At 41.4% G+C, this 56937-nt stretch overlaps 2 protein-coding genes and 2 non-coding genes across 4 annotated transcripts; 2 read left to right on the top strand and 2 right to left on the bottom strand.

Moving 5' to 3' along the window:
* The first annotated feature begins 5387 nt into the window (after nt 1–5387).
* On the top strand, nt 5388–8242 carry LRRN2 (leucine rich repeat neuronal 2). The gene has a single exon (XM_053454354.1). It carries the CDS (start codon nt 5433–5435, stop codon nt 7506–7508), a length of 2076 nt encoding a protein of 691 aa, XP_053310329.1. The 5' UTR covers nt 5388–5432; the 3' UTR covers nt 7509–8242.
* Nucleotides 8243–18748: 10506 nt separating this feature from the next.
* Nucleotides 18749–41993, bottom strand: MDM4 (MDM4 regulator of p53). Its single transcript, XM_053454360.1, has 11 exons — nt 41856–41993; nt 39566–39678; nt 37701–37775; nt 31152–31285; nt 30823–30872; nt 29372–29433; nt 28708–28807; nt 25727–25878; nt 25194–25346; nt 24477–24557; nt 18749–19722 (listed from the first exon to the last, which is right to left on the bottom strand). Exons 2-11 carry the CDS (start codon nt 39644–39646, stop codon nt 19186–19188), a joined length of 1425 nt encoding a protein of 474 aa, XP_053310335.1. The 5' UTR covers nt 39647–39678; nt 41856–41993; the 3' UTR covers nt 18749–19185.
* A 631-nt stretch (nt 41994–42624) lies between these two features.
* On the top strand, nt 42625–42697 carry TRNAK-UUU (transfer RNA lysine (anticodon UUU)). Its single transcript has one exon. It is a non-coding gene; the product is annotated as a tRNA-Lys (tRNA).
* A 315-nt stretch (nt 42698–43012) lies between these two features.
* On the bottom strand, nt 43013–43085 carry TRNAK-UUU (transfer RNA lysine (anticodon UUU)). The gene has a single exon. It is a non-coding gene; the product is annotated as a tRNA-Lys (tRNA).
* Nucleotides 43086–56937: the final 13852 nt, after the last annotated feature.

The raw sequence follows: 56937 nt of genomic DNA on the forward strand, positions 1-56937 counted from the left end.
TTCATTCATTCTCTAAACTCATTCAATACTCAATGACTTTCCAATCTATGTTTTATCATACGTACTGTTTGGTGTTTTATTACATCCCAGACTTCCCATCCCTGCTCTGCTTCAGCTGTACATATATTTTGGCTGCGAGGCTCGCAATCCTTCATAGTTAATGTTGCTGCTAGGGGTTATAAATTACCACTGCCTTTTAGTTTAGGAAGGAGATGGGTTTTTTTATGCAGATTCCTCTCTAATTTTTTGTCCCACAAAATGTTTATCCTGGGTAAAAGCACCAATCACAAAGTTCACAGTGGACAAAGGTGTAACTGTTACAGCTTTCTTTCTTATGAAGAGCTCATTCGGCAGGAAGACCTTGACAGCCTCTGTATAATGCATAGTTAAATCAAGGAACCTTCCTAGGGTTGCCTGCCCAGAGCTCCCCATTTTCTGGGCTTGTGGTTGTGATATGAGGGGGACACAAGGTAACTGTGAACAGGGGGTATGGCTAGTCCCAGTTGGATTTGAGTGAACAGAAGTGGTGCTTGTCTTAGAGACTCCTGGTGACGCTTAGTGAGTTCCCAGGTACGGCTGTGGGATATATACATAATAGGATAGTACACAACCTAAAAAGAATAAAAGGCATACACCAGGGGCGTCCAACATGCGGGCCAAGGGCGGGCCGCGGAACCTCGAGGTGCGGCCCGCGTGAGATCGGCAGCCAGGATCACAAGAGCCCTGCGGCTTACTTGTGAGAGGGTCTATTCTCTGCTCCAGTCCTGCTTCCTCTGTGGGGAGAACGAGGGAGGCCGCGCCCCCTGCTGAAGTCTGTGAGCGGCATCGAGAGCTGTAGAGCAGGTAAGGGGGTGGGGAAGGTTGTGTGAATGAGTATGTCTGATTGAGGAAATTAATCTGTGAATGAATGAATTTGTGTGTGTGTGTGATAGCATGGATGTGTAAGTGCTGGAACCTAGGCATGATGGGACTGTGATTGCTGTTAGCAATCACACTCCTATCATGCCAAGTCAGCCAGTACATGCTGAAACCTGGCTAGCTGCCCTCCTTGTGTATTGATGTGCCCGCAGTATCAGGTCTGCACTTACAGCCACCCTGTACCAGCATGTATTGGCTGACTTGGGATGATAGGAGTGTGATTGCTAACAGCTAACAGCAATCTGCTAACAGCAATCACAGTCCCATCATGCCTAGGTTCCAGCATTCACTGGTTGCCTGGGTATAAAAAGAGTGTGTTTGCTGTTAGCAATCAGCTGTCATGCCAATTCATATTGTTGATTTTTTTTGTCCAATTGTGGTGTTACTTTTAATAAAAGTGTGGTGACACACTAAAATTGGACAAAAAATACAATGCCCAGCCAACCAGTACATGCTGGAATCTGGGTATGCCTGAGATTGCTGTTAACAATCATAATATATAATTTTTTTGTACAATTTTGGTGTGTAACTTACTTTTATTAAAAGTGTTTGTGGGGGGGGTCACTTTCAGTTCAAGTGAACCCTGAATTTTCAGTTTTGGTCCAGAATTTTCATTTTAGTGCATCCCTAAAATAAATAGAACTATTTTTTTTTACTTATCCAGAATCCTGAATTTGTAGGCCCAGAAATCAGTGAGAGGAAAAGTAAAGGTTTTGTGTCATTTACTTTATTTTAATCTGCATATTTTATTAAAGGCCATATTTTCTCTCAGTGAAAAATGAGTGCGGCCCGCGCACGTATACAATTCTGATGAAGTGGCCCACTGCAGAAAAAACTTGGACACCCCTGGCATACACATTCAGATTGCCGCTAGAATAATAATGACCAATAAGTACACAAAACAAAGCAAGAAAGTTGCTTACCAAGGAGCTGAATCAGTGGGACTTTTCAACCCGAAATAAACTCTCTAGCAATTTAAAGCCTTCATGGCTATAAGGTATGCCAGTAAGTAAACATATATATACTTATAATAGTGTATACTTGAAGAGGACCTTGTCATCGTACCTGGAAACTCTGGAGCCATCCCCTTGGCGGATGTGGGTGGGCAGTCCCACTGACGTCAGTTGGTTAGAAATAACTATTTTATATTCTTGGAAATTGCACTTCAGGTTAACATTCTTAAAATGTGGTCAAATTGGAATACCGACAGCTGGCCTAACATATAGGCCACCTAGGCTACTACCATGGCACTAAGCAGGTAAGCTGTGCTTTCATTAGGTTCTTACCTTTGTTACCAAGTGAGTGAATGCAGGACAGGCTAGTTAGAACTCTGGTCTAACTGGCAGGAGATGTGTTCCGCTGAACACATCCCACCACACATCAAATAGGTGGAGGTTGGGCAAAGGGACAAATACATGTGGGGGGATTCTGCAGAATCCTTCAATGCATTTTCCTGACACAGCGAGTGACTCCATATTAGTGAGACAAGGTTTAGGCTAACGCCAACAAACTTGCCACTAGCGGATCACCCTAGGAACATAAGCTGCTCATAGAATACTTCTGAAAACTAGATAAACAGGAATTTGACCTCACACAAATCATCTTATCTTTTAACCACATTTTTAAAAACAATAACAAGTTTCCATTCATTTATAAGTTATACATGTACCTCTGACAAAGCCGTCAGACGAAACAGATTAGGTTATCTGCAATCACTATGTACAAACCTGAACTGATGTTCAGTAATAAATAGTAAGTTTGAACTTATACATTGTATAGAAGTCCTAACTGTTTTTGGCACTACCATCTACTATAAATTTAATTGCATTCTTCTGTTATGGAGTATTTGTGAACTGCTCCAATGAGGGGCTTTAGCAGCTTAAATAGACAAATCTCAGTTTTTTTTGGGGGGGGGTCTCATCTTTCAATGCTTTATACTTATTTCTGGTCTACGCAAATTTCTATTAAACTGAATCTAAATTGCGCATGTCAAGCTCCAGTCTTATTGGTCATGATAATTACTTTAGACATGCCTTTGTATTTCTGTAGACTCAAGAAACTACTGCAAAAAGCACATTCATAGCATATTCATGGTTCATATTGTAATTAGTATACAAATGCAGTGCCAAGAAATTGCTTTTTATGACTCAAGCAAAATAATGTTCTGTCATAGAACATAATCTAGAACTCTTTTTATATCTCACAAAGGTCCAATCACTCAACACTTATCTTTCTGGGAAACTAAAACAATATCTCTAGGCAAACTCAACATGTCTTACTTACTGGTCTGTATCCATGGTAACAGCCAGCAAAGAGCTCTTTTGGAAAGAAATAGCCATGGAAGAAAACACTATCTGTGGACAGAAAATATAAGAAAAGGCTGTGAAAATGAAGTATGGAGGCAGAGCAGGAAAAACAAAGCAACACTAGTATGGAGGAAGCAAGAGTGAGGCAAAAATGTGATGTCATCAAAAATTTGCCTATGTAATGTGTTGTTATTTTCTATGTATTAAGCCTATTTACTCTATTTGATGTACATATTGTTGTGGAAATGAAACGTTGTAATCACCACCAGACTTCTTTGAATGTATAAAAGTTTATTCCGGATACAAGCAGCTGCAGGGAGACCTGCAGAAAGGCAGGCAGGTCTGACAGCTTTACAATTTCACACAATATATATACATTGATCACAAAAGAAAATTGGTACACTCCTACTAAAGGTTGGCACAATTAGAATAACTCTGCTTTTTACTACTGTACAAAAGGCAAAAGGCTTATCCTACATAACATTAATATGTATGACATGGGTTGGTTTTCAGTAATATTAAGCAGACATCCTTTGCCCTGAAGTTGACACCGAGTCTACACTTATGGTCCAGTTTCTCACCAACTAATTCAGCTGTATAATTTGACCTATACCCTCTACCATATATATATAAAATGATCTTCTACAGAAGAATACTACCTCCCAGAGCAGAGTTGCCAACGAATTTCATTATCGATTAGTTGAATCAATATTTATAGATTATAAAATAAGGGGTTTTATATTCCGTTTCATTCAGTGTGACTCATACCAGTTACTACCTCCCAGTCCCTCCCTGCAGTCACACTGATGATTGGCCCCGCCCATTTCCTTATAGTATCCATACTGCTCAGCAACTCATCTGAGTATAAAATTAATATTTGGGCTTCTGAAAGTTAGGGAAGGTGGGGGTTAATTTAGGGGCCCTTATGGTTAATGGTGTATTTAGGGTTAATTTAGGGGCAGTTATGGTTAATGGGGACTTTAGGGTTAATTTAATGCTGAGGACTGAGGGTTAGTTTACTTAGTTTAATAAGATTAACTTAAGGTGCAGTTAGAGGTAAAGGGGGGCAAACTAAGGGGAATCTAAATCCTGGGGGCAGTGAAGATCAACCCAGTACTTATTTATAACAGTATGGTGTCATTGTGCTGTGAACAAGTCTTGGAATCTATGAGTGCACTATGGGGGGTACAAGGCATTTAGGGTATGTAAGGCATATCTGGGGAGGACGGCCTGACATCTGTGGGTATAAGGCATATCAGGGGGTATAAGGCATATAGGGTATATAAGGTATATCTGGAGGTATGTGGCATATCTTGGGGTATGTAGTTTATCTGGGGAGGGGGTGGAGTGGCAAGTCTGGGCTCAAATGTGCATAACTGGGGGGCAGGTTGGGAAATAAAAACAAGAAATGCATTTTTATCAAAGTTTTTTTTATTCTGCCATTTGTTTTTAACATCCTGTTTGTTTATTAAATTATTTTAAATAAATGAAAAATGTAAATTTATTTGTTTTCCGATTAATCGAAAAAATAATCGGCCAACTAATCGATTATTAAAAAAATTGTTAGTTGCAGCCCTATTTCTAACAGTATACAGTGGTACTGGTCTTTTGAGGCTGCCAGTGCTCTAAACTGCTGAAACACCCTAAACTAATTTTTGAAATTTAACTCTTTAATCTGTATTAGCAAGCCAAGCATGTTTGGTACTCACAGTCATCCTTAAAGTACAAGAATGTCATTATGTTATTGTTATTGCATTTTAGACGTTTGTATACTTATGAGTTTCTAGATTGTAAGCTCGTTTGAGCAAGGCCCTCCTCATCTGTTGTCTCTGTAAATCAAACTGTTATGTTACATACTACTTGTTATGTCCTGTCCATCCATTGTACAGTGCTACGGAATTTGATGGCGCTATATAAACAATAAATAATAATAAATGTGGTATAGTTACACAGATAACCTGTATTCTAACTACAACCATTTTATATTCACAGAAGCCATCAACACATTGGATGGTGAATGATGTCATCACTTTCAAAGAGAGGAAAAGCCCTTTGGCTTAAAGTTCATTATGACAGAAGAGATGTGCTAACTCAAACAGCCGCTGACTGAGTCTACAGGATATACATCAACCTGCCCTTTTTGCTGTATCATCTTTGCACATCCACCCATATTAAGGGGGTAGCATAGACTCATTTTGTAGCTCCATAATGGGACTTCTTGGTTTGGAGTTAGTCCTTCTATGGCATCTTTTTGCATCCTCAGCTCTAGCAGGCATCCCAGCTGTTCCCTGGAGGGTGGCATGCCCATCACAGTGTGTGTGTCAGATCCGCCCCTGGTACACCCCAAGATCAGCTTATAGAGAAGCTAACACTGTGGACTGCAATGACTTGTTTGTTTCAAAAGTTCCCAGAGGGCTTCCAGCAGGAACTCACACCCTTCTTCTACAAAGCAACAATATTGCATACCTGGAACAGCAAGATCTGAGTTACCTAGAAAACCTGACAGAACTTGACCTGTCTCAAAACAGTTTTTGCAGTGTCCATGACTTCAATGCTAGATACCTTCCCAGTCTTGTCAGTCTACATCTAGAGGAGAACCAGTTGACCCAGTTACCCGACCATAGCTTTTCTGGGCTGGAAAGTCTAGAAGAATTGTATCTTAACCACAACCAACTTTCTATTATATCCCCCAAAGCCTTTTATGGCCTACAACGTTTGCTTCGCTTGCACCTCAACTCTAACTTACTGAGAAGCCTGGATAATCGCTGGTTTAGGGAGTTGCCAGCATTAGAAGTATTAATGGTTGGTGGCAACAAAGTGAGCTCCATTCCAGATATGAATTTTCAGCCACTCTCAAACCTCAGGAGTCTTGTTTTGGCTGGTATGGGACTGAAGGAAATATCTGACTATTCTCTGGAGGGCCTGGTGAACCTAGAAAGTCTCTCTTTTTATGATAACAAACTTGTCAAAGTGCCCAAGAGAGCCCTGCAGAGAGTACCTGGACTAAAGTTCTTGGACCTTAACAAGAACCCTTTAAGTAGAATTCAACAAAAGGATTTTGCTGACATGGCTCAGCTAAAGGAGCTTGGGTTAAACAGCATGGAAGAGTTGGTATCTATAGACGAGCTAGCACTTATCAACTTGCCAGAGCTTACCAAGTTAGAAGTCACAAATAACCCTAAACTTTCTTTCATCCATCCAAGAGCTTTTCAAAGGTTGCCTCGAATGGAAACACTGATGCTCAACAATAATGCTCTAAGCTCTCTGCACAGGGAGACCGTGGAATCATTACCTAATTTGCAAGAAATTGCCATGCATGGCAACCCACTGAGATGTGATTGTGTTATCCGTTGGGTCAATACGACTGCTCCTCATGTACGCTTTATGGAACCTCAATCTACACTGTGTGTGGAACCTCCTGAATTAAGGCGCACACAGCTAAGACTGGTCCCTTTCCGGGAGATGAGCGATCACTGCTTGCCACTTATTCCTGTATCAACCTTTGCACCTAGAATACGGGCAACTAGTGGACAGAGTATAACATTACACTGTCGAGCACTTGCAGAACCAGAGCCCCAAATTTTCTGGGTCACACCTTCAGGGGAGCGCCTTGGAGTGTCAGCAGAGTGTGGTGGCTACAGGGTGCAACAGGAAGGGACACTGGAAATCCAAGGGGTATCATCAGCTCATGCTGGACTTTATACTTGTGTAGCACAGAATCTTGTGGGAGCTGATTACAAGAGTGTCCACTTGATGGTTAACCAACTATACCCTGCCAGAGATGGTCCTGTCCAGCTTCGAGTTGGTGAAATAGGAGAGCGTCACCTATTGCTTTCTTGGAATCCACCTCTTAACACATTAGGATGCAGCTTAAGATGGAGCTGCTTGACACCTGGTGCCAGTGTGGAACGTGCAAGGCTGCCTGTGGGACTGCACTCATACAATGTTACAAGACTCCTACCAGGGGAAGAATGCAGAGTATGTCTGCGGGTATCAGTTCTGGGAGGCCAAGTAAGAACGGCTTGTGCCAGTGCCAGGACTAGAGAGACTGCAACAAGCTTCAGACACAGAGGACAAAAAGCACTGACAGCGCTGGTGTTCTGCTTTCTTCTTACTATGATTGGGTTACTTGCACGCTATCGCCCTGGAGGCAGATCTACCTCCCTGTCCCCATGGCCACTTTCTGGAAGGGTTATTTACCCACCAGTTATACATCAGTGGGACCAGAACAAAAAGGAAGAATGTCTGTTAAGCATTAATGCCCCAGCCACCAGCCTGTGCTAATAAACTCTCAACTGTGTTCCCCTAAGGACTCTCTTCTAAATAAAAGGAGAGAACAAGAGGTTAAGTTGGGGCAAGTAGTGCCTTTGCAGGGAATAATGGCAGAAAGCCTTAAAATTCACATGCAGAGGCAAAGGAGCTATGTGGGCACAAAGACTTGTACTGATGCCAGGAGACCCATAAATACAGGATAACTTACATAACGGAAAACCTGCATAACTACATGTATGCACACACGCACACAGCTACTTTGTTGAAGATTTGTTTTGCAGGTTTGTTTTTGCAACCAAAACATTACACAAACCTGTATAAAGGCTTTGTTCACACACAATCATATACAAATGTGTACACAAAGACACCATGCATTAGATGGTGATCCATGATATTTAACATGATGACACACAGCGCTACAGGTGTACTGTGATGTATGCGTTACACAAATACTGTGATGTTTTGATGTAGGATTAAACTTCACTACCCACTTTTCCAGGATTTGACTACTCTGCATACCAGATATGAAAATTGTGTCTCATGCAGGACCTTCTGTTCTAAAAAGACAAACAGGGAAAAGCGAACTACTACCAAGTGGAATCCATCCTTAAATGACCAACTTTGCAGGAAGGAGGCAAAGTGAATCCACCTTTTCAGCCAATAAATATGAAATAAGACTTAATAGATCTCTGCCTTCCCAAACAACATGTAAAATTGTGATTGTTAAAATAAAGCTCTGAGCAGCATTCTTGGGGACTGGTTTTGTAGACAACATGGCTTTTTTTGTTTTGTTTTTACATTTTTTTTGGTTTGTTTGTGTATTCACCACAAGCTATCAGAGTGGAGAAAGGGTAAACAGCTATACATGTTGGCATAATCCCCACCTCATGATACAACAGAAATTGATACATTAAGATACAGGAGTGAAGGCACTGCACACATTTGAACACATAGAAAAACACAAGGTGTTCTCTTTTTGGTACCTCACTTGCTGACATCTTTCCCTCACGTTTTTCTCCTTTCCCCTTTTCTTTTATCTAGTTTGCCTTTTACAATTTTCATCCTCTTTGTAACTTCTATTCTACTACCCCCAAACATACATATGTACACACAGACACACACACAGTATATATACCGCATTTTCGATTATAAGATTAGGTTTTTTTCAGAGCAAATGCTCAAATAGAGGTCTGACTACAAGACTAAGATCCAGATTCCCTGCAACGCTGCAGGAGACCTCTGCAGGAAATGTCTGTGGGATGCGCAAAGACAACCTTTGCTGCTGCCTGCACCTCTGGGGCTTCAATGACAGAGCACCAGCCGGAAGGTCATGTCACACTCGTGCTCAGTCATAGAAGCCCTGGTGGAAGTACCGGCCAGCAGCAGCGGAGGTTGCCTCCCACTAGACACCAGGGAGTCTAGGTCGAAAGGGGGGGGGTGTAAGAGTGGCATATCGGGGGGTATAAGGGATTTCTGGAGGCAGAGTGGAATATAGGGAGGGTATAAGACATATCTGAGAGGCAGAGTGGCATATAGGGGGGTATAAGGAGTTTCTGGGGGGCAGAGTGGCATATAAGGGGGTATAAGGCATAACTGGGGGGCAGGTTGACAAAAGGAAGTAAAAACAAAAAACTCATTTTCTCATAGTTTTTATCAAATATGAACAAATAGTTTATATGTGAATTAATATTTACTAATAAAACTTTTTCCTATAGGGTAGTCTTATATTCAGGCATTTTCTTTTTTTCTTAAATTAATATTAAAATTTTGGGGGGTGGTCATCTTATAATGGAGCAAATACGCTGCACCCTCCAATTACCTCCCATATGTTCCTTGTTGCCTGTAGCTCCCTCACTGTGTTGCGAACCCAGAAAGGACATCACTTCTCGGCATGCTGTGCCAGTGAGGGAGGGTGATTGCTGCATGTCACAGTGCCTGATCGGATCGCTGCTTTGTCAGAAAGCCAGGTTCCTGGAGCAATTGCTCCATGCGCTCCACCGTTAATCCATACCTGATTGTGATGATATATATATTTAAGTTCCCACCGGGTTATGCCTGCTGAGATGCAAATTGAAGAGAAGGGAGAAGTCAGAAGATGATGAAGAAGATGTGCAATCGGCAGTAGTCAGCAAAGAAGGTAGGGAAACATTTAGAGAGCGTATGAGAGTGTGAGTGAATGTAGGCCCAGAAATTTCAGACACAAATTCAGAGATTTTCATCCAATTCATGGGGGGGGGTCTAGCCTCGTTTTTGGAGCTTCGTATGAATCATCAAATTTACCAAAATTCTGTAAATTTGCAATTCATACAAGTCTAATATATATATATATATATATACACATATATATACACACACACACACACATTTGGCCAAGATATTGAGCACAATACCTAAGCAAACAAGCCAAAATATTAAGTGAAAGGAGGTTAAGATTATTACATTAATATATATTATAACATTGAAGGACATATTTGGGTGCAGCTTGATGAAAATTTCAGCTACTGGAAGTTGACTGGAAGTTTTTTTTTAGTATTAAATAGTGCTGCAGGTTGCCATTTTAAGCAGTCACATTAACTTTAGTTGACTTTTTTGGTTAAGGCAATGCTAATTAAATAATGTAAGAGAATCCCAGAAGATGATTAGTGTGAGACATTCTTCCGTTTACCAGTTTGATAAGGAGTCAGGTTGTTTGGTATACTGGGCGAAGAAAACAGAGCTAGAACACACACAACAAATATGCAGTTGCAGGAAAACATCATGCAACATCATGCACGGGAGGTTGTCTACGCGGACGGTCACCGGATGCGGCGATGCGGGTAAACAGCCTCCGCTGCCGGCACGTCTGCACGATGTGCTTTAACCCCTTCGTGACAAAGGCTGATTTTACTTTTTGTACCCTTCGTGACAATGGCTGTTTTAACATTTCTGCGCTGCTCGTGTTTAGTTGTAATTTTCTTCTTTCCCGTTTACTGAACCCACACACATTAGATATTGTTTTTTTCAGGACAAGAAGGGCTTTCTTTAGATGACATTGTTTTGATTGTATCATATTATTTACTATTAAAAAAAGTATAAAATATGGTGAAAAATTTAGAAAAAAAATCTTTTACTCATCTATAAAAGGTAATGAAAAAACCTGCTAAATAGATTCTACTATTTGTCCTGAGTTTAGAAATACCCAACGTTTTTATGTTTTTTTGCTTTTTTCTACACATTCTGGGGCAAAAAGTACAGGTAGCGTTTTGCTATTTCAAAGCCTCATGTGTCATTTCGGGTATCTTTGAAGCCGGCCAATGCAATTTACCCGGCCAATGCAATTTATCAAGTCATATATTTTTGAAAACTAGACAGCCCAGGGTATTCCAAATGCTAGTATTTTAACCCTTTCCAAGCACTAATTCTACCATCAGCCTTTGTCAAACTTTATGGTAGTATTTTTTTTGCATTTGTTTTTTCACACACATTTTACTTTAGGTATGAATAAACAGGTTCTGGTATATGTCACTATCATAAAACACCCCAATATGTGTTTAGCAACATCTCCTGAGTACAGCGATACCTCACATGAATGATTTTGCCTGGCTGTTTGGGGGCAAAAGGGCCACATTTGGGGCATGCGCATTTTCAATGTTGAACTTTGGCATTTGGGGATCCACTGCCCATTCCCTGTTTGGTACATCTTTGAGCTGGGCCATTTCAGTATGCCCAATAAAGCCATATATTTTTGAAAACTAGACACCCCAGGGTATTTCAAATGCTAGTATTTTAACTCTTTCCATGCACCATATCTACCACCAGTCTTTGTCAAATTTTGTGGTAGTCATTTTTTTTGCATTTGTTTTGTCACACACATTTTACTTCAGGTATGAATTAAAAAGTTCTCGTATATGTCACTATCACAAAACACCCCAATATGTGTTCAGCAACATCTCCTGAGCGCAGTGATACCCCACATGAATGATATTGCCTGGCTGTTTGGGGGCAGAAGGGCCACATTTGGGGCATGCACATTTTTCAATGTTGAACTTTGGCATTTGGGGATCCACTACCCATGCCCTATTTGGTACATCTTTGAGCCGGGCCATTTCAGTGTGCCCAACAAAACCATATATTTTTGAAAGTTTGCAGTAGTATTTTTGTGTGTGTATTTTTCCCACACACACCTACTCTTTCCATGCAAGCATTGTTTTAAGCTAATGTGCTAATTTTAGGACTTGCTCACAAAAATATATTTTTTATATATATATTTTAATTTTTTTTGCCTTTTTAAAAACATTTTTAACATTTTTTTTTCAACTTGAAGGTTCCCCTGATAGTGACATCAGAGGGAAATTATTTTTACATTGTACTGTTTTTTTTACTATTTTTTTCTAATTATTATTAATTTTATTTTATTTTTTAATTTATTTTTACTAATCACACTGTGATTAGAAAGCTGGGCTCCATTGACTTGCATGGTTGAATGCAGTACCTGTATTCAACCTGCAAGTGGAGCCAGAGTTCTCTAGAGGGTCTAGAGACCCTCTAGCAAACTTTTTCGTCTTTATTGTTTTTTTTTCCCGGGCCGCCGCCATCTTGCTGATGGCGAAGATCACCGGCAGCTGCGGCTGTGACCGCTCTCCGGAGCGGTCACAGTCCATCCTAAGGTAAGTGTTTGGTGTCGCTGGATGCCTCCTGATCGAGGCATTCCAGCAACACCATTTACGTTTAGGAGGTGATCGTTGATCGCCTCCTAAACGCTTTTAAAACGGGCGTCCGCCGCCATACATTGTATGGCGGATGTTGACGCCCTGGGGAGGGGCCAGACATGGCCCCTGATGCCGATCGTGGAGTTGCTGAATGCCTCGAGGTCGAGGCATTACAGCAACGCCGTTTGGGTAAAAAAATCGATCACGGATCGATTTTTTTACCCGTTTTAACAAATGACGGTCCTGGCACGTCATTTGTCGTTAACGACATGTTTTTCCGTGACGTGCCCGGACCGGCAATTGTCATCAAGGGGTTAACAATCTCCCTTGCCGGGAATTCCCACGGGGGGAGTCCCGGCAAGGGAGATTGTTAAAGCACATCGTGCAGATGTCCCGGCAGCGGAGGTTGTTTACCCGCATCGCCGCAGCCGGTGACCGTCCGCACGATGCGTTTTACCTCTGCCCCCAAGACTTACCAGAACAGAGGGGCCTATATCCGAGCCAATACGGTATATACATACACACACAAACATATCAAAGATATATATGGCTACCTGCCGCCACTATAACGTAGGTGTACAATGAGATAACTAAAAGCAAACATAGGAATATCACAAAAGTGAAATAAGAGCAAATAGGATATAGAATGCAGCCAGGTCAGTCATATACTGAGCAGGTCCACAATAGGCCCCATAACTTACTATATTTCCCTAAAAGTATACTGAAGTTCCATTTACAGATATTAAACATATTTCCTTCCTCTCAACAGGAAGAATTAATGTTAAAAATGTTTTTATTTTTAAAAGGTGCTGTTTCACCTGTTCTAGAATATAGAAAAATAGAAACGTGACAGCAGATACAAACCATTTACCCATATAGTCTGCCCATTTTTTCCCGATGTACAGTTTTGTAACTAAATGCAGCATTAGAAATATCATTCCTAGTACTGCTCGAATGCCCGAACCCTTCCCAGAAATAATTCTTTGGTGTAATATTCTGCCTTGTTCTTAGTTTGTCAGAGGATAATTAGTTGCAGCACGACACAAAAGCGGGAAAGGAAAGGTTTTACGATAAAAATGGCAAAGTATATTTTAAGGTTTTTGTGTCTCGTTATGCTATTGAAAGTTCAGAACAAAGAAATAAAAATGACAGCTTTGTAAGGTGTTATTTGCTTGATATTAGACTACTGGCTGTTATTTTTTTAGTTCTCCGATAATCAAATCTCCTAGCCTATATATGTATTTCTTGTGCTAAAGTGAAGTTTTTTATTGGTTCCCCATGCTCCAAATGCAGACAAAAGTATTGTAGCGTGACTTAGTCATAGGGATTACATCTAACGCATGGGGGGGGGGTTCTGTCCTAAAGCATTAAATACAATGTTGTATAAAGTAATGTAGATTAGTACCGAAAAAAAACCTTGTTATATATCAATTTGTTCTAATAAAATTCCTTTGTCTCCAGACCTAGAGACAGCTGTTCTCAGATGTGATATTTCCTCTTCCCCCAAGCAACAGCATACCTTTGGGTTTCTTCCTTGCTCCTTCAGGCAAGACAGGAACCTGGAAAAAAACACCCATAATTTAAGTACATTTTCCCCCTCCTGCCAGCATAAATTCCCCCCCCCCCCGGCAACAGCAACTCCCCACTGTTTTCCAGTACTGGGCAGGACAGATCACTTTTTTTTTTCCTTTGCTGGTACTTAACTGGGTCGTTTGGCTCGGAGGTCCGCAGAGGTGCCTCCTGATCAGGCAAGTAATGAAGCTCCTCCAGCTTCTTAAACAAAGCTGCCAAAGACGTCCACCATTTTTATGGAGTTTGGAGGCGTTCAGGCGCCTGGACGGTTGTGCATGATTGCCTGAACTGTAGTGTCTCGTGGGCACCCCTGGTGACGTCAGCAGACAAGTTTTGGTGCGAATTTCAAACTTTAAAACCCGACTGTGATCCCTGAAGCAGTATATTGCTGTGTTTTGGTACAGCTCCTTAAGCTAACAGGTATCCTGTTTATTTGATTACCTTTTGGAACTATTTATACACTTGGTCTAGTGTAATTTATTAAGGGCTGTTTTTAAATTGTTTTGATTTTTTTTGTGACGTCTGTAATGATCCTCCTCCAGAGCCTTGTAATAAATCAAAAGGCAAAGTTTCTTCGAAGTCCACACATTTGATTTGTTCCTCCTCTGATCAACCTTTGCTTGATGGCTAAAAAAAGACTGAAATGTCTGAATTTATGTCATGGCTTAAGTCTAATTTGTTGCAAGCCTTTACTGAAATGCGCCAGTCCCTTCCTACCTCTCAGTTTAGTGGTCTGCCTGTTAAATGTAAATTTGATGAATGCTTGGATATTTCCTCTGAACAGGAATCAGACTCTACTAGTCTCCAAAGAGGAAGTGTATTATCATCATTAGGAGGGAAAATTGATTTGTGCGGTTTTTTTTTCTGTAGATTGATCAAGGCTGTTCAAACTGTTATTGAATATGTTGACACACCAGTACAGGGCACCTTTTTGCCACCTTTACATTCATTGTTTAAAGAAACTATGCAGTTAGAATGGAAATATCTTGATATTTTAATTATTTTTGTTGGATAAGGAGACTTGAGTCTTGAGTACTTATCTGGCCTTAGGTCCTCAGTGCAAACCACTGCTTATGGCTTCTACAGTCTCTAGGGCTCAATGTGTTTGTTTAGCCAAACTAGAAGTTAAGAAAAAAAAAAACGCATGGTCCCAAGAACCAGCTTTTTAAACTTTTAGAAAATATTAAAATGGCCAGTGGTTTTCTTCGTGATGCCTCCCTTAAAAGCTTGGTCACAGTCTTTCTCCAAAATATATTTTGGGAGATTCAAGGCAAAAACAGCCAATAAGGAGAAAAAGTTTCGGCTGTAGGTTGGAGGAAGAATATATTTTTGCTCAGTGTCCATATATCAAGCGTCATTGCTTCCTTGAAGGCTCACGGTTGGATTGTAATTCTTGAAAAGTCTTCTGTCATTCCATCCCAAATAATCTGATTCCTAGGTATGTGGGTAGACTCCCAGGGTATTGGGCCTTATCGTGGCTGCCACTCCAAGGGTCCCTTAGGCAAAGGCACACATGCGGCCTCTACAGTAATCCTAAAATCCTGGGACGGACAACCTCACACTCTGGATAACCCAGACCGTTGAAGGCAAACCTTACTTGGTGGCTAGTGTTTGCTCCTCTATCAAATCAGAGACAGTCTTCAAATTTTCAGGAACTCAAGGAAGTGTGGATGGCTCTTCTGCAGTTCAGCCTGTTTGTTAAAGGCCTTTCCAAGGGACCACAGCCTGGCTTATGTCTTTTCTCCCAGTCTTCTGATACACAGTTCTCTGAAAGATTTGGGAGGAAAAAAACATGTCATTGTCATAATGCCATTCTGGCCCAGAAGGATCTGGTTCACCAATCTTCTCCTATCCCAAGGAAGGTTTTGCAGACCTACCCTGTCAGCAGACATATTAGAGCATGTGGAAGTCCCCTTCAAAGAATTAGATCTTTGGCAGCCGACAGGGGTTCTAACCTGAAATTCTTATGCAGTCCCGAAATTCATCTACTACCATCATTTATTACAGGCTAATGTTTTGCCACGTGGTGTTCACCTTTGGGTATATCCTCTCTACAAGCCTCAGTTCCTCAAATGCTACACTTTTTACAAACGGGATATCAAGGTGGTCTCAGACCGTCAACAATTAAAGTCCACATTTCTGCTATTTATTCTATTGCAGACCATTCTTTGGCTCAAAAAACATTGGTTAGATTTGTCAAAGCTATTGCGAATATCTCCGAATTTCCGATTTCTCTTTCTTGGAACACAACCCTGGTTTTGCATAAGCTGTGTGGACTGCCTTTTGAACATCTCACGGATTGCACCTTACAAAGGCTTACTCAGAAAACATCATTTTTAGTTGCCATTTCAGCCAAAAGAGAGAACTGCAGGCCTTGTCATGTAAACCACCTTATATTTTCCATCAAGAAAGGTAGTTTTAGGAACATTACAGACTTTCGTCCAAAAGTTGCTTCCTTCCTATTAGTCAGTAAATTGTGTTGCCTTCCTTTTGTCCAAATCCTGCTTCTCACTCCCTGGATCTTAAACATTGTCTGTTTATTTGGATAGGACTTCTCAGTTTCAAAATGTGAATTTTTTTTCATCTTGTGTTTTGGTGCCAAGAAAGGATTCAGGGCTTTTAAAGAGACTATTAAACCGTCTTACATTTTGGAAGGGCTCTCCTTAATTCTCCATTATTGCTCATTCTACTAGAGCTGTTGCCACCTGCTGGGCGGAAGCTGCAACTGCCTTACCTGGCCAGATTTATAAATCTGCCACGTGGTCATCTCCACACACCTTTGCAAGGGATTACAGGCCTCTGAGGATGCTGCTTTTGGGTGTAAGGTCCTGCAGGCAGTAGTTACGCACTCTCCCCACCCTTCTTAACTTATCTTGCTACGTCCTAAAGGTATGCTGCCGCTTGGGGAAGGGAGAAGACAATTTCTTACCGTAAACTTATTTTCCTCGACACAAAATCGCAGCACTTGATCCTCTCCCTAATAAATCAAGTTTGTTCTTCACTCTTGTGTTTGGCTTGTTACTTCTGGGGAGTTGCTGTTGCAATTTGTGCTGGTAAGAGGAGGTGGGAAGTTTACTTAACTTATGTTTTTATTAGGTTCCTGTCCTGCCGAAGGAGCGAGGAAGAAATCTGTGGGTATGCTGCCACTTAGTGTCGGGGCAAAGAAATTTACTATAAAAATGTTGTCTATTTGGGACTTCCCTGCTCAAACACTACACTGAGTCGATGAAGTTTGTTCTTCCACACATTTATCAGTCAGAGGTTCTGGCTGTACACGGATTAAAGTTTGCAATCAAAGCCCTCTTTACCCAACATATCGGTTTGCCTTATTCTGAGAATTCTAGCTTTGTCATGTGTTTGAATGTATGTATTGTAAGAAGTGCTGAATCAATTGTGGGTAAATATACAGTATAGTGTGTTTAGTAGATTGGGCTAACAGCTACAATAGGTAATATACTGTATCCTGTAAACATGTCACATTTAGAACAGTTTTAAAAAGGAAATTTTGCCCCAAATGTTTGAATTCATTTTAACCTACCAGTTTCAAAACAAAAAATAAAATGTTGGGTGTTTCCCTTAAATCCTGTCTGAGCGATCAGCTGCAGCTACTGAATGTTAAAGTTTAACATTAAATCAGGTAAGTTAGCAACAAAGAGCTAAGGTATTTATTTTTTCTTTCATCCACAACTGTACAGTCTTAATACAAACATTTTAACCCTAATCCTCACAAATATTCCCTTACCACCACGATTGCGGTCATTATTTTCAAAAAGATCGAAAAGATTCCATAAACATCACTCAAAACCACCAAGTTACACATTATTGCACTCCATTCACAGGCAGAAGAACGACAGAATTTTATAATAGTGCAAATAAGTCTCCAGAGGTTTTTGCTATACAATGGATTGCACGCTTTGGTGGCTTTTTGCGAGACTAAAACCTACCAATTGTTATAACTTCTGTTAATAAGATTTTATTATTTAAAGCCCTCTTACATAACCCCTCTGATAGAATCCTCCCTCAAAACATCTGCCATTTTGTACCTGGCGCAAGTAAACTGAACCTTCACTCAAGTAGATTGAATCAGTTGAACAAGTTAGCCTTTCCACTGAGGTACTTACAGCACTTGAAACAGTAAGCGACCGCCAGCATTAAAAAGCCACCTTAGTAAGAGGATTTAAAAATAAAGTTTTACTTTTATAGCAGTTGAAAATGCAGTCTAAGTAAAATGTACGCTTTGCGAAAACAGTAGATGAGAGTGCTAAACGTGAATAAAAAAATCTATTTTCTGTGTTCACTTTGGTTGTTCAGAGAGACTAGAAAGCAAGCCAATAAGAGGCAAATTAAAACATTAGTGCTGCATCCCAAACACTAGCCAAGTTAGCATAAATGGCTTTTCTAACCCAGTCAATACTAGGGGATGTAGCAAAATGTCAGAGGTTAAGTTCAGAGGAACCTTTAAGCTAAGCAGATCTTTGATTCATTGGCACAGATTATAGCTTGACAATACATTTAGGATAAAACATTCGGAGAGCTTAAAACAGACTCACCCAAGATCATAAGTGCAATTACAAATACACACAGCAAAACTAACGAATATATTTCCTGCAGGACAAATAATGCAGAAATGGCAAGTTGGCGATTTCTACCTTATACTCAACGACCAAGGTTTTCATGTGAAGCGCACCCCTAAATGTATGCAAGTAAATAAATAGCTGCCAAAAGCTTTGAAGAAAATGCCTCCTCGCCCATACATATTCACTGCAGCTTAAGTATAATTCTTGCAAATGGATTAAATGTATATGGAGGAGTAGTTTCCTTGATGAAGCATGTGATCAATAAGTTCCATAGAGCAAGTGGACTAACGAAAGAAACAAAAAGCACAATTCTGAAAGAAGAAAGACATTCTGTTAATAGCTGGTTTGTTTAGTTGTTACGGAACCAACTTAAGTACCACTGGTAAAGCCTTCCAGGGGTAAAAATGACAATAGATTTTCCATTATAAACTATACAAGCTTGGAAAAATACTAATATTTTAATTTAATAATCACTGAAAACGTTGAACCACAGTAGTCACCTTGGCAATTGTTGGTGAGCAGTATTGTACAACAAACACTTCATGGCAGTGATAATGCATGGTCTTATGTTGAAGGCAAAAGAAATTATACCTCCAGTGCCTTCTAGGAGTTTGTGAGCTAAGACTCCCAACTCCCCAAGTAAACAAAATACAAGTTCTTCCTTTATTGAACTTCAGAGCAAAACCCTTCATGGTCTTCAAAATAAAAGGTGCTTGAGGGACAAAACACAAAGAGCTTAAAATGCATAGAATGGTTCCATATAGGATTTCCATCGGCCCCAGCTGTGATGGCAGCAGGAAGTGATAGGCGAAGACACCAAAAAAAACAAAAGTACTTTATAATGCCCTCCAGTTAGGCCACATATGTTTTCACCACCATCTGTATGGGTTTCTGACACACAGGACATCCTTTACGAGTCTTCTGAAGGCTACGTGCACACGTAAAACACGCTACCATGTGAGCAGTGCGTCCATGTACCACATTGCCATTACGAGGCCTTCTCTGGCAGAGCTGGCACGGCTGTAGTAAAGGACGACTAGATTCTAGGGTCACCTCCTCTGACTGGAAACTGAGTAGTGTATCTGTGCTTGCTGATAAAGTTTTGGAACTTGCTGCAAGGTCTAATGAGTCCAGCGAGGATGAGGGAGGTCTGCTGTAAGCTACTTGCGGCCTCACCATTGGTGCTGAGACAGTTCTGCGGCAGTCAGGAATGTCAATTCCATCCTTGTCTTCTCCAGCACAGGACTTGGCAGGAATTACAGGTGTTGACAAAGTGTGCACGAGACGAGGACAGTCTGCGTACCAGTCCTTCCTTAGTGCCCAGCATCGAAAGCAGTAACGTTTCACTGGCGAGTTAAATTTGTGGCAATTCGCACACTGCCAGCAATCCTAAAAAAATTAAAAATGGCTAATGTTTATACTTTTGCTTATCAAAGGAAGCAAAATGCATTATACAAGTGTTGAAAAGTTAATTAGAAAAGTAGTGTATAGAAGAAATGCAGCCATTACTACATTTGCCACTCTTTAGCATCATATTGGAGAGATAAAATCCTCAAGGTATGCATACACCAGTCTATAGAGGTATATTTAATAATGTTTTTTACATGTAAAATTTGGGACAAGTCGCTTTAACATTTTTGCCATGTTGTTCCTGGTTTAGCTGTAATTTTCTCATTTAGTTCATCCATTTTTTTTTCCAAAGACAAGCAGGGCTTTCTTTACATACAATTATTTATTATAAAATATGGCGATTTTTTTTTCTTACTTATTTGATTTTCTTTACTCTGCTGCAAAAGCCAATTAAAAAAACCTGGTAGTCAGATTTAGAAATTGCCAATCTGTGTTTTTTTGTAAGTACAAAAAAGGTACAATAAGCATATTGTCATTTCAAAACCTTTAAAAACAATCCCATGCATGGGTTTATTGGGTTGTATAGGAGCTAAAAGGCCACATTTGGGAAGAGTGCACATTTTTCAAGTTGGAATTTTGACATCTTGAAAATTCTCCCCCATGTGTCATTTGGGACATCTTTGAAGAAGGTCAATTGATTTTATTCCATCAAACCATATATGTTTGAAAACTAGACACCCCAGGGTATTTGAAATTCTGGTATTTTAACTTTTTCCATGCACACATTTTACTACCAATCTTTATGAAAATTTGCCATAGTTTTTTTCTGTGCGTTTTTCAACACCTACTTTAGGTATGAATTTACAGCTCCTGGTATATGTCACTTTCACAAATCATACCAATATGTTGTAAGCAGCATCTCCTGAGTACAGCGACAGGGGGTGCATGGTACGTCAGGTAATTTAGGAGGTAAAAGGTCACCTTTTTGACATCTGGTCAGTCTGTGCATTTATCCCATAAAATCATACACAACAAAAAAACCCATGGGAATTTAAAATACCAGCATTTTAACTCTTTCCATGCAAAAAAAAAAAAAAACTAAAACTTTGTTTTACTAACCACCTTGCGATTTGTAAGCTGGGCTCCACTGACTTCCTTCATTGACTTCAGATTGAGTACACGTTAGCTTTTCATCTTGTGAGTGGCAGCAATGTCACTCACCGATGGCACTTGTGGTTGCTCTTTGGAGGGGTTGTGTTGCTGAATGCCTAGATATGCAGGCATTTCATCAACACTGATTATGGTTAAGAACTGATTGATGATCACTTAAGTTCTGTTTTAGCTGCCGCCCATCTTTGTTGATTGGCTGCCGCTGAACCTTTCTTTTCAGGGGAAGGGCTTTCCTCCCAGTATCTTCGGATAGCCTCCCTTATGAAGCTTCCGTGGATGCGGCAAAGCTGCCGATTGCTGCAATTTTAACCCCTTCGCGACCTTTGCCGGGTTCAGGACCGTCATAACAAGAAGGTCACTAAATGACCTTTGACGGTCCTGAACCGTCAAAAAATTAAATAAGCTTAGAAAGTGATCAAGGATCACTTTCTTCGCTTAAACGGCCTTGCTGCAATGCCTCGATGTCGAGGCATTCAGCAAGGCCGAGATCGGCATCGGGGGCCATGTCTGGCCCCTCCCCGGGGCGTCAACAGCCGCCATACATTGTATGGCGGCGGACGCCCGTTTTAAAAGCGTTTAGGAGGCGATCAACGATCGCCTCCTAAACTTAAATGGTGTCGCTGGAATGCCTCGATCTGGAGGCATCCAGCGACACCAAACACTTACCTCTGGGTGGGCTGTGACCGCTCCGGAGAGCGGTCACAGCCGCCGCTGCCGGTGATCTTCGCCATCAAGTAAGATGGCGGCGGCCCGGGAACTACAACAATAAAGACGAAAAAGTTCGCTAGAGGGTCTCCAGACCCTCTAGAGAACTGGCTCCACTTGCTGGTTGAATACAGGTACTGCATTCAACCATGCAAGTCAATGGAGCCCAGCTTTCTAATCACTATGTGATTAGTAAAATATTCAAAAAATAAATAAAAAAAAATAAAAAATGGAAAAAAAAATAAAAAAAATGTGCTAACATTTAAAAATAATTATGCAGTGATGTCACTAGATGAACCATCCAGTACCAGCAAAATGTGTAAAAAAAAAAATATAAAAAAAAGTATTAAAAAAATAAAATTAAATTAAAAAATAAAGTTTATTATTTTGAGCAAGTGCTAAAATTTCTCAAAAATCTCAACAAAGAGTTAAAATAAAAGCACTTCAAATACCCAAGGGGTGTCTAATATATAAAAAAAATGGCTGATGGGGTAAATTGGAGTGGCCTAGCTCAAAGATAAGGCATAGTGTACCTATCCAAAATGACTGACCAAAATGGAGAAAAAAAGCGCACTTCCCAAATGTGGCATTTTAAATCTGAAACAACCCAACAAACCCATGCATGTCGGGTATCACTGCACTCAGGAGATGTTCCTGAACACACATTGGGGTGTTGTTTGACAGTGACATATACCAGAACCTGTATATCTATAACTAAAGTACAATTTGTGTGAAAAAAAAAAGAAATAATTACTATGACAAAGTTTGACAAAGTGTAGTTCTATAATTGGTGCATGGAAAGGGTTAAAATAACAGCATTTGGAATACCCTGGGGTGTCTAGTTTTCAAAAATATATGGTTTGAATGGGTTAAATTGAGTTAACCGGCTTCAAAGATATTCCAAAGAGGAGAGGGAGGCACAATGACCAAATGACCACCTGAATTACACATGCCCCAAAAGTAGCCTTTTACCAGCCAAACAATCTGACAAACCCATGCATGTGGGGTATCGCTGTACTCAGGAGATGCTGCTGAACACATATTGGGGTGTTGTTTGACAGTGACATATACCAGAACCTGTATATCTATAACTAAAGTACAATTTGTGTGGAAAAAAAAATAAAAAAAATTACTATTACAAAGTTTGACAAAGTGTAGTTGTATAATTGGTGCATGGAAAGGGTTAAAATAACAGCATTTGGAATACCCTGGGGTGTCTAGTTTTCAAAAATATATGGTTTGAATGGGTTAAATTGAGTTAACCGGCTTCAAAGATGTTCCAAAGAGGAGATGGAGGCAGACTGACCAGATTTGTTAAAAAAGATTTGGAAATAATAAAACGCTGCTTGTACTTATTGCCCTATAACTTACAAAAAACAGCAAAAAAACATAAAAACATTGGGTATTTCTAAACTCAGGACAAGTAGTAGAATCTATTTAGCTAGTTTTTTTACTTGCTTTTTTAGGTGAGTAAAAGATTTTTCAAATAAAAGTCATAAAATGTGTTTTTTTCAATTTTTCACCATGTTTTTTTTATTTTTTTTATAGTAAATAAGATGATACGATCAAAATAATGGTATCTGAAGAAAGCCCATCTTGTCCTGAAAAAAACAATATATAACTTATGTGGGTACACTAAATGGGTGAGGAGAAAATTACACCTGAACACAAGCACCACAAAAGTGTCAAAACAGCCTCGGTCCCACAGGGTACAAAACGAAAAATGAGCCCGGTCCTTAAGGGGTTAAAGCAGCATGTACATATTTCATGCACATATACGGGCTGAGTCGTGAAGGGCTTAATGTATTACATCAGGGCTTGACAAATTTGTTGTGAATCTAGGCTCCAGCTAAAAAAGTTAGGAGCCAGGATTTTTTTTTAAACTAACAGTTGGTTAGGAGTGATCTGATCATCATCAGCCCACTTACTAAACGCACAGCATTTGACCTGGAAGCACCCTGGACTTTCAGGTCAGTGCTGTTTTTTGTTGGGTTTTTTTTTTTGTTTTTTTTTATTATTTTTTTATAATGTTTAAATGTTAACCCCTGCAATGCCACAAATGTGTTATACACAATTGTGGAATTGAAGGGGTTAACGCTGCACTGTCGCTCTCATGGAGCGATCAGGCAGCAGTGGGGTGTTGGGGCTGGTCACCACACTCATGTGGAGACCAAAGAACCCTCTCCCCCCTGTCCCTGAAGCTGCCTCTGGCAGCTGGGAAGCAATTGCTGGTCTATAGACCAGCCATTGCAGGGGGAGTCTCTTTGATGACTGCTGTAGGCTTCCATGCCTACAGGAGTCATCAAAGGGCTTGTGGGGGGGTCGTTTTTGCTGTTGCTGGCCTGCCTGGGCTTCCTGGCAGACCACCAGCAGCAGAGCCCCGTACAAAACGGGAATTAACCCCTAAAATGCCGCGATTGCGGCATTGAAGGGGTTAACGCTGCCCTGTCGCTCTCATGGAGCGATCAGGCAGCAGGGGGATGTTGTGTGAACACTGAACCCCCTTTCCTGAAGCTGCCTGTGGCAGCTGAAAACGCTATTGCAGGTTTTCCTGCAATCGCGGTTTTAGCCTACAGGATCACTCCGTGGGAGTGATCTCAGGCTCGGGGGCGGGCTCTGAGTGGCTGTGCTGTCTGCCCAGACTTCTGGGCAGACAGCAGCAGCAACGCCCCCGCGTGGTGACGCGGGGGCATTTTTTTTGTGGATGTAAGAGGCTGACAAACTCCTAGGCGCCAGGACAAAATTCTGAGTCGCCATGGCGACCTGGCGCCTGGGATTTGTCGAGCCCTGTATTACATACTTAAGACCGTTACAGTATTAAAGCTACTGTACACAAAAATACAGAATGACTCATAATATACATTATATAGGAAAATGTGAACTTAAATCAAAAGGTGACAAAATCAAATGTGACAAACCTCAGAAGTGAGCTCTGTGTCTGTATCACTTAGACTCTGAGTGTCCTCCAGATCATCCTCATTAATGGTTAATTCGATCACCTGAGAACAAGAAGGATAATGCTACATAAAAACATCCTCACAGATGTAGTATATACATTTCTCTTTCGCTTACTGTTTTTCTGAGATTTCTGAGATAAACGTTTTTGTCAAACATGAACAAAATATATTTGATGGTAACAATCTTTATCTAAATTCCAAAAGGAATGGATTTTCTAAATGTTTTCAAAGATTCTGTTTCTTGGGGGGGACGCCCAAATATTTGTTAATGTGCCTTTCCATCTTTACTGTATGACCACAATTAAATAACGGCCCTGAAATCAGGACAACAGGTATCCTGTCCCATGACCAAAGAATCGCACAGGGCACATCTTCAAGTGATCTGAGCTTCTACAGTTTTCCCTCTTCTCATTTTTTTATTGTGACTGACACCGAAGTGAGCTCAACCCATGCAAAACTCACCGCATTAGACAGATGAGTTGGCATGAGATACATTATGAAGGGCTAACACTAACTGGTTATTCCAGTACATGAGGTTGAGCTTGTCCCATATAAATCATAATACATTCCTTACATAATAAAACAAAGGAAAGTTTGAAATAATCTCACAGATTTAACAATACATTGTACAAGACCTGCATTATGTGCATTAATGTAATTAAATGCTCTTATACTCACCTTTTTGCCTTCATCTTCCTTGACTTCCTTTCCTTCACTATCTTGTGAGTCTAGAGTCTCTACTTTAACCTCCACATTGATCTGATCAGAGCGGCAGTCATTAAGGAACCACAGGTCATCAGTGCTGTCTGACACAAGGGCTGTGTCGATATCCTACAAGAAAGAAAGAAAGGCTTCTTGTCATTTCATCATGTGCATACGCTGATTGGCACACAATCCGCTTCTTAGTAGGTAAGTTGGAAAAGCCAATAAGTAAATTAATCTACCTACAGTATGGTCACTTGGCAAACACACCAACAATTTAAAATGAATGTTAAATGAGGCTTACATATTAAAAAAAGATATCACTATTTGCCTAGGTCAGTCAGTCTTAAATTCAGTAGCAAAAAAATTAGGCCTTAGCAGCTTATTTCTATTAAGAGCCACAATCATTTGGCTCCTAAAATCATTCCCCTTTGGTATACTTAGCAGCGATTCTAGTTTTACTGGGTTCATAAAGAGAGTTGGACAAACACTCAGATGCACATCGGTACCTGATTGGAAGGGATGTCTGTGGATCCATTACTCTGTGGACTATAATTTGCCCTCAAATTCCCTAAAAACCACCAGGGCAAGCCAGCTCCATCCCACTCTTCAAATGCCAAGTCCAGACGTGGCTGTTTGGAATTTTCTGGATCTTCAACATCTGGTGATGGAGGAAATAAATTAGCGGGCTTATGACAAAAATCAACACAGCTCCGTAGTTTAATTGAACTAATTATCAAGTTTGCTTTTTTAATTTCAAAATGTTTCAAGGATTCATACAGTCTTACCTACCCACATATAAGGTAATGTAAGGCACTCCTGCTCATTTAGGTGCAACAAAAATGTAATTCATAGAATTGTGTTTTCAGGGAAGGAACGTTTCCCAGCAGTGTCTTCAGGAAATAGCAATACAACCTATGCCAACTTCCCATTAGTGCCCCAAAGCACAGTACTTAATATATTGGAAGTGAAACAATTTAACCCCTTGACTGCTAACGACGGCATGGTGCCGTCGCTAGCAGTCCCAGTCAGGTGCTAACGACGGCACCATGCCGTCGCTAGCACTCTCCTACCTTGATGGGGGTCTGTGGACCCCCATCACCACCTACCCCGGCGATCTGCCCCTCATTTTGAAGGGCATCACTGGGACCACCCGATCCGGCCGGTGACGTTGCGCGTAATGACGCGATGACGTCACCGCGCAACTTTATTGAAAACTGACAATTGTCAGTTTTCACGGTATGGGGGCATGCTGCTTAGATGCCTGTATCTCAGGCATCTGAGCAGCTACAGACCCCCAACATATACCGTTGGAAAGGTAATCGCCTCACCTTTCCAACGGTATAATGCTTGTAAAAAAGTATAAAAAATATTATGTTAAAAAAATAAAAATGTACAAAAAAAAGTAAAAAAAAATGATTTGGGGGTCTCTAAAGGCAGATAAATAAAGATCAAAGTTGCCTAGAGACCCCCAAATTAAATTATCTAAACATAAACTGGTTTAACTTTAAAAAAAAAAAAAAAAAGTTTAAGTATTCTAGCTAAATGATCACTGTGGTAGCCAATGTTACCACAGCGATCATATAGCTATAAAAAGTCACATTCCCTTTTTAAAAATGGCCGATACTAAATTTTAACCCCATGATCCCTTTGATCATGGAGTTAAATTTAGCCAATGGTAGAGGAAGGCAATTTTTGAAATCCAGAGGAACTGCAAAAATCAGCCGTATAGCCTGTAGTACGTAAGTTAACCATGTCATCCCTGGAGCCCCTTGCATTTTTACTGCAAAACTTATTTTTGCTGTAAAAGTGATGTTTTTCTCCCTTTACGATCATCTCTTTGGGATTGTAAGGGGAAAGAATGGTGTGTGTGCTTCTGCGAGTGAATGTATGGAAAGTATGGCGTGTGCTTCTGCGAGTGAATGGAGATATGAAAAGTGTGTGAATGGTCAGTAATTAGGGTTGAAGCCTTGACGTGGCATTACTGCTCACGTAAGAAGTTAAATTATGGCACAAAAAGTACATATTTTCAAAAACTACACCCCTCGGCGCATCAAATGAGGGGCTGCGTGTGTTTCTAGGACAAACCTGGAGTGCGCAAGACACAAATGAACATGTCGCTATGGTTAGAAAAAACATATTTTCTAGCCAAAGCGACATATTCCATCATTATCTGTGAACTTAACTTTTGTCCTAGAAATACATGTAACCCCTCATTTGAAGCTCCAAGGGGTGTAGTTTCTTGAAATGTGTACTTTATGTACCCTAATTTAACTTCCCAGATGTCTAGACCACCTTAACTTCAGATATGGCAGATTGGAGAATCTTGTTAAAAAATTGTCTTAAAACATTTAGGGGTGATGGCTGCATTTAGACAGCTCTAGACAGCTGGGAAGTTAAATTATGGTACATAAAGTATATATTTTCAGAAACTACACCCCTTGGCGCATCAAATGAGGGGCTGCATGTGTTTCTAGGACAAACCTGGAGTGCGGAAGACATAAATGAACTTGTCGCTTTTAATTTTATTTATTTTTTATTTTTATTTGTGTGATATTCACTTATTTGTTGTGCAAGTCAGATTTGTGATACAAATACAAATAAGACCTCATTTGCTGCAGCGGGGGGTGTAGTTTCTAAAAATATATAGTTTTGTTGGCATATTTTAACATCCCGGGCAGCTAGAGCTGTTTAATTGACGCAGCCATGCATTAAATTTAAAGATGAATTTTGTGATAGTCTTATAAATTTAACTTTTAGCAATAAAATATTAGAAAAACACAGTCTATTGTTCTCAATGTCTGTTTATTTTAGACCGGGTACCTACTACAAATATTTAGCAACACAGGTTTTGATATTAGAGTTTAGAAAAATAACATTACAAACTAGTTTTTATTGAGTTGGAAGTGAAAAATTACACTTTTTTCCCATTTTTGGTTGTATTTTGCAAATCTAATGAGACATACACATATAAAAATGGTATATTTGGAATCTGCTGGGTGTGCTGAAAAAAACAATATATGGTTTGTTTAGTTTATTCCCAAGAAATGTACTTGAAACGCCTTTAAACGTGAGATGCACCAAAATGCCGAAAACTAGCTTAGCACCAGGGTGTGAAATGGCTTAGCAGCCAAGGGGTTAATAATATGAATGATAACACCTAAATGATTACATTTGATGTGTCATTCCCTCTACTACGCGTTGGCTGATTAAGCAAGGAATAGTTTGACTGTTGCACATCTTCATTTATGAGATGAAAAAAACATTAAAACTTTTTGATCACCACCATTCTGTACATTAGGGAGCCGTTTAATGTGGGTTGTCTCAACTCATACTTTGTCCAGGCGATTTAACATTTATATAATGTCTGAGCATTTGCAGATATACAAATTTACATCTTCTATAATGATCTGAGAGGCCGATACCTTTTGACATTGGTTTGATATAGAGTTATAAATATCACATAAATAGCATGAAAATACAAGAATACCTTCTGCATGGCGTTTGAGAAAAGATGAACAAGCAGCTTCATTTGTATTGTCACTTAACGGTCTACTTCCATCTCCAATGCCAATTCCTTGTTTAGGCGTCTAACAGAAAAATGAAATGAAAGCAAATTAGAGCTTTTATTTTGTGATGTTGCAGAAGGAGATGCAGCAGTTATATACCAGCCACCCACTCTAACAGCCAAATCCAACCACTTTTGTAATAAAAGAGGCAGCATTTTATCCGTAACGGCAAGCATGAAGTCAGGATTTCATACTTTAATGGGTATATTTTGATAATTAGCAAATACAAAATTATCAACTTCAAATTCCATTAAATGAAAAAACACATTAAGCAAGCTAGCTTTAGGTCAATAGCAATCTGGCCCTTTAAATCCACTGAAATCCCTAATGCACAATCCAAGTTACTGTAAAGGAGGAGGCAGTTATAGAAGTGGTGACTTTGTGGCTGGTAGAACTGCTACATCACTCTCACAGCCTGGAGGCGGAAGCTGTGAGAGCAGTATGGGAACAGAGAAGGGTGACTCTGTCCCTGCTCCGTGGACTCCAGAAGAACCTGAATGGTTTGAAAAGTGGTCTGGAGATCCAACGCCGGCAGGTACAGAGAAGGGGAGGCTCTGTACAGGGTCAACAAATACCAGGTTTTACCTTCTCTGGCTCGAAACCGCCCGTATCCTGTGTTTGGTCACTTGAGGAACTGTCTGCGGCATCTGTGAAACGAATGGGAAAAAAGCCCTTCCCTGGTAACATATGTTCTTACAATCCTTTCACAAGCTTTTCCAAGAAAGGAAAGGTAGGGATACAACAGATCCAGAAGGTGCTGCTAAAGCAAGATGACCAGTTCTTCTACTTCAGCTGTGAAGGCCTCGGTAGCATAACTAAAAATGTGCTATCAGATCGATAGTCTTTGGTACTTTGTTAGATACGACTTCTCAACATCATGCACTCATTAAAAAAATTTTTTTTTATTTTTTAAAATGAATGGTTCCTAGATTTCATGACACAAAAAACATGAGGAAATCAGTTAAGCATAACTCACATAACAGAGGCTGTTCAACCTGTTAATAAGACAACCATAGTGTTATACTCTTGGAGGAAATAAAAATCTTAGCAATCAGCCATGAGGTCTGTCTATTGGGGGTTAATTAAAAATGTTGTAGTAAGAAAGAGTGATCCACAGGGCGATGTTTTTAAACAAGAAGCTTTTTATCTTATCAAAGTAATATATTGTTATAGAAATACTTTAAACCTAGGACACAGCTTTGGTGGTAAATGTATTTACCATAAGATTGTAGACAATTTCCAAATTGTAGGACTGATTTATGCTTATTCAATTTTTTTTTTAGGTGATGGAGCGCTTACTGATAGCCGAGCAACTAGGGACAATTTGTATTATAGAGTGTTCTATTTAATCTGTTTAAGAGATTCAGGATGTTTTCCGACATTTTATTAAACCATAGAAGTTACCCTACCATACGTTACAATTAGTATATTGTAAAAACATAGAATTTCAACACTTTGCCCCTAAGCCCCTCCACTTAAGCACTTGTGCATGTTTAGTAAGCTGAAAACTTAGCATAAACAGAGATAAGCTGTATGAATGATATTGTTTGGCATGACTTCCACTTTTCAATGCGCTTTTATAATAAAAAAAAAAATAGAATTCCTATGGACAGCTCGATTGTTTCAGCAATCAGTATTCAGGGTGCATATTCAAAACAAAAGGTGAATACTGTGAGAATACAATACAGAGTGCATTTACTCTTCTCAAATTGGTAATTTAAAAGGTAAAATATGTCAAAATTTCCAAAAATAAACCAGTTTAACCTTCTTAATTCATCTACCAAATGTTTAAATAAGAAAACCTTGACAAATATTGCACCAATACTAAATTAGCTTCATGTAGTGACAATGTTCTCACACGATACATACTCACACCAGTCTCGTACATCTTATGTGCTGCATAACTGCACAGCCTATTCTTTGTGATATTAAACAACTATCGCACTGATATGGTTTGAAGCATATTGTAAAAGCATTAAGCGGGGACACTGAATGAGCGTGAATATTAGCGTAGCAAAATAAATACAAGTATCTACCTGTGCAAGAGATTCGATATAGATTCTTCTTCAGCATTTCATACAGGGGACTGTAACAAGAACAGAGCATCATCAGAACAAAGAAATACACTGCTATTTTTTCCCCGTTGATTATAGACAGAGGCCTACAAGTACACACTTGCAGTTGTCACCCCTCACACATACCCCCCTAGACCTCCTTCCACTTAAACAGGGTCAGTAGGACAGGATGTAGTTCTCGCTGTACAGAAGCTGCCCCTGTCATCTCTCACAAGGACACTATAATATACTTTGTGGTTGGGTACAATGCAGAACCACAAGTACATTTGCAGGATTTTTACCAAACTCACCTTGGGTCCTTCACAGAGAAGGTTGTAATGCCCAGCAATTCACCAAGCTCATCAGCGCCACAATGGACAATATGCTGTTGTTGTTTGTCAAAGAGCTGTTTAACCATGATATATTGTCCCAGATAATGCATAACCTACAAAGAAGAACAGCATTATATGTTGATTCATACATATGACCCAGGCACACAAGCAAATTAATAGTCCCCATCAAAATTTCTTACACCCATTAGGATCATTTTACAAGTTTTGGGGTCAAACAATGTCAGAGCTTGAGTGCAAATATAATTCTGCTGCATCATCAGCGGCTTCTTTAGCCTTTGCTTGAAAGGCAGTTGCTCTGTTTCTGTGCTTCAATTTTCATTTTTAATGGTACAGCAAATAAATAAATAACGCAATTAAGAGACTGATCTTTGCTGCTTTATGGATCTAGACTATAAAAATTTGGGCCAACTTTAATGCAGGGCAAAAGGGGGCAGCTATGTTAAGCCAGCACAGACCTCGCCCAAGCATGTTCCTTAGACCATGTACCACATACTTTTTCTTGCTCATACTGTGAGTTACTACAGAAATCTGGTTACTAAAGCACAGGCTGTCAGTTGACAGTGATCAGCTGTCTGCACTCGATACTGGTACAGAAACTCATTAATTCTAAAGTTGTTTTACGAACAGCCAAGACTCAGCAGTCAAGTTGGTCAGTACGCATTATTTATTGAAGGAATAAGTCAACTTGTCGCCACCTGAGGTATCACGTTGATAGGTCACATTAGCACATTTTTTCTACGCGACCAACACAGCTGCTTGTGAATAGTTGAACTATAACACAAGAGTATTTAAAAATCATATTGAACACAATGTTTCAAAGAGATCCCATATACTAAAATACGCATCTCTTCACTAAGGATGCATAGAAGCTTTTAGAACCATCAACTACCTGCGAGTTGTAAGCTCAGTTGAGGCCTTAGTTACCCTTTACCACGGTACAGTGCTGCAGATTATGGTGCAATATAAACCAGTTTTATTATTTTGTAAATAAGATCCTTGAGACCAAACCTTGATGTAACAGCTGCTTTTCAATGGCAGCTTCTTCTGCTTTGGCATGTATAGCATACCCAACACTTCTAAAGCTCACAGAACACAAATAGTATCCACATCACTAAAGAATCATTTGGTATAGTTTATTTGCATGACAGCCTGCTGGAAAGTAGAAGTAGATTTATATACTGCATCAATAAGAGCATGCGCCAGACACTTAGATGAACTAGATGACACGAGAACCAGACTCAGCAAGAGCTTTGACATCTCTAAATGTTTTATCGCCTTTATGAGACCCCAGCACCGATGGCTGCTAAAAAAGTTATTTAAATGCATAAGTGTTTCAAATAAGTCACCAAGATCCATGGATGGGTTGACATATTAGTAATGAAATTGCAGTGCAGTTAAATTCCTCACTGACATGCAGCTATATCTGCATTTTTTACTTGCTTATTTATTCCTTATTTAATACATTTTCCCCTTCTAAATCTTCTACAAACTATACATTATACAACAGCCAGAGATCCCCAGGATAAATCACATGGAGCCATCAGATAAAAAAAAAAAAAAAAAAAAAAAAAAAAAAAAGAAATCAGCTTTGTTTAAATACTTCCTAAAAGCCATCAATATTCACTGAACGTAGAGGGCTTGAACGGTTCTCCTCCCTGGGTGTTAAAAGGTGTCAATGAGTGAACATAGGATTCAAGGAGGCAAATAAGGAGGCAGTAACAAAACAACCACACACACTTTTTATTTATGGGCACAGACTACATCTGTGAAAGGAAACTGCCCGGAGAATGTAGGAAAAAATTGAATTATCAGAATTAAGTTTAGATATGTTATTTTATTCTAAAGTGCAAAACTTTTTCCACAGTTGAGATAAATTTGCCTCCTTGGTGTGTCTCTGCAAGTAGCATTTTAGCTTGATAAACCGCTCAGTGGTAACATCTTTATGCTAACGGTCATTAGTCAGGCAGAAGACAAGCATTTGCAAATCAAGGGTTTTACAGCCCTGCACAGTTTTTCACCCAAAACAAAAAATTGTAAAAATAAAATTTCTCTGCATAATGTGGCAACCACTAAAGTACATTTTTACCTTGTAAAGATACTCTGACTTCAAGAAAAGGGTGTTTAGGGGGAATTACAATAAACTCTCTTTTTTGTAAAGCAACCTAAACCCACTTGCCAAATGGTAAACACAAAGACCAAGATGCACAAAGAAATGCACAAAAAAAGAAGTTTAAAAAGACTTTAATGGAGAAAACTGGTAGGAAAAGGAGAGAAGCAGTGGAGCGACAGAAAAAGGGGGACCACGGGGCTGAGAAAGACCTATGGCTGATGGAGCGGGACCAACTTCCCCCCGTAGGTAACCCAGAGATGCTAAAACATGCCACAGAAAACCATAGTAGAGACCTAGGACAGATCACTGGGACATCATGCGCAAATGTGGACTGTGGCAGGAAAAGAAAACAAAAGGAGAGCAAGAAGCAGGTTAAGGACCAGGCCAAGAAGGTGAGGAAAGAAAGTAAAGGCAGGGACAGAAAGCGTAAACGAGACAAAATGAAGGGACATGGCGTTACGAAGAAGAGGAGAGGTGAGGCCAGTTCCCAACCATCTAAATCGGACATTCCTTTGGAGAGCCTTCTGTTCCATGGCCTGTTGGGAAAGGGCAGCTACGGCAAAGTCATGCTGGCTACCGACACAATCAGCAAAAAGTTCTTGGCCGTTAAAATGATCAAGAAGAAGCAACTTCTTGGAGGACAGGAGCAGCATTATGGTGGAGAGGCGCGTGTTGGAAGTGGCAAAGTGGCAGCGGGGAGCCCATTCCTGACCCACATGCACGCCGCTTTCCAGACCGAGGACTCCCTGTTCTTCACCATGCAGTTCCTAAATGGAAGAGACCTGGATACTTGCTACTTTTGGCAGACTTGACCCCAACATCACCACATTCTTCGCTGCCGAACTAGTCTGTGGTTTGCAGTATATCCATAGCAAGCGCATACAAGCCAGAGAATGTGCTGTTGGACAACGAGGGTCATCTTAAGATAGCAGATTTTGGTCTGGCTGTGGAGAACATGTTCGGAGAGCAGACGGCCGATGGTTTTGCTGGGACCCTGGGATACATAGCCCCGGAAATGCACAAAGGTAAGAGGTATAATGCCTCTATAGACTGGTGGGCCTACGGGGTTATACTGTATGAGATGGCCACGGGAGACATACTATTCTACTGCGGGACAGACATTAAAGAGGTGGCCAGATCGGTCATCAAGGACACACCGCTGTACCCTGACCATCTCAGCCCTGAGACCAAAGACCTCATAGAGAAGATGCTGTGCAAGAAACCCTCCAAGAGGCTGAAAGAAGCTGCCACCATCCACTTCCATCCCTTCTTTCAGTTTATTGATTGGGGAGACATTGAGGCGGGAAGAGTAGCCCCTCTGTTCTTCTTCCTCCCACCATCTCCGGAGAGCTTGATGCTGGAATTGAGACAGGGGAAAGGGTTTTTACTTCCTGAGGACCTCCATTAACCCTGAAGATCAGAAATTGTTCCATTGGTTTTCCTTTGCGGGGGAACAACATCTTTTCGGCAGGAACCACGCGCAGTATGTCTGCTTTCAACTTGTGGGAGAACATACTACCTTCCATCCCGCCGGTACTACAAGACCAACTGCTGTGCCCTGGCATCCCGCCAGTACTACAAGACCAGCCGCTGTGCCCTGGCACCCTGCCGGTACTACAAGACCAACCGCTGTATCCTGGCACCCTGCCGGTACAACAAGACTAACCGCTGTACCCCGGCATCCCGCCGGTACAAGAAACAACTGTACCCTGGCATCCCGCCCGGTACAAGACAAACCGCTGTACCCCGGCATCCCGCCCGGTACAAGACAAACCGCTGTACCCCGGCATCCCTCCGGTACAAGACAAACCGCTGTACCCCGGCATCCCGCCGGTACAAGACAAACCGCTGTACCCCGGCATCCCGCCGGTACAAGACAAACCGCTGTACCCCGGCATCCCGCCGGTACAAGACAAACCGCTGTACCCCGGCATCCCGCCGGTACAAGACAAACCGCTGTACCCCGGCATCCCGCCGGTACAAGACAAACCGCTGTACCCCGGCATCCCGCCGGTACAAGACAAACCGCTGTACCCCGGCATCCCGCCGGTACAAGACAAACCGCTGTACCACGGCATCCCGCCGGTACAAGACAAACCGCTGTACCCCGGCATCCCGCCGGTACAAGACAAACCGCTGTACCCCGGCATCCCGTCGGTACAATACAAACCGATGTATCCTGGCATCGTGCCAGTACAGGAACCGTTACAGGAAGGCCTCCTGCAGACTCAGACGATTTGCTCCGATAAGGAGAGCCACCTCCTCCTATAACCCAGAGCCAGCAAACACCGGTTCACAGAAAAATAAAGATCGAGAATTTTTTTTTTTCATTTTTTTTTTTTACGTGCTTCTTTAGTAATATTCTGTTTGAAGATAAGCATGTCCTCCTGGTAGTAACATTGTGTGGCTTAGTATATGATAATAGAAATCCAGGGTTAAAGTCCTAAACATCTCTATAGATTCCCCCATTGACATTTAGGGGCAGTTATGGTTGATGGGGTGGTTAGGGTTAATGGGGTCTTTATGGTTAATTTAGGGGCAGTTATAGTTGATGGGGTCTTTAGGGTTAATTTAGGGGCAGTTATGGTTAATGGGGTGTTTAGGGTTAATTCCTTGCTTAGGACTGAGGGTTAATTTAATAAGGTTCACTTAAGGTGCATTTAGAGGTAAAGGGGGGGGGTGACTAAAGGGAACCTAAATCCTGGGGGCAGTGAAGACTAACCCAGTACTTATTTATAGAAGTATTGTGTCAGTGTGCTGTGAATGAGTCTGAATCTACGAGGGGACCTTGGCATATCTGGGAAAGACGGAGTGGCATATCTGGGGTATAAAGCATATCAGGAAGTATAAGGCACATGTGGGGAGGGCGGAGCAGCATATCCGGGAGAGTGGCGTATCTGGGAAGCAGTGTGGGAAGCATAGGCTCAAATATGCATGACGGGGGGGGGGGCTGTTCAGATTGGGAAATAAAAACAAGAATTTTTTTTATTCTGCCGTTTATTTTTAACATCCTGTTTGTTTATTAAATTATTTTAAGTGAAAAATGTACAATTGGTTGCAGCCCTAAATCAGTGATTACATTTATCAATTTCAGAAGGTGATTAATACATTAAATTAGCAAATCAAGACAACTGAAAATATTAAATTGCTGAACAGACACACATGCTAAAATCATATGCTCACAAACACACTAACAAATTTAACTGTGTTCATTGAGTGCATCCCTTGCAGGGCATTTAGCTGGGGTGGGATAAAAGGGCTAATGCATTAGCAAAATCACTCACTTCTTTGCAAAACAGACCACAGGAAAATGTATAGGGACCACACATCTATCATATGCATCAAAGTGCTTATGATAGCTGGAATGTACCTTAAGTTTAAGCTGTTTATGCATTTCCTTTTCATGATTGCATACAGCATGAAGTAGGAAGTTAGTACTTTATATCAAATGTCTTAAATGCCAGAAAACCACTCAATAAATTGACTTTTATATCACTGCTATTGATATCGGATATCACAGTTTAAAAAGATGCAAAGTATATAACTAGGGATGCACCGATATATCGGCCGAAAAGGGCATTATCGGACGAAAATAATCGTCTGCAGGTGCCAGGCTGCTTACCTGTGCGTAGCTCGCACAGTGTGCGAGCAGAGTCTCTTGTACCGGCCAGGAAAAGCAGGAACTCAGCAGAGTCATGTGAATGCACGTCAGGACTCTGCTCCATTCCTTCTTCCCCTGGGGGTGGGACAAGAGAAGTTGCAGAAGTCTGCGAGTGAGAGATCTGCAATTCAGGTTAGGGGGTGGGGAGGTTGTATCAGCAAGTATGCATGATTAAGGGAACGAATGAGTGAATGTTAGTGAATGAGTGTGTGATAGCATGGATGTGTAAGTGTGGGGGGATAGCATGGCATAGGGAGCCTATAATCACACTCCTATCATGCCCAGGTTCTAGCATGTACTGGCTGCCTGGGCATGATATGAGTGTGATTGCTATTCTCAATGATATATATGATTTATTTGGTCCAAATCTGGTGTGTTAGGCACACTTATTAAAAGTAACACACCAAAATTGGACAGATAAATTCAATAACAATATTTACATATGATTAACAGCAATCACACTCCTAACATGCCCAGGCAACCAGTACATGCTGTAATTTGGGTATGCCTGGGCATGATAGATGTGATTGCTGTTAATCATATATATATACACAATATTAATGTTATTTAATTTTTTTGTTGTCCAATTTTGGTGTGTTACTTTTAATAAAAGTGTGGCTTTTTTTTTTTTATTAAAGGTGTGGGGGGGTCATTACTTTTGCCTCCCATTAGTGAACCTCTGCATAGAAAATGTCTCAAAATAAAGCTATTTGATGTGTTAGCCTTCAGGTCTTGCCTGTTTTAAGGTAAATGTGTCTCCTCTTGCTCCCACTGTCTGCAGAAGCTTCAGTAGTGCTGGCTGTGGTCGTACCTGTGTATACAACAGAAAAACATTTTACTAAAACAAAAAACGTACCGTGTGCACTCCCGAATGTGGTACATACCACAGACACATTTGCATTTGACAAGGGGATTGGCAGGAGTTGAGATTTCAACTTCCTGAATTAAGCATAATTTAGGGCCATAACTGGCAAATTTCTTCGGCATGAAATGCTAAGCTGTCCCTAAGGGATGGACCTTGCTAACGTATAGTGATGTTGCAGAGTTCAAACTACAATCTCCCTCCCTGGTATTTTATAAAACACGAAGTGTCAAGAAATTTCATCCCAAACGTATGCCTTTTTAAGGCCTCACCACCACCTAGTTTTAAAACTTGCTGTTGTGTGTGCTATGAATGTTCCACTCAAGTGGTAATTTAATACATTTAGAAACCAATAAAGATTTAAAAGTTAATTCTAATAAAGATTCTAATCTTACTACAATACACTACAATAGACTGAGTCACTTAGGAGATCCATAACATATCACTTAAGTATTTATTCTCTTAGTACATCTAAACCCAAGCACCCAAGTTGTACTGAGTCTGTGTCTGGAGAAATACACAGGACGATGGCTAACACCCTCTAGTCCCCATTAATAAATATATTATTCTTTTAAGCAGCTGTACACCGATCGGGGTGCCACCAGATAACCGAAAGAACAAGTGAAAAGCTGCTATAGCTGAGAGAAACTACCGAATTTGCTCGATTATAAGACGACCCCCCAAAATCTGAATATTAATTTAGGGAAAAAAGGAAAAGCCTGAATATAAGACGACCCTGTAGGAAATAACATACTGGTAAAACTTAACTCATGTAAACTATTTTTTTAATAAAAGCTATGATTGAGAAAAATATTTTGTTTTTATTTCCTTTTATTTTCCAACCTGCCCCCCAGTTATGCACATCTGCCCTCAGGCTTGCCACTCTGCCCCAGAAATGCCTTATACCCCTATATGCCACTGTGCCCCATGATATGCCTTTTAACCCTCTAAATGCCACTGTGCCCCATGATATGCCTTATACCCCTATATGCCACACTGGCATTTAGGGTGTTAAAAGGTATATTATGGGACAGAGTGGCATATAGGGAGGTATAAGGCATTTCGGGAGGCAGAGTGGCGTAGAGAGGGTAAAAAGGCATTTCTGGAGGCAAAGTGGCATTAAGGGGGTTAAAAGGCATATCAGAGCACTCTGCCTACAGAAATGCCCCCCCCCAAACTTACAGGTGCTTCTGACTCCCTGGTGTGTAGTCGGGGCAGCGGGTAGACGTCTACGCCATTTGCGTAAGCAACTTCCGCTGCAGCGAGACGGAGGTGCCGTTAGCAGCGCTGTGGGGAACTCTCCTCTCTGACAGCCGGAGGGTGTACGCGCGATGGATGCAGACAACCCCCGCTGCTAACGGCACCTCCTTCCGGCTGCGGCGGAAGTTGCCTACGCGAATGGCATAGATGTCTACCCACTGCCCTGACTATACAACAGGGAGTCAGAAGCACCGGTAAGTTGGGGGGGCGGGGGGAGTGTTAAATGGGGGGCATAAGACAGAAGGATCCAGGTCCCCTGCAGGGCTGTGGGGGAATCTGGATCTTAGTCTTATAATCAGACCTCAAATAGGTCTGACTATAATTTGACCCTGATTATAAGACGAGGGGTTTTTTTTAAGAGCATTTGCTCTGAAAAAATCCTTGTCTTATAACAGAGCAAATAAGGTACTTTTTTTTTTTATGATCCAAGAAAGAAAGAAAAAACCTAAGAACAGTGCAGTATTTCTAGAAATGCATACCGGGTTCCCTTCAGCGCCTGATATACTTCGAAGGGAAGAATCCCTTTCCGTTCGTTGTTGAGTGGAGGTAGAAGTTGACATTCTGGCAGTGATTACGCTGGATGAGTTTGTACCTAGATAGGAAAAAAAACAAGCACTGATTAACAGGGTTGGGAAAATTAAATTGTGAAGGACTGTACCATTCATATATTATACTATTATGCACAATACAAAAGACATCAACATTGAACTACATACCATGCAACAAGGAGTATTAATGATGAATCTAGTGATTGAGAATAAAGTTCAATTGAGAAGTGAATAATCAGTGTGTGTTACAAAACAATAATATCCTCAATATGCATCCCTGTTAACATAACCACAAAGCACTGGTGTTTTTCCCATCCCTATTTTTCCCCCATTTAATATGTAAATATTTTAGGCAGAGTACCATCCCTCAATATAAAAGTCAGAAAGTGCTACGTGATGCAAAGATACAGCTTAAAAGTTCAGTATTGGGGGTTCCCTGGGAATGTATCCATGCTCGCATGGCTACAACTGGCTTGAAGCCATTGACATTTCAATGCATGCTACGATCTGATGTTCAAATTATTAACCTTGCGCGTTTCTGAAGGACATGGGGTTGAGAGATGTAAATGAGCCAAGGCAAAAAAACACAAAACAAAAAACTAAATGTCAGATATAAACCATACAGCAGTATTTCCTCTGGAAGGCCAGGATGTTATTTGTAGTTTTGCAATAGGTTTATTTGGGTGGCAACTTTATAAAGTGTAAGGTAGCAAATAAAGATTGATATTTTATATAATATACCTTTATCCATAAACATCTTTGCATTTTCTCTGTAAATCAAGAAACTTTATTTTTGGTGATAAAAGTTGATTGTGACCGCAATACGCCATTTCACGAACGGTATATATTGACACATTCAGTTCAATGATGCTTAGAAGGAATACTTCTGCATAATATTCAAGAATTAATCAGGTGCCAAAAGTTTCCAACAATTATTTACAAAAAGGGGAGCATATCCTAAACAAATATATATATATATATATATATATATATATATATATATATATATATATATATATATATATATATATATATATATTTTCACACCCCAAGGTGCTTCCTGCTGACTGTTTGCAATGGCGCCCGTCAAGAGTGTGACCAGGCATTCCCTTCCCAAAGACAATACCCCAGACATCAACTGAAAGGTCACAGGAGGACAGCATCTCCATTGCAGGGTCTACTCTAGACCATGCTGGGATATCTGAACGCCCCCTGCAGGCCAATCACATGCATTGCGATCATCAAAGCAAGTCAATGGAGACTTGTTTGCTCATTACATTAACCAATGCAGCTGGGAGTGGTGTGAAGATTGTAAAGAGCAATATTTCTCCTTTTTCCAATAAAGGAAAAAGTTATTCAAAAATAATTTGCATGTTTCTATGGATTCAAATTAAAGCCCTATTTGTTCTGAGAGAGAAAAAAAAACAACAAATTTGTGTGGTTACAAACTGAAAAGGGGAACCAAAGTGAAAGGGGGCTAAACCAATAACCAACTCCCGGTTCAGCAGTTTTAGACCTATGTGCTACAGAATAGCTTATATTTTCCATTTTGACCATACCAATTAAGTTATATAAAATTTTACATCTATCCTGACAAGTTCAATGTCTAGTTTAGAACAAGCCATGCATCAGGTCTTACGAAGGGCAACAGAGACTATTCCTGATCAATGCAAAGACCTCAAGTAATGTTCCATTAAATAAGTTCTCTAGATGGTCAAAGTATGCCGACACCTGATCATCAAGCATCTTTTCCAAACTCAGGGGTATTAACAGAAGTGGTCCCTTGGTACCTTTGCTATGGTTGGAAGACCTTCCACCACATGATGAGATATTGCTGCCTATGGATTACTCCCATTCAGCCACGTGAGCATTAGTGCATTTAAATCAGCGACGCGTAAATTTGAAGACTAATATATAAGATGTTCGCCTTTTAATAGATAAAAATGTTAAACAAAGTTGCAAGAATGAGGGCGCCGCTAAAACACCGATAGACTTGAGAACACGAAATGTAGTAGCAGGTCAATATAACCTGATTTTTAAAAGGAGGATACATATGATGGGGCCTCAGTAGTCGAACGACTCAGCGCCAGAAAAAAAAAATCCACTCATTAAGGAAATTATATTTTTTATAAAAACGCAGTCATGAGTTGGGGCGCCTGAGAAGTCTGCGGCAATTGTTATGACGCAGTTAAAATAGCACAGTATTTAACAAGTCTCTCACCCTACATACGTTCCCTTATGCCCCGCATCTTGCCCCAGAGGATGCTTCTCTCCTCTCTCACAAAAAGTAAAAGATAGAAGGGCGCCATCTCCCACGGAACATCAGCTTCCGCATCATGGCGGAATAGCACACTTCCGGTACGTTTGAAATAGCATGAATACCATAAGGTGATTTCAACATAGTGGCCATTTTAGCACTTTGCTGTGGGTGGGATCGGAATCTTGACAATAGAGAAGTATGAAGCTAGAGAGGCAGTCTTCTTTCTTACAACTTACTGGCTCTGGGATGTACAAAATCCTCTGCAAACACCCCTTGGTTTAAGCACTGCTTGTTCAAATGGCTAACAGTCCTAACAATTCAGAGCTTTTACTCTCATAGTGGCAAGAACGGAATGTAGAGTTATCCAGTCAGATTTAAACGCTGAGAATGACAGCTTTTTATTAGCTGAATACGAGATACACTGCATATTCGTATGCACAATACCGTACATTTAAGACATAACCGACCACTGACAGCGTTTAAATTATTCCAGCGAAGTTAGTACACATGTTGGGCCCCACTAGCTCTCTTTGATTACTATTACAGAGTTTGTATTTGCTATCTGTACATAGTTGTAAATTCCATACAGACAATGTATAATACAGCCCGCAACGCTTTAATGACCTTTTCTTTGAATAGATTAAAAAATCCCCTAATGGTCACGGGTTTGCAGTAGTTCGTCGTTTGGACGCATCACATACTGACTACGTGGTCATTCAGCTTCCAACGAGCCCGGATAGCTCAGTCGGTAGAGCATCAGACTTTTAATCTGAGGGTCCAGGGTTCAAGTCCCTGTTCGGGCGACTCGTTCACATTTTTTGTATTTACTGTACTTTCATATATAATGCGGTGCTCTTCATAAAAAAAACTGTAATGTAGTAGAAGCTCTTTTGAAATGTTAAATAAATCGTGCGATAAACGTTTATAATTAAATGTAATCAGGAGGAATGTTTATGTTTGGCATTTTATAGAAAACAAAAAAATTGTGAAATTTCCACATTGGAAAAGAGAATATTTTGGTATCCGAATCCATAGTTATACTAAGAAAAAAAAACTGTGCAAAGCATAAAGTGCATTACAATCCAACATTTTAACGCCGTGGGACAAAATGCGAGAAACGCCCGAACAGGGACTTGAACCCTGGACCCTCAGATTAAAAGTCTGATGCTCTACCGACTGAGCTATCCGGGCGCTCATTGGCAAGTGACCTGAGTGTTCCAAGGTAGTAGATAAGTGAACTGTGGATTTTTATTTTCTACAGTATGAATTTAGATCAGGTTTCCATGAAGTAAATCTAAATCATTGTAGTCATTATTAACATTTTGATATGTCACCTGACCAGTGATTGTAGTGAGAAGGCATACACATCCTGTGTTTAACGGGTGAACATTGATCGACAATACAGCTGTGCTCCACAGGGAATCTGCATGATGCCTTCATCTTTAGTTTGGGAAGCAGGGCTCCCACTCTGCCTCACGCTTGTGGTCTCTGTAGGTCTTGGTGGGAAGCAGCTGCACTGCAGTGATCAGGTTCAGGAACCTCTTCCTAGCAGCTGTACTGATGCTATACATCTGTTACGATGATTCAGTGGTGGTAATATATAAAAAATGGTTCTACTGGAAATGTGATCTTTCCATAGGACAATAAGTACAAGTAGTGTATTTCAAAGCCATTGTTTTTCCAAATCTGGTCATTCTGTGCTATTCGTGCATCTCCTCTGTAACATTTCACACCTTGCAGAGGGCCCTGGTTGGAGTCCCAGCTTCAAAAGACCTTTTGGCACCACATGCGTATTCAATCGAATTAACCCCTCTCATGCTGAAATTGGCCATACCATCTCTACCAGGTAGCAAGTCCATGTATCTACTACACGTTGGCGTGACAGAGAGTGGACTAACCCTCCGGATAGACAGCTGTCTTCCCCGAGCCACATCACCACTTAATTTGTTTATGGGCTGCTGCCCAAAAGCTCTCACAGGGGCAGTAGCCTTCAACCATACAGCAATGTCCTTGTGGTCCCACCTACTGAAAGGACACACCACCTTGCACTGCTAAAACAGTTCATCATAACGCAGCCATGCTTGTCTCCCATAAACCTGGTACGCTTCATTTGTACTATTCAGATAACAAAACAGACCCGAACAATTATCCAACTCCTTTTCACCAATCACACTCGCTAAAATGGTAAAAGTCTGCAACCATTTTGGGAAAGTACTTGGAATAAGCCTGTACCGTCTCTTTTCCTCTTCTTCCTTCTTACTCTCATCTTTGTTAGAACCCCTATCCAGATTAAATTTTTCCAACGGAAGCAAGGAAAATATTTTAATTTTTTAAGATGGGCCCACCAAAGGACACTCAAAACAAATATATACCTCACCATGAGCCGAGACAGACACCTTCAGCTGCTCAGTACCTTTCTCTTTAGCAGCATACACAGCAACTTTTCCCACAGACTTGACATGGGCATGGCCGATCATCAATCACCCAATAAAGACAAGGAGACCTGCTGGATTTGAAAACGGTCACAGATTTTATTAAAAACACCTGCAACATGCATAAATGTAAACTTCAAACATGTAAACATATATTAATATCCCGCCATTAGCCCAGCTAATAACATCATAATAAAAAGCATAACCAATGAGGTTACTAGGACGGGATGCCCCGGGAATGCCGGCACAGCCGTAAACGATGTTAAGAGCGGCGTCTATAAGAAATGCAACCTTGGTAGTTATCTAATTATTTGGTTGAATTTGTTTGTTATATATTTATTTTTATTTAATTTATTTTATTACATCATATTACTTGAACAAGAATAAACACAAGTAACATAACAGACCACAGAACAGAACAGACAGCACTAAAGCAACCACATGGTGCGGGATGGATAAGGACAAGGCAGAAAGGCAACAACCCATCTACCAGCCGTATTCCACAAGGTGAGGACAAACATATGAACGGAAAAGAGTCGATTCCCAGCGTCCGATACAACGCACAATTGAATCCAACAAACTCCATCTAGCAGCCTTGGTGGCGCCCCCAATGCAAACGGAATGAGTGCCATAGTCCGAAGAGGAGAGGCCAAGATGAGACAAGTACCCCTTAAAAACTGCAGGGAAGAGAGAGAGGGAAGAACAATCAGAATGGACCAACAGTGAATGCACACCAGCAGGCCTTACAGCCACAAATACCTTGAAAGCACCCACCAGGCACACTGGGGAGCCAGGAAAAGATAGCAATGACACCCTCAAACCTTTTCCCTGTTGATCCGTCTTCAATTGCCAGATAACAGTCCCTAGTATGCAGAAAGCCCCCCAAATTGCCCATATAAACAAAAGAGAAAACAACAACACTTTAAAGGAGGACTTGCAAATATACGGCAATATCCCCACCATCCTGGATAACTGAGCAAATGAGACTGGTGATCAACTCTGACAGAAACCCTTGCGATAGCCGCGCAGGGCCTGCCTAATCAGAAATTCCTTAGTGAGATCGGGCTGCCCCGCAAACTTAAAGAAGGAGGCCAAAGCCACCATCCTCCGGTTCAGAGCTGGGACTGAAACCCCCTCTGCAAAATTTTCCCAATGAACCACAACAGGACCGATCTACTACCCTTATGGGACTACTCACCGACTCCAGAAAGCCACGCCACTGCGCCCAGACCTTCTCATTACATTTCATTTATTTATAAAGCGCCGGCAGATTCCACAGTAGAACAATTTCACATACAAAAATAAGTACAATAACAAACTGGTGCACAGAAGAGGAGGGCCCTGCTCTTGCGAGCTTGCAATCTAGTCAGTGGTTGAGGGGTAAGTGAGACAATTGGAGAGTTCCAATGATGTGCTGAAGCTGTTGATTGTTCAGATGGCTTGATTGTGATGGTTGGGAGTACTGGGAAAGAATGTTGTACGCTTGCCTGAACAGGTGGGTTTTCAGAGAGGTTTTGAAAGATGCGTATGAGGCAGAAAGTCTGAACGAAACAGGGAAGGGAATTCCACAGGAGGGGTGCGGAGCGGGTGAAATCCTGAATACGGGAGTGGTACTTGGTATGTCGTTTCCCTCCAGTTTAACTCCAGTGTAACTCTTAAGTGCCCACTTATGAAGAGTCCACTTGGGGTAAGGCCACAGCAAATACATTTTGTACGCGGACCATGTGGTAGGCGACATGGACCGGTGTATCAAGGTCATGGCATGTCTCCTCCCATCATCCAGACCCAATCCGGATAACTGGTAGCCTGCCCATCCACCTTGGGGGCCAACTGCCGAAAATGATCCCACTGCTGCCGAGGCAAGGAATCAGCAATGTTATTCTTGACCCCAGGAACATGCACAGCCCGCACCCACAGATTCAGGTCAAGACAATAACTGCCAACTGTACCAACTGCTGCAGCAAAGAAATTACTGGAGGAGACAATGCTGAAATACTATTGATCGCCTGCACAACCGCAAGGTTGTCACACCAAAAGGTAACTTTCCTATTCCGAAGTAAAGAACCCCAAACTACAACAGCCACGACAAGCTAGATTGCAAGTAGTGCCGGATATCCCAAACAGCCAGGTCAGCCTTGTGGTCAGCCGTCAGGCGAACATAATGTGCTAGGCGGTGACAGAAAATATGACCCATGGGTATAATCCAGCAAGTGAAATGAAGCTTGCCGAGCAGGGACTGGAGCTGGCGCAATTGAACCCTACGAAAAACCCACAACTTAGACACCTCAAAACTTCCAGTTTATCCTGTGGCAAACGGCACTCCATGGCATCCAAATCCAGCTCAATACCTAAAAATGTGATGGTTGACAAAGGGCCCTCTGGGGATAAGGGGACCCCAAAATGACCCATCACCCACTGAATGGTGGACAGCAGCACCCCGGCAAAGCGGAGAGCCCGAAGGGCCCACACATAAAAAATCATCCAAATAGTGAATGATTACCACATAGGCAATCTCCCTCTAGACGGCTCAACATTAAGGAGCACGGAGTCGGTGACTGATGTGTACCATGCCCCTCAACTGTCCCGATTTGTGCGGGACAGTTACGATTTTGGTTTCTCTGTCCCGCCTATCCCTTTCTCTGTCCCGCTTTGCAGGGGCAGAGTAAGAGTGAGGCGAGAGCGATATTCACCTCAGGTGCAGCTGCGGGGGGGGGGGGGGGCGCACAGCCGCCCGTTCAGCAGATGCAGCCTGCAGACTAGCTGGGAGATCGCAATCTCCCTCTAGACGGCTCAACATTAAGGAGCACGGAGTCTGTGACTTCAGACCTCACTTTACTGCTCCCTAATCACTACGCGCCGGCAAATAGTGATGAGGGAGCAGTAAAGGTCTGAAGTGACAGGCCTCGCGCTCCCACCACAGGATGGAGGATGGAGAATAAACAATGAAGGAAGAAGGATGGTGGAAGAGGTAAGAGATGGGGAGAAAGGGGTGTAATGGCAGCTTGTGTGTGTGTGGACAGGCATGTGTTTGAGGAGTATAGGTATTTGTAAGTTGTGTGTAAGGGCAGTATATGTGTATATGTGTGTGTAAGCACAATGCATGTGTATATGTGTGTGTAAGGGCAGTATATGTTTATATGTGTGTGTAAGGACAGTGCATGTGTATGTGTGTTTATGAGCAGGTGTGTGTAAGGACAGTATTTGTGAATATGTGTGTGTGTAAGGGCACTGTACGTGTGTATGTTTATGGGCAGGTGTGTGTAAGGGCACTGTATGTGTGTGTATGGACAGGTGTGTAAGGGCACTGTATGTGTATATGTGTGTGTAAGGGCAGTGTATGTATATGCGTGTGTGTTAGGACAGTGTATATTTATGTGTTTTTATGGGCAGGTGTGTGTAAAGGCTGTGTGTAAAGGTCCTGGGAGGGAGGCTAAATTAGCCTTTTTTTAATTAAAAACACAAATCTCTTCTGTTAACTACTCTTCCAATGATACTCAGTCAGCATTACGGTGGCCACCTGGAATTGAAATTGTAGTTCACAGCTAGCATCTGCAGCTTTACTGTTGACTGCACTAACAATGATGCTCAGCCAGCATCATGGAAGCAGTATGTCTGGCTGAGCCTCATGTGAACTGTAGTTAACATGTTAGTTGTGAATTTAAACTCCTATGATGCCTAGTCATGTGGACACCTTGCTGGTCGAGCATCATGGGAATTGTAATTCACAGCTAACATCTACTGTTAACTGCACTTCCCATGATGCTCAGCCAGCATCATAGAAGTAGTACGTCTGGCTGAGCCTCATGGGAATTTGATGTGTTCTTTATATTTAGTATGCATGACTGTGTTGACAAAAATGTAGCATGTTTTATGTAACGATGCAAGCAGGGCATTGTAAAGTGCAATTGTATTGGCGAGTTCCACGAAAGCGATTGAAATAATGTGTCCCTCTATCACATTTTGAAATGTTGGGAGGTATGGTGTACTCAGGCTGAGTTATGTCACAGCTACCCATACTGCTTTAAATCCTTGAACCTAAACAAACTGGTGGGTTGGCAGGCAACAACATATACATTTTCTATGGACCACAACCATTAGAAAACTTCAAGGTGGTAGGCAGCACTGCATGTGAAGGATGTTGTGTATTTCATACCAATAAGATTATTTAATTTTCATCATCCAAGCAAATATTTTGCAACTAATAATTAAACAATAGGGAGTCAATAAAATGCTATAATACATTTAAATACCTTGTTTATGTGATACCACATAGCATTCCAAATGATTTCCTAGTAAGATAAGTTCAAGAACCACATTACATAGTTAATGGATCACTTCAAAATATATTTTACAGGCTGTAATACCACATTTCACAAGTAATGATATTATCTTTAATTTTTAACAGAATGGTAAATACTGACACATTTATAGAAAGTGGAAACATCTAACATACATTTAAAGTACGGTCTATTGTCCCAAATAGTCTTGCCAAACATGAATGTGTATTAACATACTTAAATATGCCTTTGAGAAAACCATCAACACTTACCTTGTTCAAACTGTGTAGCTGCAGAGCTGAATGGGAATGCCCCATACAGTTCTGTCTGCTTGAGGGAGGCAATCACTGTGCAGGAAAGCACACATTGAAATCAATGGGAGCTCTCAATGCACACCCATGTGTCAGGGGAGGCTCTTTAGACCCCTGGAAAGCTAGAAAGCTGGATAGACGGGAATACTTGTCCATTTCTGAGCAGGAGATATGTTCGGACAAACACATTTCCTGGATTTTTGAAGCGGGAAAAGATACCAAATGCATAGAGAAGATTCTAATGAATCTCTTTACACTTATGTACATTTAAAAAAACCACACAATTATCAGGTAACACTCATCTTATCATATTTATGAAAGTGCATGTAAATTTATTAGCATACCTGGGAACTCTCCGGGTTTGACCCGGAGATTGCCGGGTGAGCGCTGATCCTCCAGTGGGTAGGGGTCCTTTTAGACCACTCTTTGCATGTGCAGAAAGGAAGCATTTAATACCTCAGTTTGGAGAAGGTGTGCAGATGGTACCCATCATCGGCACCTGTGTAGATGATGAAAAAATTAAAGTGATTTAAGGATAATTCGACTAGAGCCTCGGTTCCGATGGTTGGTCCTAACTTTACTAAAGAGTTTCACAAAAGTAAAATTAACTGCAATAATGTCTGAAGAATACCAGCATACCCTTCCATTCTATATGTGTGGGATACATTTCTATTAGACTATAGACGCATGTGTTTGAGGTGACATCAAATTAGTTGGTGTCAGTCTGCAATCACCACAATATATGAGTCAAACTGTAAATAGCATGTGTGTGTTTATTAGATAGTATATAACTGTTTTGATTTATGGGACAAATATGTGCAATTGCAGAGAACAAACATGATATTACGCATAATTTATGTGTAAATACCATAACACCATAATAAGAACCACCTCAATGTAAGAATGTAAAAAGTGCAGGCTAATTGCCGAAGACACTATAGAATTGGAATGACAGTGGCCAAGGTCACTTAGCTTTACTGATGCTGGTCCTTTAATACACATTTCCACACTCGTTTAGCTTAGTTTTGTTGATAATGTCTGTTTGGTATTTATATAAAAATGTTTTAACTTGTGCAAACTATTCAGTTTAAGAGAAAAATGTAAGGCAATGACATTGCCTCCTTTTAGCCTTGTTGGCTGTGTTTCTCATACTTTTCAAGTACCCCCCTTTAAGAGTGAGTGTCCCTCTTTTGGGACCTAAATGCTTTGTCCCTCTATTTTTCCCATCTTCCTCTTTTCTGAATTCCCCAAACCTCTAACACCACCCCCTAAAAAGGGTCTTTTTAAATGTTGGGAAGTATAGTTTACTATTGAGTCATGGCTGCCTCATTGCTAGCAACAGCAGGTCTCCACCATACCTCCCAACAACATTTGTCTTTGACCTAAAATGTATTCTGGCACCTTAAAGGGAGCAGTCCATAGCATATGGGCAAGGGGGCTACATGCTGTATACATGGGGCTGTTCCCTACACTTTTGCCTCAGTCTAGATGTAGAATGATAGGCAGTATCGGTGTATCCAGCAGTATCGGTATATCCAGCAGGTGGCAACACACTATATTATTACATGGCTGCCTGAGGGTTATTACACATTGGCCTAGAGTACTAATTGCCAGTCTTGGCATTTCAACTGGCCAAGGGGGGGCACTTTTGTTTTTAAGAGACCTTGTAACTGTTTATGACAGGGGCGTAACTAGAAACCAGTGGCGGAACTACCGGGGTCGCAGGGGTCGCGACTGCGACCAGGCCCTGGAGTTCTGCCAGTCAGGGGGGGCCCAAGGGGTGCCAAGCGGTTGCTGAAAACGACCGCTCGGCAACTCTTGGGCCCCCCTGACTGACAGAAATCCAGGATGCCTCTGCTCCCCGCCGCTGCTGCTGCCGCCGCCGCCGCACTGCCCAGAGTGCAGTGTTGGGAGCGTGAGGCATTTGTCTCGGGTGCCGGCGCTTCCCGCTGAACGCTAGCATATGACATCATATGCAGGCGCTCAGCAGTGAAGCGCCGGCACCCGAGACAAACGCCTCACGCTCCCAACACAGGAGTTGACGGTAAGTGACCTACAAAGGGGGGGTAGGGAGGGAGTGGGTAGATCGTGAGAAGGGGGAGGGAGAGGGTAGATCGTGGGGGGGGTAGGGAGTGAGAGGGTAGATCGTGGGGGGGTAGGGAGGGAGAGGGTAGATCGTGGGGGGGTAGGGAGGGAGAGGGTAGATCGTGGGGGGGTAGGGAGGGAGAGGGTAGATTGTGAGAAGGGGGGTAGGGAGGGAGAGGGGAGATTGTGAGAAGGAGGGGTAGGGAGGGAGAGGGGAGATTGTGAGAAGGGGGGTAGGGAGGGAGAGGGGAGATCGTGAGAAAGGGATAGATGGGTTGGGGGGGCCCTTAACAGATTCTCGCACCGGGGCCCTGAGGTTTCTAGTTACGCCCCTGCTAGAAACCTCAGGGCCCCGGTGCAAGAATCTGTTAAGGGCCCCCCCCACTTACCGTCAACTCCTGTGTTGGGAGCGTGAGGCGTTTGTCTCGGGTGGCGGCGCTTCACTGCTGAGCGCCGGCATATGACGTAATATGCTGGCGTTCAGCGGGAAGCGCCGGCACCCGAGACATGGGGAGACGTGGGGGGGTAGGGAGGGAGAGGGTAGATCGTGGGGGGGTAGGGAGGGAGAGGGTAGATCGTGAGAAGGGGGAGGGAGAGGGTAGATCGTGGGGGGTAGGGAGGGAGAGGGTAGATCGTGAGAAGGGGGTAGGGAGGGAGAAGGGAGATTGTGAGAAGGGGGGTAGGGAGGGAGAGGGGAGATCGTGAGAAAGGGATAGATGGGTTGGGGGGTAGCAGGGGCGTAGCAGGGGCGTAACTAGAAACCTCAGGGCAGCGTGGCGGCGGCGGCGACGGCGGCAGCAGCAGCAGCGGCGGGGAGCAGAGGCATCCTGGATTTCTGTCAGTCAGGGGGGCCCAAGAGTTGCCGAGCGGTCGTTTTCAGCAACCGCTCGGCACCCCTTGGGCCCCCCCTGACTGGCAGAACTCCAGGACCCGGTCGCAGTCGCGACCCCTGCGACCCCGGTAGTTCCGCCACTGGTATATGACATCCAGGAGAAGAAAAATGCATTTTGGTTTCTACAGTTTACATTTTCTTCTGCCTATATCTTATGGAAGCATTTATGGCTGAAGGACACCAATAACAATGCACACCCATCCAAGAGGCAGTGGCATGGCAGATTCAGAAACTGCCTCCAGAAATCTATAGAGTCCCTTCGGGAAATGGATGCAACAGATGGATGATAATGTTAACCTCATTAACCTTAATGTAATATATATATATATATATATATATATACAATTACAAAGCCAATAAACTTTATAAAAAGAAGACCCGCTGAGTGCATCAACTTTATTTACATGCTGTATATACTTTTTGGATTGTTAGCACCTGGGCATATTACAACTGTTTCCAGTCAGTGCGTTACATACTATATCTTTTGTATATACATATATATATATATAACTGAGGTGCCCAGGGGGGTCACTGACAGGGACAGAAATGTAAGTTGTATGGATGATGGGAGAGGGCATGAGTTGTAGTGTGTGTGTTTGTATGTGTGTTTATGTATAGTGTCAGTGTGTGAGAGAGAGAAGAGGAGCTGGAGAAAGAATGTGCGTATGGTGTTAGAGTGAGTTTGCGTGTTAGAACCTATTTATGGGCGATAGGTAGAAATACTGCACGTAGGCACTGCTGACCCTAGGCTCAACTCAGACTGCCTGCCACAGGTATATTATTACTTATTGCACAATGATATATATCAGATCTATGCCAGCAGAGGCAGTACTGACCCTATAAAATGTACAGACTATATATATATATATATATATATATATACATATACACACACAAAATATCTTGCAAACAAACGAAAAGTTACATGTTGTGGTGTCTGGTGTGCACTATTGACTACATGAAAACCTTCCTTCACCTCAGTAAAATGGGGGATGCGCTTGGTGTACAGAACGTCTGTGGCTGTAGTTCAGCCACAATCCACTAGATGGCGTGGCACGTGGGCGCAAGCTATTGTTTGCCTGTGCATCGTTCAGTGTGCTCTCTGCTGCCTGCACACCCTTCTCCGTCTCTCACCCTTTCCCAGCTACCCCCTTTTCTTCGGTGGGATTGCTTGTTCTTCGAGGAGAACGCTCAACGCTAGCCTGTCCTGGAAAACCCTGATCCTGTGTGCTGCGTAAAAGGCCAGGTGAGGAAGGGCTGAGGCGTGTAATGTAGGTTCGGATGTAAGGCTAGATAATGGGACGCCCGGATGCATGGTTTCGGTACAGCCATTTCCCACAAATTAGCCTTCATGAAGGCACCTGCGTGGAGATTGGGAGGGTTAAGCCGGGTGACTCCATAACAGTAAGTAGGGCGTGTTTGATAGATACCCAACCATGAACTGCACTGCAGTGTGAGTATGTATGTATGTATGTATGTATGTATGTATGTATCTATAGTATATTTATATAAGCGTGTGTAATATTGCGTATATACACATTAAGCAGACACTGCCGTACACAGGGAGACAATGCATGGGACATGAGCTTAGTGCATATTGTAACATTGTATAATAGTAGCAATAGCTGCAGTGTTCCTCACACAGACGTGTTGCATATGTGGGTTGTCTATGAGTTGTTGAACTGCTATGGGGCTCTGGTGCTGTGTCGGTTTGACTGTGTGTTGGGACGTGCTGTGTCTGTTGTATGGTTTGAGAAGGTGACTGACAGTGCTGGTATCTGAGCAGGGAGACTCACACACAGTCCAGCAGCATAGCAACAGTGTTTATCCATTTTGAAAGTGTTGACAAAGGAACCGGGTTATTCCCTTCGGGATGCGTCTGCTTCACAAAGGGATCCTCACATGTCCAGGGAGCCCTTTATCATCATGTGAAAGACTATTTTACAGTGCAGAGGCCAGTCTCCATATCCACTGTGGCAGCTACTAGCCATCCTGTCTCAGTCCAATCAACTTATTGCCTACTTAACATCCAGACAAGTCAAATTGGGTCTGTACTTTTAACGATACCGTAAACATTTATATTGAGAGAAAAAAGTACAGCTATTTTGCTGTTGTAGCCTGAAAAAGGCTATTTTGGTCGCTGTCAAAAAAAAAATCCAGTCACATTTGTGCAGTCATTGTTTTCATGGGTTATTTTTTTTTTTTATTGATTTGGGATGAACTCCATTTAGTAAAGGTTTCATATTATTTACACATTGTGTTTTGAATCTGACGTTGATGGCAGGGATGTAACTGCTGCAAAATTAGCTGATTTCAATGGACGCCAGTTTCATTATTTGGGCGAATCTGTGATGAGTAAGAATATGGCTTAAAACACTTGTTGACAAATCCAGGTTTGGCATTTCTGCGTACTTCAGGTTGCGAGGTGGGTGTATCTTTCCTGTATTATAAATCTGAAAAGTATTGTGCGTTCAGGTTAAATCCTGCAATACCAGTTTAGAGATTTCTGTGTACTAAAGGTGAGTATCTTGTGTAACGTGTGTGTATATGATAAAATCTGATATCCTGCAGTTAATCCAGCCTCTGTTTAAGGGGAATTACAGGACAGTATAAACAGTGCATGATTTATATGGCAAAAAAATAAAATAAACTACACAGGCAAAGCAACAATAATTAAGCATTCCGTGTAATGGCAAGGAGCAGTCATTTTTTAGTCATTTTGGCTTGTGTATGGATACTTGTTTCATGGTAGACCCAACACTTCCTTCTTGTAGTACAGTATGTGAATTTCCCAAAACACTTAATTCTGCTTCTATTCATTGTTTACATTTTCTATTAACCTCACTTAATACTGAGATCTTTTTTGGGGAGACGCTAATAGATTATTTTGTTTATTAAAAACAAGAAAGAAAATAATACAAATTATCAACAGGGTTGACAGTAAGGATCTCACTGACTGGCAGTAGCATCACATTGTAGTGTGCTTTTTTTTTTAAATATATTTGTACAGAATGGGTTACATATTGGGTTACCTTGTGCATACTGACTATTTGCTATAAGGATAATCGCATTTAACAAAGATAATTTACAATGACAATAATATTAACACACGTTAGTACACACTGGTAGAGAAGGGGGAGAGGACTCTGGTTTTAGGAGCTTACAATCGATCTGGTGTTTAAATGTACCACTTTAACAAGGTGCAGGTGTGTCATGCAAATGCTTAACTGTTGCTTTCATGTTTATTGTTAACAATTAGACCAGAATATTTATCTGTATTAAAAACCATTTCTTTAATGCAAACACAATGGTTATGCTAACAATTGTCAGCCATAAAAATGTTAAGGAGCCCACATTGTTAGGCAAATATAGGTGCAAATATTACTCACTGGAGTGTGCTGTAGCTAATGCACCAGCTTTGGGGCAGACCTTGTGAACCGTCCAAGGTATTATTGAATTGCTTATGACTTGTAGAAGTCAGTCATCACCGATAGCACATTGTCAGTGGTCTCAGAAAAGGCACTTAATGTGTTTAGTCACCATAAAATATGTGACCTATTTTCTGCTTTTTTCAGTGGCTGTAAAAATCATGTCAAAGCAATACATAATATGGAGCCTTGCCCCCCCCCCTATTCCCCTGCAAGGCAGCAATGAAGACACGCCGACCATCATGGTTTCCATTTCCATGGTTTCTGCCTTGCAGATGCATCAGGGATTTTGCAGAATCCTGTCGTATGTATTTTCCCTTTGCCCATCTCCCAGATATTTTCCGCGCAGGAAATGTTCTCAGCATTTGACGTACTTACCACCAGTCAGCTCCAGTGCTGGCTTAGTGAACATTGTGTGCAGAGGTCTATTGCCACATGTTGGAAGTGCTCCTATTGATTTTAATTGGAACGCTTTCCTACCACTGATTACTATGCATTCTTTAAATTTACGGTCAGATAAAGTGTCTTCAATTGCATGGAGGGAATTTTTAGAACACCCCCTTCAGCACCTATGAAGGAGATGTACTTAACTAAATGTAACTACTGCTGCTTGTGCCCAAGCGGTGTACTCACCGTCACTCTGCTCCTGCACTGGCTCTGAAAGACCTGTGCAAGCACAGAAAGCACTCCTTAGCTTCAGTGGAATTGGCTACTCTGGAGCTACAGGTTCTCCTAAAGGTAACTATATCTGAATATAGTTTATATATATATATATATATATATATATATACATATATACATATATATATATATATATATATATATATATATATATATATATATATATATATATAATTTTTTTTTTTTTTTGCGGGGCTTCTTAAAGTATATGTGTTCAAAGGGTACTATAATTTGCAGACCGACGAACAATTACATTAGGTAAAGGGAGCCCTGCTTGCAGGCTTACAATCTGTAGATGAAGCAAGGATTTGTACAGAGGCAGCATCTGCTGCTGTGATGAGGCAGTAAAACAACCTTATTTGGCCAGCACATCACAAGATTCAGAGCTCTTGTTTTGATTGCTTAATGTGAAGGGCATGGATTTGCTCCCCGAACACATACTTGGCTTTCAGGGCATTGTGCAATTAGATTTTTATCTGTTTCCTACTTGATTTAGTAAAATTAGCTTTGGATTATTATTCTAATAATATAACTTTTTTTCCCACAAAAATCGAAAGAGATATTGCAGTTATTCATTGAAGTCCATATGATTATTATCTTTTAATAATCATTATCTTGTAACCAACAATTTATGCAGCCCTTCTTACAATACATATATTAAAGAGTAATTACAGAACTAGCATTAATAAACTAAGATAGACCTATACATTAGGTTAAGGGGGATAATTGGAGTGTCCCAATAAGGTGGCTTTACAGTTAACCTGAAATATCTGCACTGTATTGGCCTCTACATTCTTTTTATGTGCTACCCTTTTAGTGAAAAACAATTTTTTTTACATATTTTTAATTTTTTGTACAAACATGTTTTTAATTGTACCAATGTGTCTGTGAGAACTATAACATTATTCAATGTTCCGAGGGCCAAATTGCCACCAGC

Source organism: Spea bombifrons, chromosome 2, assembly GCF_027358695.1.
Source record: "Spea bombifrons isolate aSpeBom1 chromosome 2, aSpeBom1.2.pri, whole genome shotgun sequence".
NCBI lineage: Eukaryota > Metazoa > Chordata > Amphibia > Anura > Pelobatidae > Spea > Spea bombifrons.

Bases quoted from the DNA above. Each gene is read 5' to 3' on its own strand.
- MDM4 (XM_053454360.1), bottom strand. From the start codon at position 39,646: ATGTCAACTTCTACCTCCACTCAACAACGAACGGAAAGGGATTCTTCC. The intron at 25,879-28,707 runs GTATTCTTGTAT...CTCCATCACCAG, and splicing joins TCTCAAACGCCATGCAGAAG to ATGTTGAAGATCCAGAAAAT. The intron at 24,558-25,193 runs GTGAGTATAAGA...TCTTGTTCTCAG, and splicing joins AGGAAGATGAAGGCAAAAAG to GTGATCGAATTAACCATTAA.
- LRRN2 (XM_053454354.1), top strand. From the start codon at position 5,433: ATGGGACTTCTTGGTTTGGAGTTAGTCCTTCTATGGCATCTTTTTGCA.